The sequence below is a fragment of the Scomber japonicus genome, chromosome 4, assembly GCF_027409825.1.
Source record: "Scomber japonicus isolate fScoJap1 chromosome 4, fScoJap1.pri, whole genome shotgun sequence".
NCBI lineage: Eukaryota > Metazoa > Chordata > Actinopteri > Scombriformes > Scombridae > Scomber > Scomber japonicus.
The window spans coordinates 7,297,293-7,369,381 of record NC_070581.1 but is presented as its reverse complement, the minus strand read 5'-3'; the positions used below and the strand labels follow the sequence as shown (position 1 = coordinate 7,369,381).

At 39.6% G+C, this 72,089-nt stretch overlaps 5 protein-coding genes and 1 long non-coding RNA gene across 6 annotated transcripts in view; 5 read left to right on the top strand and 1 right to left on the bottom strand.

Moving 5' to 3' along the window:
- krt8 (keratin 8) overlaps positions 1–1,787 on the bottom strand; it is a 5,439-nt gene extending 3,652 nt beyond the window's left edge. The window contains exon 1 of the mRNA XM_053317895.1: positions 1,240–1,787. Coding sequence (XP_053173870.1) covers positions 1,240–1,659 — 420 coding nt within the window. The 5' untranslated portion in view covers positions 1,660–1,787. The remainder of the gene's footprint in view (positions 1–1,239) is intronic.
- A 34,381-nt stretch (positions 1,788–36,168) lies between these two features.
- Positions 36,169–42,609, top strand: krt18a.1 (keratin 18a, tandem duplicate 1). The gene is made up of 7 exons (XM_053317896.1): positions 36,169–36,738; positions 39,063–39,145; positions 39,412–39,568; positions 40,968–41,132; positions 41,304–41,429; positions 41,666–41,886; positions 41,995–42,609. Exons 1-7 carry the CDS (start codon positions 36,283–36,285, stop codon positions 42,107–42,109), a joined length of 1,323 nt encoding a protein of 440 aa, XP_053173871.1. The 5' UTR covers positions 36,169–36,282; the 3' UTR covers positions 42,110–42,609.
- A 1,106-nt stretch (positions 42,610–43,715) lies between these two features.
- On the top strand, positions 43,716–47,152 carry LOC128357110 (keratin, type I cytoskeletal 18-like). Its single transcript, XM_053317350.1, has 7 exons — positions 43,716–44,090; positions 44,743–44,825; positions 44,973–45,129; positions 45,589–45,750; positions 45,847–45,972; positions 46,400–46,617; positions 47,008–47,152. The coding sequence occupies exons 1-7, from the start codon at positions 43,716–43,718 to the stop codon at positions 47,114–47,116; spliced, it is 1,230 nt and encodes a 409-aa protein (XP_053173325.1). The 3' UTR covers positions 47,117–47,152.
- A 1,031-nt stretch (positions 47,153–48,183) lies between these two features.
- LOC128357109 (keratin, type I cytoskeletal 18-like) lies at positions 48,184–51,392 on the top strand. The gene is made up of 7 exons (XM_053317349.1): positions 48,184–48,558; positions 49,034–49,116; positions 49,265–49,421; positions 49,821–49,982; positions 50,085–50,210; positions 50,672–50,895; positions 51,290–51,392. The coding sequence occupies exons 1-7, from the start codon at positions 48,184–48,186 to the stop codon at positions 51,390–51,392; spliced, it is 1,230 nt and encodes a 409-aa protein (XP_053173324.1).
- A 12,972-nt stretch (positions 51,393–64,364) lies between these two features.
- Positions 64,365–64,818, top strand: LOC128356752 (uncharacterized). Its single transcript, XR_008321190.1, has 3 exons — positions 64,365–64,433; positions 64,535–64,644; positions 64,741–64,818. It is a non-coding gene; the product is annotated as an uncharacterized LOC128356752 (long non-coding RNA).
- Positions 64,819–66,419: 1,601 nt separating this feature from the next.
- On the top strand, positions 66,420–71,301 carry LOC128357106 (keratin, type I cytoskeletal 18-like). The gene is made up of 7 exons (XM_053317345.1): positions 66,420–66,683; positions 68,149–68,280; positions 68,826–68,908; positions 69,057–69,213; positions 69,675–69,836; positions 70,674–70,799; positions 71,296–71,301. Exons 1-7 carry the CDS (start codon positions 66,420–66,422, stop codon positions 71,299–71,301), a joined length of 930 nt encoding a protein of 309 aa, XP_053173320.1.
- The last annotated feature ends 788 nt before the right edge of the window (positions 71,302–72,089 follow it).

The window sequence follows — 72,089 nt, the reverse complement described above, 5'->3', positions numbered from 1 at the left end:
TGCCTTCCTGTTTTTGTTGGGTTCAACTGCTGGGGTATGCAGATAAAGGAGGAGTGGGAAGGGTGGGTGAGGGCGTGTGAAGCCGAGTTTCATCCACAGGCAGATGCAGAAAGGTAAATATTTAACTGCATTAAAGGTGTGATGAGGGAAGTGAGAGTAGCAGGAGAGAGAAAGTAGAGGCCATTTATGGGTGGGAGGATGGCGGAAGATGAAGAAACAGGGAGGCTTGCATACTTGTGAACAGTAAAAGTGAGATAGTGAAAGCAGATATGCGGACTTTGCCCCCTTACACATTGCTCTTTTTACAAGTGCGATCTCACTTAAAACCTCTTATGGTCGTTATTTGAACTGGAGTGACTACAGATAATAAAGTGCCTCTGAATGGACTGCCACCACAAGATAAAACAGTTACATGGTGGAAGTTTATCTACGTTGTGTTCAAGTATGCAAAAATGCTAAAAAAGGACATATGGTCTTAATCTTCCTTTAATCATTGCGCCGGAAGAAGGAGAGTTGATACGTAGCCAGAACATGAAACCAGCTGGCCTTTTTAAATATTAACCTGCTGTTGAGGCCTTGGAGGGCAGATAGTACAAATGCTGGGCTTCAATGCTAATTTAAATGATTAAAAATCAGTACAGACTCCTTTAAATGTATCTAACTGAATTAAAGTAACAATAGCACTCAGTACTGACTGCATTTGTATTTAGGAGGGGTTGGGGCCTACTGGGGCAGTAGAAAGAGCCACACCCCATCTAAGGGAGGGCCCATTCCCAAGGTAACTTGTATCACAAGCCTTGAGCTCTGCCCTGACACACCCTTTGCTTTCTCTCTCTCTCTCTCTTTGTCTTACTCATTATAGCTCCCTCCTTTCTGCATGGTTTTTCATCACTATAAAAGGACAGCTAGAGCCAAAAGAGAAAAGATACGTTTGAGATGCAGCACATTCTTTTTTTGTCTGCCTCTGCTACATTTCTGGGAAATGACGAAAGTAATGAAGGGAATAAATCAACTTTCTCCATGCAGGGAAAAAGTGAGGAACATGTGGCAAACATATGGACCTCTATTAAATATTACATAACAATATCAGCACTGAAACGCTCAGCTTTTGTGGCAACACTGACTTCAGAGTTTTCACCCCTCTTGCTTGGTCAACATGAATGGTGCAAACACCCAGACACACACGTACACACACATTCACACACGCACATGTATCTGCCCTCTATTACAATCTCTTACCTTGTCAATGAAAGAGGCAAAGCGGTTGTTGAGGGTCTTGATCTGTTCCTTCTCCTGGGTGCGGACTGCTTGGATGGTGGGGTCAATCTCCAGGTTCAGGGGGGCCAGCAGACTCTTGTTCACAGTCACAGCGGTGATAGGGGCCTGACCACCCATTCCCATGCCACCACCCATGCCATAGCCCATACCCATACCCATACCCATGCCTGCGCCACCCATGCTTGAGCTCAGGCCGTAGGCAGAGGAGCTGGTGATTCCAGCACCTCCTCCAAAGCCCCTGTTGGCTCCTCCATAGGAACTCTTGACACTGTAGCTCCTGCGGGAGGTGATACCGCCTGGTCCAGCGTAGGAACTGCTGCTGAAGCTCCTTGGGGCAGAGCTTTTCACACTGTAAGAGGTGCTCCTATAAGTGGACGACATTCTGAAATCTGGTGTAGCTTTCTTTTTTGGATGAAAATTGTCTGGGAAGGTCAGACCGACTGGCTCGGTTTTGGCAAGGCAGGCAGGCAGGCAGGCCAGCAGAGGGGTGAGACCAGAGTGGATAGAAAGAGAAGAAAGTACTGAGGAGTTTTAAAGTGCCTGTTTCTGTGGGAGGGGACTGTGGTGAGCTGCTATTGGCTGCAGGTCCGGGTATGAGACAGGAGGTAGGGCTGTAACACTACACTTCTATGACACATTGTCCAGTCCCTGAAAACTATTACCTGGTCTTTCTACAAGCTTCTCTGTGTTGTAAGGGAAAAGCTTGTCTTTTGAGAGGATTGTGAAGAGGTTATTTTTCTTTCTATTCCTGATCTAATCTGTGTGTGTGTGTCTCTCTCTCTCTCTGTCTCTCTCCAGATAAGACTATTTAAACACACCACAGCTGATGCGATTTGTAAGATAGTTTTGTTGAATCTGCAGGCCTGGTCAAGTCTAAAAGTTAATCATTTATATCTGGCATGATTTACACTTTTAAATTAAGGTGTGTCTATAATTCAGTGATGAGGTGTGTGTGCATATAAGTTAGCTGATTGGAGCTGCTGATCACTGTGTTATTTGAAGCAACTAATGTGGAATGTTTGGTGTGATGGGTAGGTGTGTTGTGGTGATGAATTTGACAATACCTTTTAGGTTTTTTTAATCAATTAAATGACATCCTGTGCGTATCAGTTATTTTGTGGCCTTTTGCACATAAATCTTACTTCAGATCCAGCTTTACCAGATCCATGTAACTGCTATCTAGCTTCATTTTTCAGCACTACAGTACAAACTCAGTCGTCATGGAAACAGTTTTAAACTCTATCCAATAAATCATATTTTGTACTGTAGCTTCCAGTAATGCAGTTTGTCTTCATAAAGGAGAAGTTTGACATTTTGGTAAATACTCGTGCTTGCTTTCTTGCCAAGAGTTAGATGAGAAGATTGATACTGCTTTTATGTGTGTATGTGATATTTGAAGCTGTAGCCAGCAGCTGGTTAGCTTAGCGTAGCATAATAATGCAAAACAGCTAGCCTTGCACTGTCCAAAAGTTTTTAAAAATCCACCCACCAGAACCTCTAAAGGTAACTTAATATTGTGTTACAACACCTTAATTCAATCCATACAAAAATAGTAAAAAGATCTAGTCACAGTCTTTTGCACAACTGTAAGATGAGCATTGCTTTTCTTAGACATCAACAGTATTCATGCCTTTATTTCAATTATCAAGCATCTTAACAAACAGTAGCACAGCCGTTACATCAGAGGCATCCTACAACAAGACAACACAAAGACATATTTTGCAGGAGTGTTAGCAGTTTTGCATGCTTTAGGGCTCAAAATTCCTCAGATGTTGCAGGCAACCTGTGTTCAACCCCTTCAGCAGACTTCTCCTGAGTATAATACACACATAATACACTCCACATGTACTGCTGCAAACCAGGTGAACTTCACTAGCCAGCTGGTTTTCATTACTCTTAAATGAGAAGCAAGTTAGGTTAACGCTGTTTAGCTGGATGCTTCTAAAACCAATGAACGCAGGTCTTTTTCTTCATGCTAATACACACCTATGTTCTTATTGGGTTTGTATGTGTGTCTATATAACATCCACCTATCTGTCGAGTTGTGGCACTTAAATATTCTCTGTAAACGCCTTTGCATAATTCATAACGGATCTCCATTCCTAAGAAAATGACTCACTGTGTAAACATTAGTAGAGAATTCTTACAACACACTGATATCTTCACCTTTTTTCCCATCATGCTGCAGTGTGAAACCATAGCAACCTTCAACTGTCCTTCCACCAATACCTACCCCGCGTTCCTCTCCTCCCACCACCATTCCTTACTCCAGTTCCTCACCATGATGAGTCATAAGTCTTGGCATATCCGATCCAACCCCTTCCACCATACCCTCTCTCCTCCATTTTCTCTTAACCTTCTTCCTTCCCACCACTGGCTCTTGGCCCCGTCATCGCCATGGAAACGTACCGAAATAAGATAGACGCCCGTCTTCCTTCAGCCAAAATGGATGCCAGCTTAAGAGCGGGAGCATTTGTGATTGGCGCAAAGAGTTACAAAGCGCAGAGGGACTGGATTAGTCATCCATAAAAGAGAATGTGTGGCAATATTAATATGAATCTGAGAAGAAAAATCTGCAAAGAAACTAAAAATAAACGGTGCCAAAGGGGAATTCCTGCTCCGCTTTGTGAAATTCACATGACTTCGGTGAAATCGCAGAGATCATATATTATCATCAGGTTTTGAATCATGTGGGTTGTTGATTTAAAACCACAGACCCAGGAACAGATCTCTCTCAGAGCGCTTAATTGAATTTCAGTAATTCCACCATGAATTATAGAACATGTTTTGGTTGATCGCATGACTCTCATTTACAGTCTAATGAAGTTATGTTGATGTTTTTAGAATATACCACTTTTCATCTGGTTTAAAAGAAGGCGAGAAACCCACTGCATGACACCTGAAAAAAGGAACAAAGAAGCAGATTCTCGTCAACATTGATTTGTTCAATTGGTATTTCTGTCACCATGCTGTTTACTCTGCAGATAAACGTGCCTGCAATTTCTCAATCAACGTTTCACAACTTTAACGATATAAGATAAATCCAGTTATTACTTAATACTGTACAAACAATAATTGAAACAATACTGTTCACAACTGATGCTTCTGGGGGCTTCTGTTTCAATCAGCCCTTGTTGTAGCAGTGGTGAAACAAGCTTCCGGTCATATTTGGACTCTCAACCTTAGTGTCGCTGTAAATATGTGCAATAATAACAACATGCGTGTCTGTGAGGAGTGTACAGAGATAAACCAGTGTCTGGAATTGTCTCATTTATTTTACAAGGGCAGTATCAACCTTTCATTCATTCCTGTCACTTCATGAAACAGCATTTTCATCAGGACCAATCACATGCTTGAAGTGATTATCACCATCTGTCATTGCAACATCAACAGCCTGAGCTCAATATGGTTTCTGCTGGCTAATCACAAGCTGAGCAATCATCCAATATTATTCCTTGTTTGGCCGAGGCAGGATAAATGAGTGTACATAGTGATGAACTTTTACACTGTGCCTGTTTATATGTAACACTCCATAAACATCTCAGTGGACCTATCCCCCGCTGTTAACTCTTAACAAAGCTGTCAGAAAGGTGTGTCTAAGTGTGTCACAAGCTACCCTAGTGTCTATGTGTGGGTGAGGGTGTAGGCAATGAGGGTGTGTTGCTGATGTGTGCAACTCCCTCTCACACCTATGAACTAGTCGACCTTAAGACATACAGTACAGGGCGGTGGAGCGTTTTTTAGCATTAATCATCATAGAAAAATGATGAAAATGGAAAGAGTTACAGGATGAATTCCTCGTGACATCATGCAAAATCTATCATTATTGTGAAATTTGGTGTGTTTTTCTTCTAACTATCAGTAATCACATTCTTGAACGGATGTCCTTTTCATGACTGGGTGATTTCACAACACATACTAATAATGTAATGAACACATAGGTCAATTGTACCTGCACCCATACGAGCATTTTATGGTGTGACATTGCTGTGGTTAAGGTGTGATTAGGTTAAGGCATGAAAACCACGTGGTTAGGGAAAGCTCATGGTTTGGTTTGAAATGATCACTTGAAACATGGTGTGGGTTAAAGACCACTTCCTTTAGTTACACAATCTTTGCTGTCATCGCAACAGTAAACACAGCTACAATCAAAGTTACAGTTACCGACTCACGGTTGGAGACATGCCACTTCCCAGTTGAAAATGGGAAGTGAGTAGCTATCTCTAGTTAAATCCAGTTTTTGCTCTAAAGTCTATCTATCCAGCCATTCAGCCAACACAACATCTTCTAATACAGATATTTGCCACACTACATTAAAATCATCTCAATTGCATCACATCATAATTATTATGGCTACTAGATGGTGTCTGCCACTCAAATGTAACTACAGGTGGTTTTTGCTGGTTGAATTTTTGACCTATACTATCATTTTTCTTGTGAGGACGGGCTGTTCAGTTTACAATAATCCGAGCTGTCCAGCAGCCCTTCCTGCCAGGATGCAGTACAATTAAAATGTACTCTGAACACCCCTTTGTGTTTTAAGGCCCCATTGTGTTGCAATTGAACCCTTTAAACCATGAAGTAGTGTAAGACGACCCTCCCTCTTAGATGGCACAGACCTGTTTTACTTGACTTTTTTCTGGGACAGCAGGTTCTTTGCATGGTTCTTTGGGAATTTCTGGATGAATATTAGATTAGAAAACCTGTAGTAGCCAAACCAGAGACTGCTGCCTGAGCTTATACTGAGGCACTTCTATTCTTACACTCAACAGAGCCTTACACATCATTTTGATACAATTTAATATGGGTTATACTTATTGAATTTCACATTCAAAGCATTTCTCTTTAAGGGTGCATCTAGACAATAAAAATGGGACTAACAGTCACGCTGAAGCAGTATTGTAAGGTAAAGGAATAAAAGAACAGGGTGGGGGAATATCTGTATTGGTAACACTAAATCATACTAGCACTATGTGCAATTCTTTCTCTGTAAAGCTGTTCTGAAACATTTTATGACTATATATAAAAAGATGAATATGTGTAGAGCAGGGGTGTCAAACTCATTTTTATTCAAGGGCCATATACAGACCAATTTGATCTCATGTGGGCTGTATCATTAAAAAGATGGAAGGAAAGAAGGAAGGAAATAAGACGGGAAGGAAGGGAAGACAGGCAAAAGGAAGGAGGGAAGAAAGGTAGGAAAGAGAGATAGTGAAGGACGGACAGAAAGCAAGGAAGGACAAGGAAGAAAGGAAGGAAGGACAGATGGAAAGAAGGATAGATGGAAGGAAGGACAGAAGGAAGGAAGGAAGGAAGGAATGAAGAAAGAAAAAAAGGAAGGTAGGAAGGACAGATGGAAGGAAGGAAAAGAGCACTGGATGGCAAGTGGGCCGGATCGCACCCCTCTGCAGGCCGTATCTGGCCCACGGGCCGCATGTTTGACACCCCTGGTGTAGAGGGTAGTTTTGTTTCAGAGACAGTCCTCCCAAGAAAAGCAACCAGTCATTTCAATAAATCCCCAAAGATGATATGCATTGACTAAGACAATGGTTTTGTGCCTACACCTAACCTAACCATACCTTAATGACATGGATCAACAATGTAGTTTGTTTTTATCATTCAAAAAATTAGAATCAACCTACTGGGCACAGGTCCTGGGACCCAAGAGGTAAGGGAGTCCCTAGAATCCAGAGCAGCTCATCAGTTAATACAATTTCTCAATGCAGACTGAAAGTGGAAAAGGTATTACTGACAAACTGATTAAATAACCTCAACATTCACTTTGGACATGGGAAATTGTTAAATAACGGCAAAATACTATCCTGTGCCACAACTTCAGAAGCCAAGAATTATTACATAAATAGCTGATGTCTTTTGTGGAGAACACATAATTTGATGTAGTCACACACACTCACACACTAGCAGACATGCTCTCTCCCTGTCAGCGTAATATATTTATTAAAATGAACACCATTAAACCGCATTAATCTTGGTTATCATAGCGTCTTGGTTATTCAATTTGATTGTTAATTAAATGAACAAATCTGATCATGTCATGCTTTGAACAGTATGTAAGTGAGTCTGTGTTTTGTTGTTGTGTGTCCTGGCTGGGGATCACAGCATTTTGGACATCCTTAGCATTATAAAATATGTTGTGGTCTGGATGCTGAAATGAGACTCCCACATGCGTACCCTGTTTTCAATATGACACATAGGTTTAATTGAAAATAGCAGTAATGAAACAGACAGCTTCCATCCAAGTAATGTAATGGCAACAAACATAACATAGAATAATAATAATGATACATCAAATTTGTATGGTACTTTATATTTATTGTGACACACACAGTCCAGCAGTATTGATAATGTACAATGAACATGTAATCCTTGTTTGTCATCCAGTAGGGAATTTTATATACAGTATGGCCTAATTTGGACCAATGTGTTATCTGTTCAATTTAAACGTGGCCTCTTTCAGAGTTCATGTTAAAAGGGTGGGAAGACATTATAGTGAGAAAAAGACACCTGGAACACAAAATATAAATAATTTGATGATAACAGGAGGGAGTGGTAATCGTGGCAGCAGTACAAGCAATAAGGTAGCTGTGTCTAACTACTACATTGAACTAGCACAGGTGCAGCAGCAGTTCCAGTTTGTTCCCCAACAGTAAATCCTTCAAAAAGACCAAAATCAGCCTCTACAACCAGGCTCTGACTATTATCTCAGGCATGCCTATCATTCCTGTCCAAGCACTAGATTGTACACAGAGTTCTGCTTTAACTGCCACATAACTCTGTTGTTACCTACAATAATGCTCAGCCAGGTTATGACTACCACCTGTGGAAAACTGAAAAGGGGTTGAATCAGGTTGCTGTTCTACAAAAAATAGTTGATGCGAAATCAATCCACAAAACAACAACCTCTCCTCCAAACAGTTATCTAATCAGCTTATCAAACGTAAGGGGGGATTGGAGGGTGTTGTCTACGTTTTTGCCTAAGTATAAGGAATGGATGGAGCTGTCTTTTGTCAGCTTTATCATAAGCTGCAATCATTAGCATGTCCAACTAACTAGCTTATTACCCACAGTACTACTTTGAAGGCCAAGGGGCTTTTTTAACCCATAAACTATTATTGATGTTATCATCAATATTAGTTTATGGGTTAAAAAAGCCCCTTTCCTAATATCACATCCACTGTGACGTATTTAACCACTCTGTGGGAGCTGATCCTAGATGCTATCAGAGATTAATAGCTCTGTATTGGATTTCAGGAAGTTAAAGCCCGGGTCAGGTCAATGATTCACAATGAGACGCTGTTTGTTTGCAAAGACAACAGTAGTAGTGTGAACTGGTTAATTGCATTGTGTCTGAGGACATTACTGGGGGTCTCTAAAGACCTACCTTGTCAAATTGCAGTTTTCGAAGAACAGCATTAACTTTATAATTGTACCTCAAAAACATACTGCAATACAATAAAAATAATGCCCTTTGTTCAACTGCAAGTGTTCCTGGTATGTCCGTTAAATTACATCTAGTTCTTTTTCATTTACATTAAGCTAATGTTAAAAGTCAAGTTAGCTAATGTTAACAAACAAAACACCAGTCACCAGCCAAAAGATAGTAACGTTTAATGTGTTCATGGATGGTAACGTAGCTCGTAGGTTATCAAAAACAAACAAATGTAGCTTAATACGGCCTATCAACACATCATTAGTGGGGTACGCCAGTGCACTGTCGCTATGGAAACGTTTATCGCATGAATGTGCGTGGCTTTGATGTGAACAGTCCAGTTATAGAACGTTTACGATCAGACATCAGGGATTCTTTTGCAAGTTGCATTAGTCACTTCCTTATGATACTGATTACCGAATATATATTATTTTGGTTAAAATCAAATGATCTCAATCCACATGCAATGGTAAATAACGTATTTGTTTTAATCAGTGTCAGTAAAGGATCACATGTGATTTGGAACAGTATATTATTACCTTATTATACTGTTGAAAGAGATGTAGTGCTGTTTGGATGTGTTTTGTTGGTGGGCGTGGTTCCTGGAGCACGGGATATTAAAGTTAAAGGATACAAATATGAACAGCTAACGTTATTAACATTAATTGGAGGGTGGTGGTGTTGATGCCTCGATAGTGACAGGGGTACTGGGACTTTGTTGTCTGGCTCTTGGAGAAATTCACTCTCAGGTGCCCCAGGAATCCCATCTCACTGACAAAGTAATTAGATTTTAAAATCTCTGTTTAACTTTGTGTAGGCCTTTTCCCCACTCAGAGTAAAACTGTTTAGGAAAATCACAAGGAAAACAATTTTGTACAGTGATGGTGACTACATGATGACTTACCGACCAGCTATGCAGTGCTTTTTCTACTACAGCACCAACTCATGTCTGATATGTAGAGGTCCCTTCACAGCAGTTTGAAGGAATAAAATACAGCATGGATTGAAAACAGAAGGAGGAAAAAAGGAGGAGGAAAACTGACATGTTCCATGGAAAAACCTGGTACTACTCAGCTCAGTGGATCTGCGCCCGGTTTACCAGTGCCCGCAAAAAGTTGGGTTCCTCATTTGATTTTGCGTTGCTCTCTCATTTCCTGCTTTATAAAACAAAGACTGTATTTGTAGTGTGTTGTGTGTGTGTGTTGGTGTGTGTGTTGGTGTATGAGGGCAACCTTTTCTCTTACTTAGATTAACCACATGTGTGTTTTATCCGTCCTCTCTGTTACTATCAACACACACCACATGTTCCTCTCATGTTTCTACGTGTGTGTGTGTGTGTGTATCCTTATGTGATCCCCCTGTAACAGCTTCTTCCTCCGCCCACCGCCCTTGTCACACTAGACCTCATCACACCCACGGTCACCATGGTAACGGGGTTTACCACAGCCGCTTGATGACTTTGCCAGATGTATATGCGACTGCAATGGAAATAGTTTGAGTGTGGTTGCCATGGATACAAAGATACAGGGAACCATACAAGGTGTAATTACGTATGGAGTGTAGTTGTGTGTGGAAACACAGCAGCATGAGTGTGTAGTATTCCTGGCAGGAGACAGGACAGGGAGACTTATTCACTGACATACTCCTCATGTAAAACAGATTCTGAAGTTCATATTGTAAGTGTTCCTTTGGCACTTTATTTGGTTGGAATGCCTGTGTGATAAAGCAAACAGTACTCTCCGGTTGTAGAACAATGCAAAGAAAAATAAACACCGGTAAAAAGCGTAAAACGGGAAAAGGAAGTCTATGAATTTGTGTGTTTTGTTTGCAGAGCCAATTTAGAGTTTTTTACCTGAGTTTAAGTGCAGAAAATCGCACCAGTCATATCTGCTTCCAATCAAAATACCACTTACAATAGCCTCCCTTGTTTTAACTTGCGTGTGGTTTCAATTACCAGCGTGTAATAAATAGATTTGTAAGTCAAACATGAAGATTTTCGATGATTAAAGCAAACAGCGATGGATGATCTGTTTTTTGTATCACCCAGACGGGAGTAAAGAGTCACTCTAAGATGTCCCTCAGGCTATAATCTTTAAACAAGACAGAATGCAATTGTGCGTCTTATTCTTCCCTGGAGGTAGTAGTACAGGGCGTGTGGTTTGTCTATATGAAGGTTTCTTTTAGCGGTTAAGTGAAACCAGAAATGCTTAAAATAAGAGCTGGCTGGGTGTTATGCAACTTGGCAAAAGGCTGACTAATACTTTTCTACTGGAGCTCATTCTCCACAAAGGCTTATGGAGCAGGGATTCTTAGGAGTTGTGTGTTTTAGTTGCACTTAAAGGTTTTAACGTTGTACTCTGCATAGTAACCATTAAAATATGTGGTCTAATGTGGTCAAGGAACTTCAACTCTTAAAATACTGGATTGAAGAGATGGTTATTGTGTGTGCTCAGAAACAATCTGGCAAAACCATATAAACTAATGTATTTAGTTTTAAGGAAGCAAGCCACCATCGCTGCTGCAGCAACTCGCTTCTAAACAAAGTAGTATGCAAAAGCTTTGACTTTGTATGACTTCTGCCAATGAATACATGCAGATTGTGACCTGTAGCCATCAGAACCCCTCTGGTTTAACGCCAGACCAACCATTACATCACAGTTAACATTAGGGTCACATTAGCAATTATGCTCTGAACTGGATTTGAGATGAGTTTACATCTACAGTAGGCCTGTCATGACAACTACTCTTGTTGGGCGATATATTGTCTCAGAAATAATCGCGATAAACAATATTATTGTCATTTGAAAATCATTGTATACCACTGATATAATGATAATATAACAGCATAGTAATTGGATTGGAGAGTGGGCACTGATTGCCATTATGGGCCAGGACAGTGCACAATGAGGAATGGTGGCAACTTCTTTCTTAGCCAATGTGACTGAATGAATGAACTGTAATATAATATAATGTGAAGTGTGGCAATATTGAGGTCAAAAAGGTAATGTCCATGTACTTAATATGTGATAAGTTGATATATAGACATGATGATGATGATAATTACATTATTGTATGATAAGCTGATAATTACTGTGACTGGCCTATTTACATCACTAATACAAAGAACTTGAAGTGGTAAATCTGCCACTCTTATCACTTAGGGTGTTATCGATCCTGGAGAAGGTAGACAAATATGGCAGTTTGACATTATTTCTCCCCCCAAAGCCAATGAAATAGGCAATTTCAGACTGGTTTTTAGCTTGAAATTTACATTCTTCAATAATCAAATGTTTGATCAAGAAATTAAAATATGTTAAGTTCAACTGTACCGCTGGAGTAATTGCAGTGCTGCTGGAGATACAACACATAACTCCTAGTGCAGACATTAAATACTATAATGGATTATACAATAAATTATGTAAGGTAGATTTGCACAATAATGAACAATACATGGAGTGAGACAAGTAGCTGAGAAATCCCTTTCTCTCACTCTATTGCCCCCCTTGGCGTACTGTAAATCTAATATATGTCACATTTAGGTAGTAAAAGTGCAACTCTCCTTTGCATCGTTAACTGAAATGCAACCATCCCCATGGAGCCTCAGAACAATACCAACAGTGTGTTTCAAAATGCTAGCGCTTTACATCCAAAAAGCTCAGTGGTGGAAAAAAAAAGTAACAGGAAAAACATTGGAGTCACGCCTGGAAAAGAGTGTTTTGGGTTTAGCAGTGGGAATGTTCAGAGGAGAATTTTAGTACCTGGTAAAGATAAGTGACACTTACCTCAATGAATGGTATTTATCAGACGGGTAAAAACTCCCAGTTTAGCTTGTCATCGCGTCACGGGTGAATGAGAAAATGTTTTAGAGGTTTGGTGAAACCTATAGATGTAAGACTGGCATGTATGATGTTACTTTATGAGGATAGTGTGTGTCTGTTTCTTTCTTTCCCTCTGCAAACATGTGTCTGAATAAATTATGTGTTTGACTATATATAATTACATCTGCTCATAACTGCTACAGCTGTTTTTACACTCTCAACCACCCTGTTTACTGATATTTGTGAGAGATCAATCATTAAAAAAAACCTTATCGTGTCTTTATGGTGATCGTAAAAACAGCTACAATGACATGTCTGCAGATAAAATGTGTTGAGGCTTTTTGTGGACTGATAAGGAGAACTATAATCTATATGTCAGTGACACACAGCAGGTGGAGAGGAACGGAAAGATGGGCTGAGGTGTGGCTTTGTGTGGAAGGTGAACTTGTCTGACAGTAGTGGTTTCATAGTCATTTTGAAGTAACACCTTTAAGTACACTCGAATGTTTGTCCAATTCAGATAATCTGGTTTGTGAGTCAGTATGCGTGCCACCTCTCACACACAAACACACACTAACATATACATAACACATGTAGCTGAACACGGCCATGTTGAATCATGAAATCTGAGTTCAGACTGATGTTGCCAAAGGTTTCAAATAACATCCACCAGAAGGATCAGTGTCAGGCTCCTTTTATTTAATCTACGCATAAATCATATTTATTTCCCAATTTAGCACATTATTTTTATGCTGATAATACAGTCGTGTACACAGTCAGCTCTAAAGTAAACCAGATCTTCTTTAGGTTACAGTCTACTTTTAATGGCCTACAGACATCTTTTATCAATTTAAAGCTTGTTCTAAACTTCAAAAAGAAGAGCACAACATTAATGTTCCTTCTAAAATTCATGCATTCCATGGAAATCTAATTGATACAGTATTGTACAAGTTGGAGTTTAGTAAAATAGCTGATTGTGCCATAAAACAAAAAGTCAACACTAAGACTCAGAATCAGCCACACTATAGCAGCTCTGTGAGGCTGTTCTTAAGGCCAGCAGTGCTAAAGCTAAATGCTAATGCCATGTTAACATGCTCACTATGACAATGCTAACATGCGGATATTTAGTGAGTCCCCATTAAGACTTAGCATATTATGCTAACATTTGCTAATCACCACTGTACACAAAGTATAGCAGAAACTGATTGGAACCAATGTATTGATCAAATAGATCAGAATGAAATTTGACCTGATGATGGCAACACATGTGAAATCAAGAAATCCAAGTGTTCAAGATTCATCCTGCATGAATATCTGTCCTATACATTCAGTAGTTTATGAAGAAAAACAAAAATGATAACGTCATGGTGGCAGTGGAGGAAAAGTCAGGGGATTATCATGATAATATACAAACTTTCATGGCTCCTCATCAGATCACATATTTTAGTATGGACCAGTGTTGGATTGATATCCCTAGAGCCATGCAGAAAGTGAGGCTAAAAATTCAAACTGGATTCTTAAAATGGAACAAAGCTTGTTTCTCCTTTTAAAACAGAAAATGACATTACATAATCCACTTTACTAGAAGTATAGAGAAGTCCTGTATGCCGCTGGATGCCATTAGCAACAGTGAAATTCAACACTTAAAACTAGTATCACACTCACTATTGTGAGAACATGAAAAGATTGGATGATCATCACGGACATCTAAAAGGCATCTGCGCTACCTTTTAACTTTTATATGGACTTGAAATATATAAATTCCTCAGTTCAGTTCAAAATGAACAACTATGACATCAGATCATACAGGCTGGTTTGCAGCACTTACATTACTACTCAAGTCAACCACAACACAAACATAAGTAACAGAGACAATCATAGCAAAGAGGAACTGATACTGAGTTACTTTTATTTACTTATATTTCTGTTAATATTTGTTTAACTCAGCGTGTCTGTGTGTGACGACTGCTTTATATATATATGTGTGTGTGTGTGTGTGTGTAATTTTGTATATACATACATAATTACATACATATAGCAATTACATATGACCTTCAAGCCATTCAACCTCATGACATGTTTGTTTGTCAGCTTTTTTCCCCTGGAAACCATTTGTTTTCGTCCCTATCTGCTGCAGCCAACACACAGATAAAAAGAGCTATTACACTATGTTGCTATGGAGATCAACTCTTTGGACGCTCAAATACAAGAAGTGACATGCCTCTGTCTCCTCTGCCGTAACTCCGCCTCGCTCGCTCCACATTACTATGATTGACGTCACGTCAGCATATTTCACTTTGAAGTATGAGTTGCAGAGGAACAGGGATACCACTGTTTGCATTGTATGTTATCCTGCCTGTGTCACTGTTTAATTACTTTTTATTACTTTACCACTCACATCCCTGTGTCCCTCTTTTACTGTAGACTCTATATGCCATTCAGCCATAATGTTGAATTTTATGACACAAGGATATACCACTAACTAAGGCATTTTTGTGTAACACTATACTGCAGACAGCCTTCAGCCAGCAGATTAGTAGTGTGCAGAGTGGAGCAGCTCATGTGCACTCTCAGTCCCACAACATGTTTTTACCTACTTTTTATCACTGTGTGATCTTGGAAAAGCTGGGTGCGTCCTGTCATAGATGAACTATTTTAGTTGGTGAACAGAAATTCCCAAAACTGAGTGTGTTCTCTCTTCTCATGAAATAAAATCTAATCTATAGTGGTATGTAGCATATATATGTCCCAGCTCGGGTCTTGTTTGCTTTGGCCTTTATATGTGTCTGGGTGTGTCCGTGTTTAAACTCAAACAAAAATGTATGATATACAAAAGCCTGATTGCAGTGTTTGACTTGTGCCCACCCTAATGTGTGACTGATGAGTGAGGTCCACCTTCATGTTGGTGTAATGTGGGGTAATTTGGGTTTAAAGGGTAAATGGAGGCCACTTAGTGTGAGTGACATGGGAGAGAACAGAGTTATATAATCATTTGGACCATATCTAATCTTTCGTACTTTGTATTATGGCTTTGTGTACGGTAGTAAGGAAAGTGATATTATTTGAAGTGCAGGAGACACCATTAGTGGGTTTATTTGAATCACCTGTGATTTTAATATGTTGGATTTATTGTATAAATAAATCATGATTTAAATCTCTTTGTTTATAATTCTAAACTATTATTATGTTTAAAATCAAGCAGTTGTTGGTTGCACTAAAGGAACAGTTCAACATTTTTGGAAATAGCACATTTTTGAACTATTTCTTTGACAGTAAGTATTCTACATTTTCAAAGTGATTCTATTTCAGAAAAAAAAGAAATATATCATCAGACTTCACAACCACTAATATCATTTTTATTTTGTTGGAACCACTTCTCTTTTCTTATTTCACTTATTTCAGTGCTTCTTATCTAATGATTTATGATCATGATTGCTCATGGCATGACATTCCTCAGATCAACGCTCCAGCACATCTATCAGCGATCCTTGTATTCCCCGTTCTGTATGTCGGGGGGGCGGACATAACACAATGGTGTACGGAGGAAAAACTGGTAAGATGTTCCATTGTGACTGTGTGTGTGTGTGTGTGTGTGTATGAAAATAACAGTTAAGTGTTGGGTTGCTCAGGCCGAGTTTCTAAAAAATCCTCCTCACTGAGACAGAGGATAACAGAGTTATGAGAAAAATGCCAACAGGGTCAAGTAGGGCTCCTTCTCTGTTTGCCATAAAAGAACAAAGCTCCACTTTGGAAATGCAGCAAGGGCAAACATAAAAGAGTAAGACTTCATTTTAGACATGTGCCTCATAATGAGCATCTGTATGAAGCAAATTATTTTAAACTAGATAGAGCTTTTAGAGGAGTTTGGGGTGGGTTTTGTTGCTGCAGTGTGAGGAATTTATCATGTTTATGTGGCAAATCTATGGACTATATGATGAAAGTTGGGAAAAATTTGGGACATCGGGATTAGAGCTGGATTCCCAATGGGTATTTGGAGACAGATGGTTGGAGAATTAACAAATAGGGAGGTATTGGGTAAACTAATCGCTATTGTACTCATGTCAAGGTGTGTCACTTTGGCAGTGATACAATAAGATACATGACACTGATAGCCTATATGTTTTTATGATTGGTGGAACATTAGCTGTATCCAACAACTGATATTTGGTCTTTGATGCTCACTGTGAAGCATTGTGAATTCATTCTTTGAGTCCTGTGGTCCCAGGCATCCTTGTTCAAACTTCTCATCCTGTATTTGCAAGACTTTCCCAAGCATAAAAACCTGGATGTTGGCATCTCGAGCACAGCATTCATCCTCAAAAACATAACTGGAATTGTGGTTTATGCACTTAGCGTCTTAACGCCTTCCAAAATAAGCAAAATTGTACGTTGGCACGGTGAAAGGAGAACAATAAACGAGAAATACAATAGTGTAGCCAAACAGGAGGCACTCACGAAAGGGAAATAAAGCTGATATGACTCACTCCCTCATGGCTAGTCTTTGGTGAGGAAGAGAAAAAATGAAGTGGCAGAGAAAAAAAAAAAGAAAATCATCTCTAAATCTGAGTCTCAAATCTGGATCTGTGCAGTCCTGACCACGAATGACTCATAAAGGTCTACAATACAGTATGTGGAGCGGATAAGCTTCCTTGCTTGGTCTCTGAGCAGAGTTTGCAGACTTTGATGCTTTGACTCTGATGCTTTATAAAGCCAAAGCAAATATGCCCACAAGCTAAACATTCTCAACCAATAGACTTTACAAAATGAGTGCAATGAGCATGCTAAAAATCCTTGAAAAACAAATCTGCTGAATGCACAAATAAAAGAAGTTTATAAGCAATTATCAACACTTTTTTATGCCCTTTCTCTCTGTGCAGTTGCCGGGAACAGGCCATAGAGTCCAGAATAACACCAAAAGAGCCTTTGTCCAAAACTTGGTTTACTGCAGAGGGGGGAAAGTTTACAGACTGCAGAGCTCGTGTGAAAAGCAGGTATGATAGAATAGGATTGGAATGCGGCAAAATGGGCACACGTAGCAAAGGAAGACGAGAAACGGGAGCACGAGTCATTAGGGATGTAAGGGAGTGACTGCGGGAGGGTGGAGGCGTGCAGATAGAGAAAGAGAAGTTTTGCAGGATGGATGGCTGAGGGTGGCATGGCAACAGGATGGGCGGGAATAGACGGCTGGGAAAGTGTAAACATCTCTTCGATTTATTAAGGGAGAAAAAAACATGTTCCCATCACTTTGCATTCATTTAGTGGCTTTGTGGAAAATAAAATTAAAGGAATAGTTCAACATTTTGCTAAGCTAACCCTCTTGTGACACATTTGTGAGCGGTATCTATCTTCTCATCTGATTCGCGGCAATAAAAGGTAATAATTAAATTTCCCAGAATATAAATGTTTACTTTGAAGACAGGAAGTTTTAAGCAGCAATGTATAACAAGCAAAAGGGGGTGCCACAGAGCACTGTATAAGCAGGGCAAACAACTGCAAGGCCAGAGAGTGAAATCAGGGAGACAGAGAAAACGCCTAATAAAGTGTCTCACATGCAAACAGAGAGGTAGAGAATATAGGAATGGATTATGGGATAAGCAGTGAGAGTGGAATGAAGAGAAAGTGCAATAAAAAAAAAAAAAAGAAGAAAGCGAGCTTCCACAAACAAGAGCTCCAGTGTGAGACGATAGCCAGATTTATGGGTTTCAGGCAAGAATGTTAAGTGTCCAATTCCTCACTCGTCTTCTATCCACAACCCATAATCCTGCTTTCAGAAACTGGCTGAAAAGGAGCTGCTTTAACCAGAGCAGACTTGCCACATGACCTTTTCATCTTCGGGGGGTCAAAGAGTTGGAAACATATAGCCACAGGTGAAGTGGAAAAGGGAACTCCCCTTTGAGGCACCTAGCAGAGCACCTTCTCCTTTATGGTCAATGTTGAGTCTCTTTTTTTTTGTTGGATGCCTGTGTGTACTGGACTGCACTCATATTCATGTTTTGTCCCATGATGAAAAATACTGCTGAGTCAGTGTATAATTGGGAAGATGAGTACTTTCTACTTATTTGCTTTATTAAGAAATTAAGCAGCTTAAAAACTACTTACTTTAAAATCTTACTGTTTCATTTGAGTAAAATCTACTTCATGCTGTCACTTACTCTTTTCATTGTACACCTCTGTTCCGCTCTACTTTCCCTACATTCTCTCACTCCTACTGTATCCTATCATGTTGTTACATAACCATGATTTACACCAGGCTGCGGAGGGTTGAAGCTGCAGTCGTATTTGTGCAAACCATGTACAAGCAAGTGCAATGAGCAAATTTATTTATCAGACTGCCCTTCAAAATAAAAACATTTATGCCAAGTTTTTCCACTTTAATCAACATGTGCATTAACTTACAAGTTGTAGTCTGATATCAACACCTGGTTCAATGATTCAGCCAGACATTTGGAGCAAATTATGCGAGTGGCCTGACCCGCAGTCAGAGGGCCCATCAGGGAGTGGTCTTTGTGTGCGTGTGTTTAGTATCTGGGTGGATGCGGGGGGAGGGAGGGAGGGAGGGGGGGCTCAGACCTGCTTGCACTGACCTGTGGTTATCTATTTTTCATAACAGGCGTAACAGGCTTTGAAGTCCGTCCCACCTTAAACCACACGCACACACATGCAAACGCATACATGTATATATAATAACTTCGCTGCCATTTGCGTGTGTGTGTGTGTGTGTGTGTGACCTGCCATGTTCGGTCACGCAGGTTAAAATGAAACACACCCACACACTAGTGATTATCCTTTGTTAAAGAATGTGATGAGAGATGCTAGTGGATTTAAGGTGGCTGACCAACAGCTTAAATCGCATTTTGAATTGAGTTACACTGGATTAACATTTGTCATGTGTATGTGTGTGTGTATGTGTGTGTGTGTGTGTCTAGGGTCTATCATAGGCTACTTTTGGGGACAAATTTCAGACTTAAAACCAGTTAATTGGGAACAAAAACTGTGTCCCCAGTTGGGGAAAAACTGATTTTTGGGTCAGTGGTTAAGGTTAGGGTTTGGGTAAATCTCCAGGAAATGAATGCAAGTCTATGTATTGTCCTCAAAAGTGACTATGGTCTGATATGTGTGTGTGTGTTTCTTATTGTTTTCACTGAACCGTGCTCCCATGCAGGACAGTACAGACATACACATTTGTTCCACTCGCTCTCTCCACAGGTTTCTATTGTGTTGATATTTAGTTAATTTGTTGAGTGACGTGGTGGAAGGGGAGCGGAATTTTGTTTTGGGCTTCGTGGAGTCAACATCACCACATGAAGTTTTTGTTTTGGGGGGGGGGGGGGCACTCAAGGCCAAAAGATATATGCGACAGCTCGAGAGGGTGGATATCCTTACGTAACACAATTATCTAACCCTTATGACTCGCTGTCCTGCCTTTACATCCTGAAAACATATGCTGCTCATCAGGCAAGAGGCTTTACATTCAAACCACACTGAAAGAAACCCGATGACCTGCAGATTAACATTCAATCCTGTTTGCGTTCATTTCATTTGATTCATTAAATTTGATCCATTTCATAAAAGTACCCATGCAATGTTGATGAATGAAATGGAAGGAGAGTGTTTATGTGTGTGTGTGTGACAGCGCACTGTTTTCGTAGGCTCTCTGTAAACTATCACATGACCACTGCTGATAATTTAACACCTTTTGTGGCCCCTCTATTGACAGTAACAATTATAGATAGAGTGGGTACGTTAACACCCTCACACCCAGCAATGAGCTCATAAAATTTCTTAACACAATTTTACATTTCAACTTTCTCTAGAAAAAGGGGTTTGTTCCCAAGAAATACACACCCTGTGCATAGACCATGAGTGGTGTAACACTTTTTGGCACAGAGTAAAACTGTGAGAATATAAGACAGTATTACTTGTTTCTTTTTGATAACTGGCTTTAATGCCATGCCAAATGACATCAGTGTTATCAGTACCGGTGAAATTTATCAGTGCAGTAGTTGGACGTGAGACAAAAGGGTTGGGAAATATTTTGTCATTCCTTGGCATTCAAAGTATTACAGCTGCAGTTGTGTTTGTGCAGATGATTTACTTATAAGAACAATAAGCAATTTATTTGTCAGACACCCCCCCCCCCCCCCATCCAAAATAACACAACCCCCACCACACCACACACTAAATACATTACCTTTTCCTAGTTTTGTTTTTAATAAAATGTTACGTCTACCTGCTTGTCCAAATAAGAGCAAACCTAAATCCCCTTAATGCAACTAGCCAGCTAAGGTGCTTAAGCTATGCTAACGTTATTTTTTAATGGCTTAGTACATTTTGTCATTATGCAATATGACCCAGTTTGAGTTGTACATGTGCAGTCACGTAAGTCGTCATCCACCGTCTTGGACAGGTACGTACGGCAACACCACTTGGACAAACTACTGTTATAGGTTGAACAGATGCGAGTCCGCACAACATATAGAGACAACAGAAGTAGTTATACACTAGATGAGAGCCATTGTTCACACATGCGCAATGTGAGTCAGACTAAATAAGTGTGTGATTAAATAACTAGGAATTATTCTATCTATAATCTGTCCTGCTGCTGAGATCTGAATACAGAGGATATGATTTGATATGCATGATTTGTGTGACTGTTAGATGTTTCTTTTTTGTTTTTTTGTTTTTTAATGTTGGTGAAAAGTGTTCATATGTCTAACTGTTTGGTTAATCTGTGTGTAAATCTCTTTTAACTGTCCAACTCAACTGCTTTAGGATTCAAAATCAAGAATCAACATTGTATCATATAAATGACAGAGCTACATGTTTTAGGTATCTCCCCTCTCTAACACACCTAACTCTAATTATTAGTTCATTATCAAGCAGCTGAAGCTTGTCAAGGACGAGATACCTAAAATATGCAGGGCCGTACCACCGACCTACACAAAATGAAATAATTAGATTTCTGACATTAATGAACCATCATATATACAGTATAGTGTCTCACAAAGGCTGACTTTTAGGACTGCAAACCACATTATTTTCTCAAAAGCGTCTAATCTACTTTTTCCCCTTTTTTATCTAGTGAAATAATATTATCTTCAACCAGCTGCTGACTGAATCTGAGTGAGTTTATAACAACTGTGATAGAGTAAAACTTCCGAAGATATTTTACTTGAGCCTGTGTTAGAGTGAATTGCAATTAATACATGTAGTAATCAATATTAGATATAATATAATGTTGGGAGGGGGGGGGGTTGTTTTCCTTTGGATCTAAGCCTAATTCCTATTTATCTCTATGTGCAATGTTTTTTGTTGATAAGGACGAAAATAATTGACTGCTACATTAATGTTACAGTAGTCATACAATACATAAATGTTAGCTTCACGCTACAAACTACTTTTTTCTTTTCTTTTTTATAATTAATTTTTCACCACTATAGATTAAAAAAAAGTTCACATTCAGGATATGGACACTCGTATGTCTATACATTAATACGTTATTTGGATACAACCAATTTCAGCTAACGTTAGCTAGTCAGCTAACGAAACCTTCATGCTAGGTCTAGCTCTCTCTTTCTTTCCCTAGGTTATAGTTTACATTTCTAGATAGCCAGCTGCAGATATTATGACTTATCTCTGTTTAGTCAGCGCTTTTGGCCGAGTAAACTCAAGTTTCTGAAGGGGATTAACGTGATGGGGCTATTGGCTAAACTGACACAGGACTGTGTAAGGTCACACTTTTTGTGTTTTCTTTATCTTTGCGTAAGGGAAGACATTTCTCACAGATTTTGTGCATGGGAGAGCAATATGTGAAGACTGAAATTGTGAAGCAAGCCTGAGGATGATGATAAGACGTCAATTCTCCAACCTTGCATTGTTTTTCTAATGACATGGGCATCCTGTGAGGAGGTACGTAAGAAGGGTCATTCTGATATGATTGTATATATGTATGTTTACATGTATTGGAAATTATTGTGTGTGGGAATTTGAGTGTATTCTCAAATGTGAACTCCAAATGGCACATTTCTTCTCCTTTAACAAATATTTGAAATTCAACATGTTTAATATTTATAATGCTGTATATTTCTGTTTTATGACTCAGCTCTTCCAGTTTTCCCTTAAAGGAACTGAAGGGAAAACGTGACTCGTCTCACGGCCAATTGTGCGGAGTTAACATGATTTGCTAATGTTAAACTCCACCTCCTCTGACTCCACCTGCTAATAACATATTTCTCCAAAAATGGGAAGTACAGTAGCAGTCAAAACTTTAGACGTGCTTTATCATTTAAGTGAATGGGAAGGTGTGTCCAAACTTATGACTGCTACTGTACATGCTGCCTCTCTTTTCCAAGTTGTGTCATGCTGCTCCAGCGCAATACCCAAAGATTAGTTGGTCACTGCAAAACAGCACAGCAGGAAAAAGCTGCTTTCTGTTCTTTGGATCCAGTGTTCAGAGTTCAGTCACCCCCCCCCCCCTCCTCCTCCCACTGCACAACTGCATACATCAGGAAAACCTAAACCAGGTAGACAGGTACAACGACAGGGGTTGTGGCCTCAGGGAAAATACTTGGAGGTCAGATATAGAGAAAAGCTGCTGCTGATAGTTAAGCACAAAGAGCAAAAGCTGTTATCCTCTGGACAACACAAAGACTGAATGAAATGCAAGGTAGAAGGAGGGCGAAAGAGAGACAAAGAGATGTAAATGGGTGAAAATGAAATAGTAGCTGAGAAGCACAGGGAGGGGCGCAGTGTGCAGACCTGTTATTTCCTACCCAGCCTGTATGCTGTGTTGAGATAACAGTCGGATACTTTTTTTCCTCAACATGTGGGAATGCATAGTTTATTTTCTCTATAAGGCATTGTTTTGGATACCAGTCACAACACCTTTAATGTTGCTGGCTCCCCTGCCGCTGATAAGAACACTGTTCCGAGAAAATACACACACACCCACACACGGACACACACGCCCAGGCATTCAAATTCCCACAGAGGTACTTTCTGCTCTCCACTGGATGTCTCTCGATCTCTCTCGTTCTCTCTCTCTCTCCCCCACACACACTTACGCATAGGACCATCACCCTACATGACCCCGCATCAGATAAGCCTACATAACGCAGATTATGCAATGAAGGACAACAACAGGTAAAACTCACTCTTGAGGAGAGGAGTGCAAAGGTTAGGAAAGATTAAAGAGAGGCATGTTCCTCACCTGTCTACCTGTGCACTAAACACCTGCACTATACTGCCCCCTTCTGCTGCAGCTTGGGCTTTAAATGTAGGAGTAACTGAAGAGCGAGCATTATGAGGTTGTGTTTTAAGAAAGGTTTTGATCCAACCAGAACTGCTGCATAAGTAAAACATTCATCTGGATGATTCTAGTCAGATGTTGCTGATTTTAAGTAATAATTGTTCTTACTGTGCATTCATATTCCCTCATATGGTGATGCCCAGCTGTTTGCTCAGCACAGTGGCAAAAGAAAATGCAGCCATTGTGTGGCTGGCTTGCATGTGTTTGTAATCTGACACCGTTATGTAATGCCTTATTTGGGGGATTTGGAGGAGAGAGATCCTGGGGATGTTAAGTCTATCTACGAGAGAATAGACTGGATATTTGGGAATGCAATGAGCAGTATTTCCTATTTTTAAGGGAAGTTGAAGGTTTACACATTTTGGTCAATGAGTCAGCTGCGACGTCCTGTTTCCATGGAGATCGGTGCAGCTCACACCCATCATTTCATGGGAGATCGGCGCAGGCATCCATGACGAAGTTACATCCAGCTGTTGCTGCTGCTTGTTCCAGCTAAAAATCCCCTTGTACGCATTACTGAGTAAACCAATGGTCAGTAATTCAGGAGTAAGGGTTGTGTGTAGTGTCAAAGCAAACAGTGCTCCCTCATATGACATCATACCACATGAATACTGTTTCAGTTGGTTCATCACTTTGTTGCACACAAATGAGCAATAGAACAATTGTAATGCTGTTTCAATATATGATCATTAAAAACAAATTAATTACATATTCTTAAAATAGTAAGCATATGGTGCTTGTTTTAAAAAACCCCTTTGGGCCTCTTATACTGGTGCATCACTGAAACAACAATGAGGAATTCCCCCCTACTAAACTTAAACCTAGAATGAATGACTAATCTCATCTTCCTTCCTCTACAGCTCCCCTGGTAGTACTGAGTTACTGGTCAGAAAGTTGTCCTTGTGCAGACAAGTTCTTATCACTCCTCTTGTTATGTTTATGTGCAAACAGCACATTCCTGTGGGGGAGACAGGCGTGCGGAACAGGATCTGAGCACGGCTCTGCAGCTGGAAGGTCATGAGGAGATGGAAGACGAAGGGGAGGTAATGGGAGGGAGAGAGAAAAAGAAAACAGAGACAGAAAATGATTAGAGGACTCAGAATACTGCACATAAGATCTGGATTTGAAGAAGGGGGAAGGTAGAGAGGAAGAAAAAGACAGGGTGGTTATAAAGATTGATGGCCATGGGAAGATAAAGGGTGCAGCAACATGAAATTAACAGTAAAATATAATCTGTGGTTAAAGCGCGATGGGAGAGAAGAGCAACAACTAGGCCGTCGGTGGGAAGTAAAGGAGACAAAGGGTGCATAAGAAGCCAGAATTAAAATGAATGAAAAAAGACAGTTCATTCAGGATATGACGATACATATGAAAACTGAGAAGAAGGAAAAGTGAGAGTTTCAAGCATGAGGGAAGTGAGAGTTTTGGGAGGGGAGAAAAGGAAGGCGGGAGGCCCAAAGTCGGTTAACTTCTGCATTCTTCCACAAAGTCTCAGGGCATGAGCTGCCACTCCCAGATCAAAGGTCAAGAGAAAAGACCTACTGACTTAAACCTATGCATCAAGAAGTTACACATGCAGCCAGTAAGAAGACACACCAACATATATGCATGTAAAAAAAAAAAAAAAAGAATACAAATGGATGCACACATACAAAAGCAGAGGAGTATGCATATGCACAATGACAACCACGTTCGCACAAACACAGAGAGAAGTGTCTTGTCAAATAGAGACATATACAGTACAGTGTGTGCATATATACTCACATACACACAAATACTCACATTGTGCAGAATGTACACACTGGACAGTGTAGAGTACAATATGTAGGTCATGAGCTTGGGAAACAGGGAAAATGTGAGAATTCTTACAGTTACGATGAGGGCGACGGCTTGATTCACATTAAGTATTCAGCGTTTTACTGTCCCACAAAGCGTTTCCATGGCTATCGCGCCCTAAATGAGAGCACAGGGAGGGGGGCGAATGGAAAGGTCAGTGGATGGCCTCCTGGCTGACTTCCTCACATGCCAACATATGGTTGCCAGACAGACAAATTCCTCCATCAGCAGACATGAGCAGCCTCTGAGACACGCTGAGGTGGCAGCATATTGTCATTTTTGCATTTTCGTACACATGTGCTGCTGCTGGTGCACATACGTGATATTTACCAACTCTCAAAATTGGCCTCCTCTCTCTTTCCCTCTGGCTTTGTTTCTTCCCACTTTCCCTTTCACTGTCTCTTTGGGTGTGTTTAAGTGTGGTCTGGGTGCGATGAAACAGATGTTCATGAACTTAAGTGTGTTTTGCAAATTATAGAAGTGACAACAAGCACAGCAGGATAAAACAGTAAAGCAGTGACTGGCGCTTTTTCCCTAACATTTGGAATGAATTAAAATCGTAAACAGCTACAGTGGTGTGGCATAGGGAAAAAAAACAAAAAAAAGAGTGGAAAGACCCCGATCCCCCGAATGGAAAGCAGTTGGAAGATGTAATAGTTTCCAGAGGCACATATTGTCGTTATGGGATGGCGACATGGAGCACAGGAAGGCTATATGGAGGGTTTCCTTGGTATGGGGATATCCCCGTCTTTAGAAGGATTTCCCTGAAGCGGCCTCCCCTCTCTGCACGTTTCATTTACTGTGCAATCTGCAGGGCGGCTGTTGGTCAGCCAGAAGCTTAATTACATGGGAGGAATGAGTCACTGTATGACTGTACCTGAAATAGACACAGTTTGAAAAATATTGTTAACAGATGGGACAGATATAACCTCCGGCTTTGGGAACCAATGGAACACGGAAAAAAACAGGCATACACAAATCTATATCCATCGGATTCAAGCTGTTTCAAAGTATATGATGGGAAAGAATACATATATTTTTCATAAAGAGCTGTCTATATATTGTTTTCTAAGGTAATTGTTTTTTTCATACTTTCATGCAGTCGCCAATATTAACCTTAAGTAGTAACAATTACATTGCACATTACATTAACTTTTTAAAGAGAGATTGTGTAGATTTTAAAGATAATACAGCACATTCTACCCCAAACAAATGTTAAATTCATGAAAAATGGAACAAACTCTCGCTCAGTTCAATACGCTCTTTGTTCAGCTCACCTTTCTTACTCTGCTATAACCAGCAGCTTATGCAGGCAAATGTTTGAATAGATGTTCAAATAGATACTGCTATGTAAACCATGTTGCTTTGGCTGTTTGCTGACTCATGCCTCTGCTCTAGTTGTACTGCTGATAAGGTACATTAAAGCATTTGCTATTATCTACGGAAGAACCATGAAACTGATGCTATCAGTATTTGGCATTTTCGTTGGGGCCACCATGAAGCTAAAAAGTCTAAATAAATATAAACGTCAATTTCTCCCTTTTGATTTGATTTTATTTATTTTTTACTCAAAAGAGAACACAGCAGGGTACATGATTCATAGAGCAGATATATTCTGTAGCAGACAAAATAAATGTTTAATCTCAGTTGAACTTTAAAGCAAGTATATGTAACTTTTTCTAAAGAGTTAATTTGTCCAGAAGTGGCAATAATACATGTGATGATTATTCTTGTAGCATGTGGAGGAACAGATTTGAGAGTAACAACTGAAGGGTCAAGTCTGACTTGTAACTACACACTAATACAACACACCTGAGTAGGGGAGGGAGACTTTGACCGTGTAAAAAATGTAAGATCTTTGACATTTCACCCACATGATAAAAACTGAGCAGCCTACATAAACGGTAAAGAAGAGCCTTATGGTCAGATTACTACAATCATTATCACCCTCAAAGGAGGACATTGCATCACTTGAAGGATACCAGTCCTGCAACTATAGTTTGGCGAAACCTGTTCCCTCAGGTCAGAGAGGCACTCATGAGAGACCAGGAACTTCCTTGTGTTCAAACTTGTAATAGGTTAGTAGGTTATCAGCATGGAAGTGGAAAGCAGGTAATGTTTTAAAATTTCCTGTCAGATTGTTTTTTCACGTGCACGTCACATGCAACAGATTTTAGTCTACCTGCACTTGTGTGTTCATTTAAAGTCAGTGTAAAGTCAATTCAGTGATTTACTTCTAAACACATTATACATGTTGGAAAATGGTTACAGAAAACATGTGAAAAGGTCGATAACTATTCAGTACTGAATTGTGGCGATATAGCCTTAAACTGTTTCCATGACCATGGTGCCTCCCCTACTATATAACTCCTAGAGGCCACGCTCCTCAGTGGTTAATCTGCCTAGTGGCCAGTTATTGTTACTACATCTAACACTACTACTACTACTACTACTACTACAGGCCGCTCTCCTCAGTGGTTAACCTACCTAGTGGCCAGTTATTGTTACTACATCTAACACTACTACTACTACTACAGGCCGCTCTCCTCAGTGGTTAACCTACCTAGTGGCCAGTTATTGTTACTACATCTAACACTACTACTACTACTACAGGCCGCTCTCCTCAGTGGTTAACCTACCTAGTGGCCAGTTATTGTTACTACATCTAACACTACTACTACTACTACTACAGGCCACTCTCCTCAGTGGTTAATCTGCCTAGTGGCCAGTTATTGTTACTACATCTAACACTACTACTACTACTACTACAGGCCGCTCTCCTCAGTGGTTAACCTACCTAGTGGCCAGTTATTGTTACTACATCTAACACTACTACAGTCTACAGTTTGCCATTTGGCTGAGTTAGCAGCCGAGCTAGAGGCAGAAAGCTCTTAGACGTAGCGCCCCTGTTCTGGGTGGTGACTTTGATTTATACTTGGTAGGGGGCGGGGTTTCAGCGTTTGGGAGCAGAGAGATAGGCTGATTTTTACACAACTTTGAAGCCTAATTTCATATATTTGTTGATTTTTTTAATCATTCAAATTTGGCAGGGTGGTTAACAACAACAACTTTTCTGTGGTATGTCAAACTCAGAACACTTATTTATTTTTAGTTTACACGTGTACACACTGCTGCTCTGCTAATGTGCTGCTCACACTACATTTCCTGTCACAGTGTAAGAATAACTCAATGTTAGAATTTAATGTTCAGCAGTGCAAAAACAGAAGAGTAAAAAAAGTCAGAAAACAACTCATACAGCAACATCTATTTAAATTTAGCTAACATTAACTATCATTAGCTCCTGGTCATATCAGACAAAGTAAAGCTGTAGCAGCAAAACCCCTGAGTGCACTGAACTGAGCAAGGGTGAATTTGTGAAAGGCAGAATTAATTATGTCTTTTTACAAAAGTTACATAATCTTGCTTTAAACAACATGGAGCTTAGCTACAAGTCCTCCGGCATGGATAAAACCTATCCAATTGGCTTCACTTTAAAAGCTTATACTGTGGACAGGAACACTTGTCTCTCGCTGACATCTCAATCAATGGCCGATTCTTCCCAGAGTCAAACAGGCCAGTTTTAACATTCTTTGAGACCAGACAGTGGTCATTCTTTCTCACCCCCTTCTTTTCATTCTTTTTATCCTTGACTGAGACTGAGAGCGCTTTGGAGACCTTTTTTTCACACTGTGCCTGTCCACTCAAATGAACCCATTGTGTCTGAAAACATCCAGCACAGCAGCTCAGACTCAGAGGGGAGCAGAGCCCGGCTCTGAAAAATTGGACTGTGGCTCCCGCACTGTGTTCTTGCACGCGCTTGTGAAATGTGGTGTGTCAACTCCACCAGGGATTTGCCAAGAAGCGTCTATACGGGACGATCATGCAGAGGGGGTTGTTAAAATAACGGTCCGAGCGGAGCGCTTTACCGAAATGAACTCAGATTTGTTTCCTGTTGCTATGGTAACAGGATAAGGACCCGGTTTGGAACTTTCTTCCCCTGGCAGCCCCTCTGCGTCAGAGGGAGGGATTCTGGGAGCAATTACTGAGCGGGAATGTGGGTTGTGATGGGGAAGAGGAGGAGACAGAGCGGCTAAGAATGTCTGAATTTGTGAAAGAAAGAAACTGAGGGAGAAAGAAAAAGAAAGTGATTTAGACAGTCACCATTGTGTGTGTGAATGTAAGAAAGAAAACGAGTACATTTTCTAGCTTACTGTCAGCCCCATTGAGCATCTAATGGTCACTTCTCCAAAAACAAGTCCCTACGTGTCAGATCCAGGCCTCCTGTTTTGGAACTGCTTCTCATAGCCAGAACTCCCTGAATGCTTATATAATGCTCATCTATACTGAACTGACCTCCACCCTATAGTGCTTTCCAGAACTGACACGCCCTATATGAGGCTTTTCTGTAACATCCTTACATTTCACCTTGGAGTCTGTAATCACTCAGAGTCTTCCAAAGAAAAACAATGCTCCTATTCAGAACTTCACATATATCAGTCCTCCTTAGTAGACTCTTCCAAGTTCCTCAAACACTCCCGTCCTTGACATCTAAATCACTCCACTCCACCCGGTATCTGCCCTGAACTCATGTAACTTTCACAGAACATGTCCTGCCTCTCCACTATGCATGTCCTGCTGACACTGCTGACATTAATTTAAAATCTTTGCTCTCTTTTATGGAATATATTATTTTTAAAATGTTTAAATTGAACAGAAAAAGCACATAGGAAATATAAATATGACATTACACATGTACAAATTATATGTGGACATTTGAAAGAGAGTGATGCTGTTTATTTCTAAGAACCATGACCTATTACAAAAAAAGGCAAAATGACAACAAATAAAGTAAAGCCAGCAGTCTTTTAGTATAACTTAAACTGAAAGCAGGTATAAATATTAAGTAAATCTACATGTACTTCCCATGTCAAGAAGTAAAGTCAGGTCACAGGCCAGTTACAAGAAACAATCACAGTTGCACAACCGAAACAGTTTTCATTGGACGTCATTTTTCTGCTTGAGTTGGCTGAAATAAACACTCTAAGATAAAGTGAGATCCTCTTTCTGATATCAAGTCTCAATGATCTCATTCAGGGTCATAACCTTTTGTCTTTAATTTAGTTTCAACACAGATGTAAAAAATGTTTGTGTTGAATCCTGACATTTGTTCTATTCATTTAAATGTCAATTTTCCTTTATTTGCATCATTAAAACAGTTGAATTGTTAGTAATACAGTATTGTTCCAAACATATGATAGAAATGATGATCTGCCAATTTAGTATTTGTTTCCATTGCTCCACCCTGAAACCACACACACTATTTTTACCTCACAACGAGGCAAGTGACCTCTGACCTCACCTCCCCTCCAGTAAAACAGCAGCTCTTTCAGTAAAGTGGTTGAATCAGGGTTTTGTCATTGCTGCAAATGGGCATAGTTCTTGTCTTGTCTTGCACACCTGCAGCATTATCCACCACCACCCCCATTCCCACCCCCTGTCCTCACCCTTCCCCTACCCCGCAGATCTGTACAACTACACCTTCCTGGAATCGAGGAGCAATCACCGCTTTAATCATCTTCACCCTCTGTGCACATTGTTATGCTTTAACAAGCACAGAACAAAAAAACACCTTCTGATATTACGTCTGCTTTTGTCATTTTCTCACACACACACGGAAACACTGACAGAGGCATTTCCCGAGTGGCCACTGCACCTGGTAGGAATGTTCCACACACCTGCAAATTGTCTGCAGACAAGTGTTTCCCATCTGTGGGCTCCCAGTGAATCATCACAAGCTTCTTTTTTTGACCTTACAAACTCACTATGGCATTGTCGGACGGGTGGAGAATTTGTCTGAGCCGCATATTCTCACATACAGTCAGAGGTGCAGCAGAGATACAAGGCAGTCATATGATATCTTTGAAGCGATTGTGTGTGGGTGACTAAGTTGTGACTGACTGCCTTTGTGTCTGTCAGAGTTTTAATGGGTGTTCCACTGAAATCATCCGTGCTGGTTTGTCCTCCTACTAGCCGAGGTGTTGAGTGACCAAGGGCTCGGTCAGTATCTGACCCGGCACATACTGGACGATTCTTTGGCCGGGCTTGTAAAAGAGTCTTCTCAGTAGTCCTCTTACGCGTCTGTCACGGCCTGCCTTGATTTAGCACTTACTGTGGGTGTTCTGACCCCTGAGGTCGGAACAAAGCCAGAATGGTCCGGCTGAACAAGAACTACAGTCTTAATGAATCCCTCAAGCCAGCCAAGCTACTCATAGTCAATGTTTAACTCCAGGAAAGACGAGTGTCAACTGATAATCAGAGCTGTGGAACTCTGTTGCCAACGATGTTTCAACACTGGGAAAAATATTAAGACTTTTCAGATGGTTTTCACACTCACAGTATAAATACCATGTGTGGGAATACGTGTTCAATCATTTTTTCCCCGCCAGCATATCTACTTGACAGTTTGGTCGCCGCAGAACATTTGCAATACTGCAGGTGTGACTGTGACCTCCCAGACTAGTATCCATCTCGGTCGATGGCACCGTTACACGAGGTCGATAAGGGTGGTCGAGTAAACAGAAGCTTAGAAAGTGCCACTCCCACGCCAAAATTGGCACTCCTTTAAAGGTTTTTTTATCAGGTGTTGAAAGATCTGTGTGACTTTCATAGAGAAATACTTAATTTAATATTCTACCTCTAAAAAAATTAAAGCTTCTTGGGCTGATGTCAAAGCAGATTATATCGCCTACACACACACTCAAAAGTGGTTGTTTTTTCAACTGCAGAGTTACGCATCCTGCTGTTCATCATAGTTCACAGTAAGTGAGGCTCTCGCAGTGAAGACAGCTGAGAAAATGAAAAACAAATAGACTGCGGATTATCCCGAGGATCCATCAAAGTAAAAGTGTTCAAACTATTCAAACAAAAAACTGATAAAGCCATTGATTTCTCTTTTTTTTAACCCAATGAATATTCATACCTCATTTAATTACCCACAACCTGTTAACACAATATGTACAGGAGTAAACTACCTCATAAGGGAACAGAGATTAGTGTGTAGCTGACGGGAAACATTCATAGTGGGTGATGACTATCAGGGTAATGACAGACAAAATTCTTGAGTTTGGGCCAGTGCCTTTGAGGTGAGGTCTAGGTGGCGTTGCTGCCTGCCAAAACCTGTGACAAAGAACTGAATAGTGTTTTACATCAAACAATACAGTGGGCTGGCTTCAAAAAAGGGGCATTTTTTCCTTTAAAAATCCCCTTTAATTTAATTGAAAATCAGAAGTTTAATGCATTAGCTTAATAAAAGTAAGCAAAAGACCGTAAAAGACAGTTGAATCCATCTTCCAGTTTGTTAGTGATGATAGTTAGTTGCCACCATATGTATCAAGGTGTGTATAAAGGTATTCTCTCACACCATTGTGCAACAGGAAATGTCAGGAGCTGAGAATTTACGAAAGAAAATGCAAATCAATCACCCTTGTCATAACTTGTGGATTGCCCAACACCATGACTATATTGATTTTATATGAGAATTTGTTTTTTGGCAGCAGAAATTAAATAAACAATTAGGTCCTGCCAAGATGATACATAAGCGAAGAGGTGCAGCAGGGAAAACAACATTTTGCACACCCGGATGACAGGTGTTCATCCCGGTGTGTTGTTATCAGAAACAATACAACAGAGCAAAGAACGTAACAGAAATAGCTCAAGTATGTCTATTAAAGGAATAATTCAACATTTTGGGAACTACTCTTTATGAAGTAAATCTGGAGATCTGGAGTCAGGAGGCTATTACCCTAGCTTAGCATAAAGACTAGGTAGCCTGGAGGTAGCCTGACTTTGTAAAAAGGTTCTAAAATACACTAACCTACACATCTAAAGCTCACTACTCAACATCTGTATCTGTATCTTCTTTCACATTGGAGAGAGTCGTTCCCCAAACATAAAACTGCTTCTTAAAAAAAATCACTTACACTGAATAAGCTTGTTTGAGCATCATTATGTTGATTTACAAGGGCAAACGTTGACATGGCAGCCTACAGTAATCTCAATCATTAATCTTAAACATACAGTCGGAAACCTGACACCCCAATCTGCTCTATACTGCTATCATCTCTGTTAGCTTTTAATCTCTGTTTTCTCATTCAGGTGTGGCAGCTATCAGGACCAGAGACAACACTACAGTCTCCACATCTCCACCACTGCTAGACAAACGAACACCTCCAAACCATAAAAAGATCCTGTATGACTGGTGCTGGTTATGTCTGTATTTTGGATTATTCACCTTTGGAAAAAAAAAAAATCCCAGGATGTCTGATGTTTATCAAAAAAACGTCTTTTTGTTTTCTGCGCTGCACCTAAATTTTTATCTCTGTTTGTATAGCTACATCTCTGCCTCACTATCTTTGGGCGTGGAAAAACAAAGATCTTGAATATAAGAACTAACAAATAGACTTCGATGAGGTATTTCATTATTATAATGCATGTTTTTGGGGGGCAGCTTTTTATGAAGAAACGTTATTACCATGCTCAACAGGGATCCCTTTTGTTTGCCTGCTCACTGACAGCACAAGAGTGGTTTTGATTTCAGCTGAGACCTCTTTAGACTTTAATATCCTGCTGCATGTTCCTTCCTGAAAAACAAACAGAAAGCTTTGAGCAAGGATGAGACTGAACTTGACTCCAGACAAAATCTTTAAGCGTCAGTTGTCTCAGAGAACAAGTTGATGCTGATACAGTAGAATATGGGTGGGAAGAACATTATGATTACCAAATATGACTTGATTAATGTTTCCTAATGTTACGTTTCATGACATGCAAGTTTCTGTTTTTCTTCCTCTAACCATTTACATGACCACCAAAAGAAATAGCAAAGAAACCAAAAGAAAAGAAACTGTGTATTGTTTTAAACTGATATCAAGTAACTTTAGAGGTGTGTGTTTGTGTGGAATGTGCCTGTGTTAAAAATCTGCAGGGGTTCTTCTGGAATATGTTTACTGGTCTTGAGAAGTCATTGTTCTTACGTATGTACTAAGGCGACGGCGTAATTGTTCCTTTGTTTGACCATATCCTTTATGGGAGGGGGACAGTCAGACACACATCCGGCCAAGATAGATAACATACTGTACATAACATCTGGAGTTACCAAACATCTTAATAACTCTTATCTGATTTTAAACCAATACTTACCTACAATTCCTGAATCTTGCACTTTCCATAAAGTTCCAGGACGTCACTGATTTTCATTTCTATTTGTACATATTTTCATATTGTACAAAAATGAATGGAAACCAATGGATGTCCAATGGAGTACCAATGGATTTAAATTACTAAGACACACTCACACTGTTAGGAAAATGGTCAGGACTTATGTAAAATATGTATAATGTGTAAGTAATGAGGTAAAACAGTAACAGTGTTTTGTTGATAGTAAATCTGACATGTAAATACACATATAATTGCTAGTCTAGACTACAACACCCAGGGGTTAGAAAAGCCTACGTGATGCAATCAATCCTTCCCTGAAATGACTATAGCTTAATGAGACATCTCACTTTACCAGGTGTGACATGACCCTGATCCACAGTGACTAAAGACAATGATGAAATTACATGAAGTAAATGAACTGAACTGATCTTGTGATGCATCTCCACCAAATTCTCAAGAAGTCACATGTCACTGTTTTCAGGGTGGGGAGTGTGAAGAAACTGATGGGCGGGCGGCAATCTGAGAAATATTAGGTGGATACCTCACTAATGTGTTACAAATGTATGTACCCTATACTTATTTCTTTTAGCTGGACTTTTCCTAATGTGATCCACAGTGATGTTTCCAAAAATGGAAATAAAATGCATCTTTTTTCAAATTTCTGTGCAGTTGATACACATTTTTGTATATTCATTCATTCGAAAATGTAGCGAATTTAGTTGTATACTGTATGAATGGACTTTCTAGGAGATAGGATTTGTTGTTTGATCTTTTCATTATTTACAATGATTCACATGAAAAAACTTAAACCAACAATGACTCTTACTTAAAAGCAGTTACCAGGCTGTTAAGCTGGTATGAATTATGTGTCTGTGCCACAGAATTAGATTATTCTCCTCAAAATGCTAAAACACACATCAGAAGAATTCTATTGTTTGTTTTTAATCTCATCAGGGGAATAGTTGGTTGAAATAAAACATGTCAACTTTATCCTTAAAAAAAAGGCTCCCATAGTCCAAGTTATATTTTGTGTATTATACTAAATAAAAGTTGTCTAATTTTATTATCCAAATTCAGAAAACCTCCAAGTTATTTAATACAGACAAAGTTCTCTGAATTTACCAACTTAGGAAGGCTATGAAGGACAAAGGCATGCTATGAGCTGTCCTGCGGTTTCAGCCTGTGGAAAGAGGGTGGCGACTCAGAGTAAGGGGAGTGGTCAAAGGGGCGGACCTGAGGGCCCACAAGGTTTATATAGTTTAAAAGCTTCCCCTCTCCTCCTGCCTTGTGTCTGTGAGCTCCCATTTCAGCCTACCCAGCCTGTGCCTCTCTCTCCTACTCTCAGTCTCTCTCACAGAGTCTCAAACTCTCCAGCTACAATGAAAACCTCTAAGCAAAGTACATACTCTGTGCGCTCCTCAACCAGTAGCAGGCCATCTGCTGTATCCATCACCCGTACCTCTACAGGGCCTGTCTACAGGGCCCCCACTATCCATGGTGGTGCCGGTGGGGCCCGCATTAGTGTCTCCTCAAGCGTGCGCAGTGGTCTGGGATCCGGTATGGGTATGGGAATGGGAATGGGAATGGGCTCCGGAGCAGGGGGCTTCTCCAGCAGCGTCCAGGTGAGCGGAAACAGCGGAGACATCATGGGCAACGAGAAGTTCGCCATGCAGAACCTGAACGACCGTCTGGCCAACTACCTGGAGACAGTGAGGAACCTGGAGCAGGCCAACCACAAGCTGGAGATTAAGATCAAGGAGGCCCTGGAGAAGAGTGGACCTGACTTCAGAGACTACAGCAAGTACCAGGCCATCTTGGACGACCTGAGGAGAAAGGTGAGGAGAAGTTGGGGGGATGATGGTGAGAACAGATGGGGGGGCAATGTTTTGATTTATTATGTGTTGAACAAAAGCAGATGAGGTGACAGTTAGGATAGAGGGAGGGAGGCCATGTGTATGGGTGAGATGAAAGATGAAACCCAGGGTGAGATGTGAGGAGAAGATGTGAAGTAAGTGTTTTTGAGCATATTATGGATTATACATATGTGAGCAATATATTCTGCACCCCTTGACTTAAATGTAACCTCATCAGTACTCTGGGTTACTGGAATTCTAACAGAGGGTGGGAGGGGGGTATTCTGGGTTCCTGCTCGTACTCGGCACAGAGCCCGCTGCTACGCTATGGGCCAGGGGCCGGGGACTGAACCGGAAACAGTATGGCAGAGGAATGTTGGGGGATGAGGGGTCACAGAGACAGGAAAACAGACAGAAACAACAAACAAATGAGTCCTTGGACTTTACAGACGGGAAAAGGTCAACGTGCAGGCCCATACATCATGACTTTAACAACCTTTTTCCTCAAACAATGATATGTTTGCTGGACAATGGGACTGGTCATACAGTAGCTGATAAGATAGGAAAAGAAGACAGCACATTATGGATTCAAATCTTATTCACTTATTGTAAAATATTTCAAGGTGGAGCTCAGTTTAGTCACTTTATGTCCTGGTATTAATACGTAATTAATCTGATAACACAATTAATTTCACATTTACCTGATACACTCCTATACAAATACATCCGGGGCAGTCAATGTAATTAGATGCAATGCAAAGAGATTTCACAATATAAAGACAAATAATGGCATTGCACATTGCACAAACAGGAAAAAGTGTTAATCATTCATTCCATGTTTCGCCCCATTGACTACCACAGAAAAAAAACACAGAATAATTGAGACAGAACTGGAATGTGTGATGCTCCACTTGCTGCCATTCATCCATTCATTCAAAACTTTATTTTTCCTTTTTCAGAAAATTACGTGGAACATTCCAGTTATTTTAGTTTGATCCATTGGGCCAAACTGGAGAGACATCCAAACATGTTGTCGCAGTTAAACATTTGGAATTAGTATTATTTCTGCGTCTTCTCGCTGTGGGAAAGTGTGCATGCCCAAAAAAAGTAGTTTTTCTACTATTTTTCCCTTTGGGACAAACACAGATAGCAACATCAAGGTCAGCAAACCCTCCTTTGAAAAGATGACGTAAATGAAATTGGCAAAACGGGAGGCAAAATGATATCTTAAAATCTTATCAAAACAAAGGGGGTCAAATGAGATTTCTGTTTTGAAATAAGGTTTTATTTACTCTACTAACAGCCGAGGGCCTCAGTTAATCTAAACAGCCCAGGGTTAAAAACATTCTTTTTTTTCTTTGGCATGATGCAAAAATCACACAAACCCCCATCTGAGAAAACACAGACTCTCACGTCAACATTAAGACAGCACTGATCCAGTACAGCACTCAGTCAACAACCCATGCAAACACACACATGCACACGCAACCTACACAGCAGAGCACGCACATACACATCACCACAACGGCCATCAACGCCTTTCCTTATGCAAATCACCTGCTCCCAGTCTGCTGACAGGAAAGATCCTGTTCCTTAGCAGCGACGGGACAGTTGCTGCTTGGCAGTCACTGATTGGCTCCTGGGCTTTGTGACGTGGATGTCTCCCCAGCCATCCATCCCAGCTCTTATCTACTGTACCGTGCTAAAGCAAATACTGAAACCATGTGGTTTTTAAAGCAACCCACTGGCACTGTCCTCATTTACACATACAAACAAAGACACTTTTGCTCCAACTCAATGTGCCTATACTTCAAAAATGTACATTTAATAAAGTCTGACTTTTTCAATTTTAAAATAAATAACACAATACCTACAGAAATAAAGTGTAAAAACATTTAATTGGCTTTAATTATGTGTCATTTCTTGGCTGAGAGCTGGTGGATTTTCCTACCTTTGGCCAGAGCCAGACTAGCTGTTTCCAGTCTTAATGCTAGCCCAAGCTAACTGGCTGCTCGCTGTGGCTTCATATTTACACTTACACATAAGTAAGGTATTAATTTGCCCATGTAACTCAGCAAGAAAGCAATTACTGTACTTCCCAAAATGTCAAAAAAGGGTTTAATGTATTATTACTTGGTGATATGAGTAATGATATAACTAAAAAAAAAAGGGAACAAGTTATGACCAGCTTTTTCTGTCTTTGTCAGCTCTTTAGTGTAAATGTTCACCCAGCTGTTGGTCGTCTCTGCTGGCTCATGTCTGCAGTTTGCAATCTAAATAACATGTTTCTTTTGTAAACATTGTAGGTGTTTGATTCCACCACGGACAATGCCCGCCTGGTTCTCAACATCGACAACGCTCGCCTGGCAGCTGATGACTTCAGAGTGAAGTAAGGCCCGCCCGTTGTACCGCTGCAACTGTAAAACACTAAGCCAGACAGCTATGACCACACCCAGTTTTACTACTGAATGGATTGTAGGATAAACACATATAGTCATTATCTAAAGAGACAATTGTTTGTTTTGTAGTCATAAATCATGAATGCCTTACTAATTAGGACAGTCAACACAAGTCAGTTATCACAAGTCCTAAATTGGACTGATCTCTGTACTAGGGTTTGAAGTTATCCTAACTGCCCTGCCCTGTGATGTTTAGATATGAGTCAGAGCTGGCCATCCGCCAGTCTGTGGAGGCTGATATCGTTGGTCTGAGGAAGGTCATTGATGACACCAACATGAGCCGCATGAACCTGGAGAGTGAGATTGAATCCCTGAAGGAAGAGCTCATCCACCTCAAGAAGAACCATGAAAATGTGAGTGTGAATACATTCAAATCCTCATCTCAACTATCAAACATTTTGAAATGTGTTCTCAATTTTCTTTATAATATCAAATATTCATAACTTAATGAGTAAAATCTAAAGTTAAAGTTCATAGAAAAAACACCCGGCACAATTTTTTATTACAAGTTTTAAACATTTTAAAAATCTGCATGGAAATATATGACATCAGTGAGCCCCGCCCACTTCAAACCAGTGAGAAAACCACAGACAAAAACAGAATCACAGAAATCTCTTAACCAAAACTGTTCTAACATTAGCAGAAACAAGGTTGGTTAATGTTGGACTTGATCACATATCACAAGAAGCTGGTTTAGAAAATAGGTTCTCAGGGCCTTCACCGTGTGCTAAGACTGGTTTATCAATGAAAGTCAAAGACTAGTCACGCTACTTCACTGTTGACAATTTAAGTCCTGCTTTCAACAAAGTCTAATATATTTCAAACAAAAGCCACTTTCCAAACGCCCCTGGCTATCATTTCTGCAAATAACCACACCTTTACAAGACCTGAATAAATATTTGCTGACAAGCTCATCCCTCTAATACCCTAATTATCAGTGTGTGTGCTTAAGTTTTGGACATACGCACTTCTTCAAAATTAAACGACCACATAGGTTGATTGTACCTATAGTCCAGAACAACCCATAGGAGCATTTACAGAATGACTCATAGGTGTATAATGTGCGAAAATAGGAGGGTGACATGCTGCTCCCAAAAGCATTACAAATCACTGTTAAAATATCATTATGTTTTAGCTAATGGCAACGCTGTGGTAAAGGTCATCTCAATTGCGTCATTTACGCTAGCCATAATTACTATGGCCACTAGATGGCCTAAACATAATTATACAAACATATTTTGACCTATACAGCCATTTTTCTTGTGAGGATGGGCTTTACATGTCGTTCACTACACCACAACTGTAACTGCCATGTCCTGAGAGGCTGCAGGGCATTCATGCAAACAAGCTTAAGAAAACTGTAGTGGGAAAAGGGCAGAATGGCAACATAAATCTGAAATGTCAGTGTGTGAATTCTATGGCAAGCCTCATCGTAAAATGGTTCCCATCCATCTTTGGTGGCAGAAAAAACACCAAAGCATCCAAATGACTATAATCTAGATGCTTAAGCAATAACACAACCATTTGTTTACTGAGGGAACTACTGAACTAAATATTTACAGCACCAGACACACGTTTAGATACTCCCCCTGTTTACCTGACCATGGCATGTGATTGTGGTTGGAAAAGGCCCGGAAACAGAGCGGGTTCACATATCAATAACACTCTATTAACTTCAAATGATATCACAAGGACATCTTATAAAAAAGTGTAATTTTTCCTTAATTCTTTTATCCATTCTTGTGTCTTTAGGAAGTTATGGAGCTCCGTAACCAGATCGCCCAGTCAGGAGTCCATGTGGATGTTGATGCTCCTAAAGGACACGACCTGGCTCAGATTATGGCAGAGATAAGGGCCAAGTATGAAAAGATGGCACAGAAGAACCAAGAAGAACTCAAAGCATGGCACGAAACTCAGGTAAATTATTTACAAGAAACCAGAGTATCATCTACAAACAGGGAAGTTCTTCTGCAGTTCAAAGTCCCTAGTTAACAGTGTTTTTTTTTAATAATCTGAAAAGTTGATTTATATATATATATATATATATATATGTTATATACTTAACATATATTTTAATCTTGATTTCAGATAACAGAAGTGCAGACCCAGGTCACTCAGAACACAGAGGCCCTGAAGGGTGCCCATACAGAGGTCAATGACCTGCGCAGACAGTTACAAACCCTGGAGATTGAGCTGGAGTCACAGAAGAGCCTGGTGAGAAGCACACAGTCAGCACACAGTTCATTTACCTCAACACACGCCTATCTTAACACCCTTGCAATGCTCACGTCAGCACTCTCACTTCAAGTCTCTCACATTTACTTTGTTGACATAAGCTTTACACTCCGGTGACCTGTTGCTATGGCAGCTTTCATCGGCCAGCTGGGTTCATTGTAAAATTTTAACCCGTTCTTTTCTTCCCCTTTTCTACTCTCTCTCTCTGCTCACAGAAAGCATCTCTGGATGGCACACTGAGAGACACAGAGATGCGTTACAACATGGAGATCGAGTCTCTCAACTCCGTCCTCCTGGGTCTGGAGGCAGAGCTCACACAGCTGCGTAACAACATCCAGCTGCAGACACAGGAGTACGAGGCCTTGCTCAACATGAAGATGAAGCTGGAGGCAGAGATCGCAACATACAGACGGCTGCTGGACGGCGAAGACTTCACGTATGTAGATATTATTTGTATTGACAGAATTGTTCAAAGGACAAGGAAAAGTACATCATTTAATAGAAACTACCTGACATTTGATGTTTTCTCCATCTTTCCATTCAGGCTCCAGGACGCTCTGGAAGACCAGAAAACAGTCAAGACCAAAGTCATGACTGTCACGCAGACCCTGGTGGATGGCAAAGTGGTTTCCTCCAGCACAGAGACCAAGAACCTCTAAATACCCGAAGCAACCACCTGACAGTCCCAACAATCACTGCATCATAACACTAACATCCAATTGACCAAACCTTTTTTTTTTTCAATTCGCTCTTGTTACTTCTTAGTCAAACAGCACTAACCATAAGAGTCTCAATTGATGCTGCAATTAGTTTGACTTCCTGGGTATACAGCTCATCCACAGGCTGATAAAAAACTGGATCAGAAGAAAACAAAATCATCTTCTATTTATTTCATCATGACATTCTTTTATTTATGTTTTTGTGTGTTGACCACTTGTTCAGATTTGGAGAACTGTTAGCTTTTTAAGAGACAAAATAACTTACAACATTGAATATTTCAAAGTAATAAAAGAGTCCAATTCAATGGAAACAATCTTTTTTTTAAAAGTATTTCATCATTTTTATCTTTTTTTTTTAGTTTTCTTTCTGTCCAGTTGAATCTTCCTGTTGCGCTGTGATGTTCAGACATATCAATAAAGTGCATTCCAGAAATTCTTAATCATGTGTTCATGGTGTTTTGTTTGAAAGGAGAAACCATTCATGTACCTAATATATGAGATTATATCATCACAACATGACAGAACAGAATACATGAATGAAACTGAAGGACATGCGACAACAGCAGATTTGACAGAAAATAATTACTGTTTTAAGTCCTAATAACAAATTTCATGGCATCCATGGAACTCCTCTTCTCACTTAGCCCACTTATTGTTTCAATACATTCCAGGGATTAAAAAGTCGTTACACTTCCTGTGATTGTTTCTTCGCACAGGTACCAACACAACTTTTTATTCTAAATACCAGGTTGGTGTGATTCTGTATTTTACATTTTTTCCAATTGTCAACAAATAGGCCAAAACTAGTCATTCTCTCAATACTCTCTGACTGCTGTCCCAGACTGTGGCACTCCGGCCCAAGCCCCTACACTCTTACAGAAGGTGTAGATATATTTTAAAAATGGCCCACAAATATATAGTTTATTTTTTATAAAAGGTTAATAATAAAGCAGCTATGTGCTGTATATTTTTATCAAATGTTATTCAAACAGGAGTGAATAGCTCATTAGTTTGGAACTATTCAGCTGTGCTTTTATTACCATTTGGGGCTCATCGGAGTATTTAAGGAACAGGACATTGTACTGTGTGTGGGTTTGACTCAAAAGGAACTACAATGTTTTTGGACAACAGAGCTCTTTGGCACAAAGGAAGAATAAGTAGTATATAGGGCTTTGGCTACTAAGACTATACATTTGTTTTTTTTGTTTTTTTTATTGATAATAAGAAACCATCCTTACTATATCCTTTTAGCTTTTTATCACAGTTACCATAGATACAGCTTAGTTACTAACCATAATCAATATGAAAATGTCAGCACACCGGCTGTATTTATCTTTGACTGATTGGTTCAGAGTGGGTGTTGGTGGGACAAAGTCTAGACAAGGAGGCTAAAGGTAGTAATGCAATATAGATAAGACAGGTGTGGCAGGAAGGATTATTGCCTTTCAGAGGGATATATAAGACCCCAAGATTCCTCTTCGTCCCTCACTCTCAGCTGCCTAATCCCTCTGCACCACTTCTCTCATCTGATCAGCACAATATTGCAATGGAGCATCATTTTATGAGACGCCAGACCTCTTTCGGTTACCCTCAACGTTCCTCCTACGCCCACAGCGTTAGCGGAGGGGCAGGGGGCTACGGGACCAAGATATCTGTCGCCCATGGCCAAGGTAGCGGTGGGTATGACTACGAATCAAAATCCTCGGGGGTCAATTCTGGAGCCCTGGCCATCGGGAGTGAGAAGTTCGCCATGCAGAACCTGAACGACCGTTTGGCCAACTACCTGGAGACAGTGAGGAAACTGGAGAAGGCCAACGGCAAGCTTGAGATCAAGATCCGAGAGGCCATCGACAAGAGCGGCCCAGTGGAGGAGAGAGACTACGACAGGTACAACACCATCATTTTGGAGCTGAGAGCCAAGGTGAGTCAACGAATCAATTAGTCAATCTTTATGATTTTGATTGGTGTCTTGTTTAGTCCAGTAGCTTAATAGAAAACAACATAAAAAGTGCATATATGCAATGTGCAATTTTCATAAAGAATTTCATAAAGAAGACTGAGGTGATAAGTCTGTGTCTCCTTTAGTGTTCTGATTTGCAGTGTCTCCAAGTAAAAGAATATTGCCATAGCTAAGTTGCCTCATTCAGTTCTGATTTATAGAACTGTGTCCAATTTCTGATTTACAAGCTAATTCAATGTTCAATGATTGGTTGACACTAAAACTACACTAAAAACTTGTAAATGTCAAATAAGGTTTTGAGGGCAAGAGTCGGTCCAGACTGAATGAGTTAAACTCCATCATAATCCCCCCCACTCAAGATTTATTACCCATAGTCTATTATCTGTATTCCATGTTGAGCTATGATACTTTGTAGATAGTAACAAAATGATGACCTGCTTTGTTCTTTTATGATGTATAGCGTGTTATCAAAGGCAATTCTTTCACCTGCACTATTCATCAGAGAAAATTACAGTTTGCTGAGCATGTGAGAACAGAAAACGGGAAGTGTCACTGAATACATACAGTTTATTTATATTTCACACATTTACAAAAAAACATGTCTTTCTTTCAGATACATGAAAAGATCAAGGAAAACGCACATACCGCTATCGCAGTGGACAATGCACGCCTGGCCTCAGACGACTTCAGAGTCAAGTGAGTGTTTGGCTTCCTATAAACCATCTTTATCATTATCTGTCATACAGTATGTTTTATTATCAAGCTACATTGGTGATGGTTAGGACATATCTTAATGGTAACAGAACCTAAATATATAAAGTTTCTTTCGCTTTCTTCCAATAGGATGGAGTATGAGCTGTCCATGCGTCAGACAGTGGAGGCCGATGTTGCGAGACTGAGGAAGATTCTGGATGACACTAATGTTATGCGAATGCATCTGGAGAGCGACATTGAGTCTCTGAAGGAAGAGTTGATCACCCTTAAGAAGAACCATCAGACGGTGAGGGAGGAACTACTTGTCAGAAATAATTTGAATGTTTACAACTACTCAAACTAAAAGATGCGCAGGTCGTCAAAGATTGAATACCAATTTATACTACTAGGAATACTACTGTAAATAGGATTGTAAATACCCACCTTTAAGGAAATTTATTAATACTTGTCTGTGTTGATGGTATGTGAAATGTAACCAAAAATAATGCAAAACACAGACAAAACTGGGACAGTATGTGTCTGCATGTTACTGATCAATGATTCAGCAATGGCTAAAACAAACAATTAACAAGCATAGTTAAATTAGTAAGCAATATGATAGTGAAAACTGGGACAAAGGGCATGTTCTCAGCCACTCTGTCACACCAACATTGTGGCAATCAGTGTGTTCCTTAACCTCTTTGCACAGGATAACCCCTCTTGCCTTGCTCAGGAAATCACTCCCAATCTATTTCCCCATCAACAGGATGTTGCTGAATTGCGTGGCCAGATCCACCATGGCGTCCATGTGGACGTTGATGCTCCTAAAGGACAGGATCTGGCTAGGATCATGGATGAGATGAGAGCTAAGTATGAGCTGATAGCACAGAAGAACCAGGATGAGGTCAAAGCATGGCATGAATCTCAGGTACAGCAGAATTCATCCGGTCAACATCAATGCATGACACGTTCTTGGTTGACTGGCTGTATTTGTTAAGTAAATGTATTTTTATTTTTTATCCAGATCACAGAGGTGCAGGGGCATGTGAATGAGCAGTCATCTGCCCTGAAGGAAGCCACGAGTGTAGTGACTGACACTAAGAGGAACTATCAGACACTGGAGATTGAACTGCAGTCAGAGCTGAGACTCGTAAGAACCTTTGTGCTTATTCACCACAACATCCTGCTTTCATGTCACGGAGAGCCTAATACATTTATACCTGACATCTGTTAACTAATCTACTCATTGGGAATTGTTATTAATAGTTCCTTTAAGGAATAGTTGATTTACTTTTATGCCAAAACAAGAGTTATTTGAGAAGATTGAGCAGATGGAACAGCTAGCTTGGCTCTGTACAAATCTATTAAATTTGAGCTTTAGAGGTTCTAGTAGTCATATTTTGTCACCTTTAGACGAAGGCTAGCTGTTTACCTGTTTGCAATCTAGCTAAGCTAACTGGCTACTGTCTGTTTTTACTTAATGTAAAGAGATGAGAGCAGTAAGAAAGCTGAATGATTTCATTCCTTTTTTGCATCAGTCAACCACATAATCAAACTTCTCTTTTGCCTCTTGACAGTTAGAAAACTTGAAGGCAACTCTCCGTGACGTCGAAACGCGCAACAGCATAGCGATGGAGAAGTACAACGCAATCCTCCTGAAGCTTCAGGATGAGCTCACAAAGATCCGTGGTGACATCCATCACAGCATGCGCGAGTACGAGCAACTGTTCAACATCAAGGTGAAACTGGAGGCCGAGATCTCCGAGTACAGGAGGCTGCTGGATGGAGACTTTAAGTGAGTATAAAGAGAGCATGGAACATGGATGGGACAGACCATTTAAACACAGTTGAAACCATTGCAAACAGCCAAACATTTAATGCACTTCAAGGTGAGCTCAGCAGTATTGGAGCCTTGTTCATCTCAGGGAAACTTTTGCAAATTTGATTCAAATTAACACCATGCAAACCCGAAGCTACATTGATATGGAAAGTAAAAGCAATTCATCAGCATCAATGCTCAATACTTTTGCCATCACTTACATTTCAATTATATAATGTCAGTGTGTGGATACCTGAGAACTTTAAGATAAAATCTATTCAAACTTACCAAAATAGTGATGTTAAGGATTTAATTCCAGCGTAACAAAATTTGAATTGACCTAACTCTTTTGTTCTTTTTCTCCAGACTTGAGGATGCAGTTGATTCTAAGGGCGAGACCAAGGTGGTAACAATCAGACAGACACTGGTGGATGGCAAAGTGGTGGAAGAGAGCAAGGACGTCCAGTCTGCTTAAAATGAAAGTGGTGCATTAAAAACTGAAAACCTGTGAAACAAAAATAAAAGGAACTACAAAAAAAGTGCACCATCATGCCTGTGACTGTTTTTGGTTTTGAAATGGATGAAAAATATGATCTATGCTGTCATTGCCTATGTTTCATTTATGAGAAGATATATCCATTTATTTCCCTTAAAGGAATTCTCCACTTGCACTATGTAGTATAGTGTTTACATCTGGTCAACCTGCTCTCACTTTTGTGAACAATCTTTTTTTTTTTAATATTTCATTATCTTCAACTGTGATGTTCAGACATATCAATGAAACTCCATTTCAGAAATTCCTCTTCAAGTTTTCATTGTGTTTTGTTTGAATGTAGAAACCTACCAGAACTAGTCTGTTTTTGTTTCTCTGGCTGCAGGCCCGGTCTGTGGCATTCACTCCCAAGCCCCTATGCTCTTAAAGGAGATGTAGATATTTTAAAAAATGGTTCACAAATATATAGTTTCTTTTCTTTTTTTTAATTAAATAATTTCCTAAAACAGATATGTGCTGTATAGGTTTAGCAAATGTTATTCAGACAGGAGTGACTCGTTCATTTGTTTTGGAACTATTCAGCTGTACAGTTTTTATTACCATTTGGGGCTCTTACGAGTATTTAAGGAACAGGACATTGTACTGTGTGTGGGATTGACTCTATGCTTTGGTTACAGAGACTATACATATTCATAAGATAAGATCTTTTCATTGACAATAAGAGATAAATATAAGAGCAGAACCGTCCCTACTGTTTCCTTTTAGTTTTATATCACAGCTACTATAGATACAGCTCAGTTACTAACCATAATCAATATGAAAGTGTCAGCACATGTCTTTGACTGTTTGGTTCAGAGTGGGTGTTGATGGGACAAAGTCTAGACAAGAAGGCTAAAGGTAATAATGCAATAGATAAGAAAGGTGTGCCAGGAAGGAATATTGCCCTCGCTCCTCACTCACAGCTGCCTCTGCTAAAGGATCTATTCTATATTCTATTCTATTCTCTGCACCACTTCTTCATCGAATTGATCAACACACTTACTGTAGTCATGGACCGTCGTGTTCAATCCCAGTCCTCCTACATTAAACGTCCTGTTGTCATGAAAACTCCAAACAGCTATAGCCATTACTCTAAACCCTGTAACTCATGGCTTGGCGTTGACTTTGGTGGTAGGTATACTGGGTATGACTACGAATCAACATCCTCAGGCTCCACTTCTGAAACCCTGGCCATCGGAAATGAGAAGAAAGCCATGGAGAACCTGAATGACCGCCTGGCCTGCTACCTGGAGACAGTGAGGGAACTGGAGAAAGCCAACAGAAAGCTGGAGATCAAGATTCAAGAGGCCATTGAGAAGAGAGGCCCGGAGGAGGAGAGAGACTACAGCAGGTACAACACCATCATCTCGGAGCTGAGAGCCCAGGTAAGTAAAGTAACCAATTAGTCAATCTTTAAAAATTCCGGTGCAGTGGATGCCTCTAAATTGCCATAGCTCTAGTTTACAGAACTGTGTCTGATTTCTTAAATTGACAAAGTTCTGATTTACAAACTAATGCATAAAAATGTCTGTTATATGGTAGTTTTTCAGAGATTTGCTGGTTTACAATAATCTATTCCCTTACATTGTAAATGTCAAATTATGATGAGGGCAAAAGTCATTCCGGACTGAATGAGTAACTTTATTATCATACCCCCAGCACTCAAGATTTATTACCCTCAGTCAATATCGTTATGTCCATGTTGAGATATGACACTGTGTATAGTATCAACATTATAACCCGTGTTGTTCTTGAATGATGTATAGCGTCTTATCAAAGGCAATTCTCTCACCCGCACAATTCATCAGACAGTCTATCTTTATTTCACACATTTGCAAAAGAAACATGTCTTTTTTTCAGATACTTGAAATGATCAAGGACAACACACATCACGCTATCGCAGTGGAGAACGCACGTCTGGCCTCGGACGACTTCAGAGACAAGTGAGTTTCAGCTTTGTATAAATCAGGGTCTCCATCTTTATCATTATCTGGCATACAGTATGTTTTATTATCAAGCTACATTGGTGATGGTTAGGACATACTTCAATGGTAAAACAGAATCTAAATATTAAGTTACTTCTTCCAATAGGATTGAGTATGAGCTGTCCATGCGTCAGACAGTGGAGGACGATGTTGCGGGACTGAGGAAGTATCTGGATGACACCAATGTTAATTGTATGCACCTGGAGAGTGAAATCGAGTCTCTGAAGGAAGAGTTGATCACCCTTAAGAAGAACCATGAGATGGTGAGGGAGGAACTAACATCCAGTATACTATAAATCAAAGACTGAAAACCAATTCGATAAACCCAATAATACTGTAAAAAGGACCGTAAATACCCACCTACAGTATGAGGAAAGTTAATAATACTTGTCCATATCGATGGTATGTGAACTGTAACCAAAATAATGCAAAACACAGACAAAACTGGGACAGTATGTGTCTGCAAGTTACAAATCAATGTTGGAACAATGGCTAAAACAAACAATTAACGAGTATGGTTAAATTAGTAAGCAATATCATGGTAAAAACTAGGACAAATGGCGTTTTTTCACCCTCTTTGCCACACCACCATTGTGGCAATCAGTGTGTTCCTTAACCTCTTTGCTCAGGAAATCACTCTGAATCTATTTCCCCATCAACAGGATGTCGCTGAAATGCGTGGCCAGATTCACTATGGGGTCCATGTGGACGTTGACGCCCCAAAAGGACAGGACCTGGCCCAGATCATGGACGAGATGAGGGCTAAGTATGAGCTGATTGCACAGAAGAACCAGGATGAGGTCGAAGCATGGCATGAATCACAGGTGCAGTCGAATTGGCCTAGTCAACATCAGTGCATGGCACCTTCTTGTTCTTGGTTGACTGGCTGTATTTGTTAACTATTTTTATGTTCATTTTGTATCCAGATCACAGAGGTGCAGGGGCATGTGGATGAGCAGTCATCTGCTCTGAAGGAAGCAACGAATAAAGTTACTGAAATTACGAGGAACTATCAAGCACTGGAGATTGAACTACAGTCAATGCTTAGCCTCGTAAGAATCTTTGTACTTATTTACATGGAATCTCACTCATGCTTGTTTTCCATAACATCCTACTTTCATAGTACCGATATCCTAATACATTTTTACCTGACATCTGCTTATTGGGTATTATTAATGGTTGCTTAACTGAATAGTTTATTCACTTTCATGCCAAGACAAGAGTTAGATGAGAGGATAGATAAAACTCTCATCATACAATATGAAGCTAGAGCCAGGAGACAATTAGCTTAGCCTAGCATTAAAAAATGGGAGCAGGGGTTATACAGCTAGCGGGGCTCTTTACAACGTTTTTTTTTTTAGATAGTCTTTTTAGTTCAAGCTTTAGAGGTTCGCAAAGTCGTATTTTGTCACCTTTAGACAAAGGCTAGCTGTTAACATATTTCCAGTCTAGCTAAGCTAATCTTTTGCATCAGTCAATCAGATAGTAAAACTTCTCTTTCGTCTCTTGACAGAAAGAAAACCTGAAGGCTACCCTCCATGACATTGAGATGCGTAACGACATGGAGATGGAGAAGTACAACACAACCATCTTGAAGCTGCAGGATGAACTCACTGACATCCACAACAACATCAAGGAGAACACACTCAAGTATGAGCTTCTGCTCAACATCAAGATAAAACTAGAGGCCGAGATCGCTGAGTACAGGAGGCTGCTGGAGGGTAGTGGAGACTTTACGTGAGTATAAGAAGAACATGGAAAGAGCATGGGGTGGAACACACAAACACAGTTGAAACCACTGCAGAAAGCCAAACTTTCAGTGCACTTCATTGTGAGCTGAGCAGTATTTGAGCCTTGTTCATCTCAGGGAAACTTTTGTAAATTTGAATCAAAATTGGCACCATGCAAACCTGAAGCTACATTGAAATGGAAAGTAAAAGCAATTCATCAGCATCAATGCTCAATACTTTTGCCATCACTTACATTTCAATTATATAATGTCAGCATGTGGATACCTGAGAACTGTAAGACACAAAATCTATTCAAACTTACCAAAATAGTGATGTTAAGGATTTAATTCCAGCGTAACAAAATTTGAATTGACCTAACTCTTTTTTTTCTTTTTCTCCAGACTTGAGGATGCAGTTGATTCTAAGGTCGAGACCAAGCTGGTCACTCAGAGACTGGTGGATGGCAAATTGGTGCAAGAGAGCAAGGACGTCCAGTCTGCTTAAAATGAAAGTGGTGCATTAAAAACTGAAAACCTGTGAAACAAAAATAAAAGGAACTACAAAAAAAGTGCACCATCATGCCTGTGACTGTTTTTGGTTTTGAAATGGATGAAAAATATGATCTATGCTGTCATTGCCTATGTTTCATTTATGAGAAGATATATCCATTTATTTCCCTTAAAGGAATTCTCCACTTGCACTATGTAGTATAGTGTTTACATCTGGTCAACCTGCTCTCACCTCTGCAGTAACATTACCTTTACCATTACCTACCTCCACCTTACACTTTCATGGTAAATTTTGTGAACAATCTTTTTTTTTTTTAATATTTCATTATCTTCAACTGTGATGTTCAGACATATCAATCAAACTCCATTTCAGAAATTCCTCTTCATGTTTTCATTGTGTTTTGTTTGAATGTAGAAACCTACCAGAACTAGTCTGTTTCTGTTTCTCTGGCTGCAGGCCCGGTCTGTGGCATTCACTCCCAATCCCCTATGCTCTTAAAGGAGATGTAGATATTTTAAAAAATGGTTCACAAATATATAGTTTCTTTTCTTTTTTTTTAAGTAAATAATTTCCTTAAACAGATATGTGCTGTATAGGTTTAGCAAATGTTATTCAGACAGGAGTGACTCATTCATTTGTTTTGGAACTATTCAGCTGTTCAGTTTTTATTACCATTTGGGGCTCTTACGAGTATTTAAGGAACAGGACATTGTACTGTGTGTGGGATTGACTCTATGCTTTGGTTACTGAGACTATACATATAAGATAAGATCTTTTCATTGACAATAAGAGATAAATATAAGAGCAGAACTGTCCCTACTGTTTCCTTTTAGTTTTATATCACAGCTACTATAGATACAGCTCAGTTACTAACCATAATCAATATGAAAGTGTCAGCGCATGTCTTTGACTGTTTGGTTCAGAGTGGGTGTTGATGGGACAAAGTCTAGACAAGAAGGCTAATAGGTAGGGTTGGTAATCCTGTTCAGAAACACTTTTTGTTATACTGGGAGAAATGGTCCTTCTATTATGAAAGGTATTAATACATTATGGCTTTAGAAAAAGGAACGGAAAAAATCAGAGCTCTGTAGCAGCCACAGGACTGATAAAACCCCGACCAATCCGAGCCGTTCGGTGCGAACAGAAAAAAACAATCAGGTGGCTTCATGTCTAGTTTTGCATCAGCATACAGTCTATGCCCCGCCCCCCTCTCTCCCTGCCTACTGCGCGCGTGCACAGTCTTCACCTGTTGCTTGGCCGGTGGGGAAAAACCAGCACACCTCTCTGCAGAACTACCGAATACGGATTTAATATTTATTTAAGAGCAATGGCTGAGAAAATACCGCTTGCACGTCTACTTGTAACGGCTCGTCCAGAGAAATAGCCAAGAAAGAGAAAGCCGGAGGATGAAAAGACAGCTAATAAAAAGGCTCTGGATAAAGCAAGAGGTCAAACAAGAATCAACATCGGAGTAGCATTTGAGCGGTGGAGACAACTGAGGGATCTGAAGGGCCTGAACAGTGATGCCGAGGTTGCTCTCTTTCTGTTGGACAGGTAATGATTTGTTTTGCTTCGGGGAGGATTTGTTATATATATATATGTAAGTTATGCTAACGTAGCTACTTTTGTAGCTTGTATTAGCGTAATGCTAATATTAGCTTTGCTGTGGGTTAAAAACGGGTCGGTGACGCCAGTATTGAATAGATTATAGTATATTATTTTTAAAGATATTACTCTACCCTAGTCTTCAGTGTCTGTATTATTATTGTGATAAAAAAGACCTACGTATATTGGCTTTTACACGTTACAACTGTGGTGATGTAGCTCATCTATGTTTTCATAGCCATGAGAAGGACCGATCAACCTCAACACCGTCTAAACACGGAGTGATGAGACCCCCTCTCCCTCCAGTTCAACTATTGTTTCTGAGTCTCTGTCCGACCGGTGAGTTCAACCAGAGACATTGCTGCTGCTATGAATATGACTTTGACCAACGTTGTCTTTGGTGGGATATAAATATCTGTCTTTCATATCTAGCTTTTTCTGTTTTATGTGCCTCAAAGTGCCATTTGAGGTACTTCAGAAAAAAGCATTATTGTACATACAATATGTGTTATCAGTGATATCTGCCATATCATTATACAGACATTGAGTAAATGTTAGTGATTAGATATTTTGAGAAATATGATGGCCTGAGTATAAAACCTGTCCTTCACCTTAGGAGGTCCAGCACTTCACACTGAGTTAACATCAACAACAACAACCATCAAGGCTAAAATAAAACACAGCTACTAGCATAAATTGTACCTCTAACTGTGTGTGGTGTTGGTGGAGTAATTGATCATGCTACAAGCTTGTCTATGGACTATACTCTGGTAGATGCTATGCAGAGAGGATAGGAACAAACTGAGGATCTTCTCAACAGTTTATATCAATCTTTATGCTCCTTTGGTCCAACTGCCAAACCCAAGACTTCTATTTCTACATATGAAAGTTCTGTGTTGTGTCCTCTATGAATGAAGAGTAAAAATGTATGTTGACAGTATTTTTCTAATTTTGTAATCTTCACAGAGATGATGACGTGATGAGATGATGTTAATTCTTCAACTGGTTTGGGCAGACATCTGTCCCTCCCCCAGCCCAGCCATTACCTCAGCTACCCCCCTCGTTGACAACTCTAGTACGCTACCCACACTAAGCTCAAAACCACACAGGAGCTTTTGCAGACCCAACTCAGCAGAGGCCTAGGTGAGTTTTCTTACAATATTGTAGTTTGATGAAGAAGTTCTTACATAATTATGTGCAAAAGAAATGGGAAATAAAGCTCTAAGTATTCTTATTCTTTGATTGTCTCGAAAATGTATTAATTATTGTCAGATGTGTAATTGTGATATTCTTCCTAAAGGTAAATCACTGCCAAAGGAGTAGATCACCACCGCTGACAAATACTCCCTACACACAGCCTGACCGGTCAGCCTTACCTGGAAACACCTTTTCCAATGTGTAGATATACTCATGTTGAAAGTGTACAGATTATTTATGTAACAATAAAAAGGATTATACCAATTTTGTTGTAATTATTCTGTAATCACTTATTTTTAATGTGGTGGTGAGAAAATGTATTGCTTCTTTTGCAGAAATAGTCAAATGAAAGGCATTCATCATTTTCAATTTTTATTAAAAACTGGCAGAATATAAATAACAAAAGACCAAATTTAAAATGTCAAATGTATACTTCCAGGTGAGGGTTAGGAAGCAGGTTGTTGCCCACAGCACTTTTTTTCTAGATCTGTGGGCATCTCACAGCACTTCCTGCACACACACCATGTAGGTAGACGTGGAGCTGGAGGGCCTGGTGGAGGAGCGTCTCCTGATGATGACATCTGCAGGACATCAAATATGAGGCTTGGGTCTCTTATCAGGCAGATCTGAAGCAACTGATGAGATTCTTCTAAGCTCAGTCGTTCAATTCTAGCCTGTAAAAAAAAATAGTCCATCAAGAAGATTAGACTTTCTCACCATCTTGTCCTTTATTATTACTAATATTGTAATTTCATTTATTATATTTTTGGTATGTTGCCGGACCAGAGTTGAAAGTTTCATGTGTTTATATTTTTCTTTAACAGTTTATGAATGACAATAAACTCAGAAGTGTTGTGTTCACAGTAAATGGCAGGTCATTGTTTACAGTTCTTGATAATGTTGAGATCAGGAAAAAAGAGGCTATTTTAGAAAGGCTACCTGCTCATCTGCAATTCTTTGAGCTTGCAGATTCTCCACTCGTTCAATATCCTCATCTTGTAAAAGCTCTCTGGTCGCAGTCCGGCTTGCTCCACGTCCTTGACCTCAAGTTCCTCTGCCTCTGCCCCTTGCACCCCCTCTAGCACGGCCTCCTCTGGCTCTAGCACGACCTCCTCTGGCTCTAGCACGACCTCCTCTGGCTCTAGCACGACCGCGTCCCCTTGGAGCTGAAGACGTGCTCGGTTCAGGACTGTGGCCAGAGACATTATAATAAGAGGAGACGTATCACATATCACTGAAAAAATCGCCCATTGAAATGCACAGGGAAACTATGTAACGCGGCTCGGGTCTGAGCCAGTGCTCTCATCGTGTACATAACAATGAAACAACAAATATATCGTTAGCCTAATAGAATATGTGTCTAACTCATTTTTGTAGAAAAATTGAGATATTGGCCCAAATTTACTTTCCTAACACTTCTGCATCACCGTGTATAATTGTCAATGAAAAACATAGCAGATATGCTACGTGACTAATAAAAACATAAAATACACGTTTGTCAGTGAAAAACACGTAACAATTATTACAATGTAATTTAGCTGATGGGTCTGAATCCAGCCGTATCCTTGGGGAGATTCAGCAAATTGGCAGAGCGGGAATGGCTACACTGCAAAAATTAAAATCTAACTAAGATTAGAAATCTTAAATATAGGCAAAATTTGCTTGTTTTTTGTCTCCCAAGATATTTCTTCCTACCAGGCAGTTTTTGTTTAAGAGCATTTCACTTATTTTAAGAAGTATTTCTCTTAATAATCTTAATAAGGTATTGTAACTTGTTATTGAGATTTTATTACTGGTTATGAGCAAGTTCATGCTTATAATGATAATTACCATAATACTAAAGGTATAACATCAACACTTAGAAGTATAAAACTGCTTGGTCAAAGTCAGTATTTCTTATTTCAAGCATCTTATCCTTTTAATTGCTTAACATTTTAAAAACAGATGACAATTGAATGGTATTCCTTTTTGTCAATCTTACAACACAGCACAGCAATTATATGCCCAGATTAAATACAGTACAGAGAAGTTCTTATAAACCGATACTTTAAAAACATACTGCTCATCCATGTTAAAGTGAGTGAACTGTGGTTAAGTATCATTTAACAAATAAAGGTTGGAATTATATTCATTTTATTACATTTAGTCATAAATATGATTATTTAAGACATGTTTACTAAATATGTAAAATGACCTCGAAGAGAGAACTCATATTGCACAAAGATTCAGTGCAAACACAAATACAGAACACATCTGGAATACAAAAATAACCCATTTTCATTTGCTATTGAAATATTATGCGTCAAGACCCTTAATTTTACTCTAAGTAAAATTCCATTAACAATCTGTTCATATCTGAAGAACACTAGTCATTTGAACTACTGTGCAATTTCATTACATCCTCAATATAGTATTTTATTTGTACATAAGTTTGGCTCTTGCTGCTGATTGTGTAATAAGAGGTAAAATCAACCAGCCTTTCAGCATCAGCTAACTCAGTGGCCTGTGCAAGGTGTGGGACTTCAACTTGATAAGCCATGACATTTCTATCAAAGCATGTAGTTTGAAATGGTTGATATTCCAAACAATAAAGCCTAGAATCAACAAGATATATATTTTTGACCAGTCCAAATTCTGGCATATTACCATTCAGTACTTTAGCAAGGATCATTGACTTCTCAGGTATGTATTTATTACCATTTATCACAAGCCAATTAACTGATACAGCGTTTTTTACTTCACTGACCCCTAGGAAGTCTCTCAGTTTTCCAGTTAAATATTGTAGATCTTTAACCTCAGATACAGGTCCGATCTCCTTTTCACTTGACAAAATTGGGTGCATGGAAGGCTCAACATTTTGGCAGCTTTCATATATTTGGTTCTGATTAATCAAAGATTTGCATACATTTTTAAAATTTAGCTTGGAAGCCCATTGTTTAAAGAAACAGTGTTTGGATTCGAACCGCATACACATATGTCTGACCATTGGACCCAATAATTCTATTTGTGATGGCAAATGTATCATATAATGCTGTTTAGGTGTAATATTGTGGTCTGGAAAAAGCTCCTTCCAATGCTTCAAATGATTTTCAATTAACAACTTCAACGTAGACACAGCTGCAATGGAAAGAACAGGTGCAAACACTATTTGCACAATCTCTATTAACTTAATTATCAGTTGCACATATGCATTGTCTTCCAAACTCTCTAAAACAAATGGCAATATCCTAAGCAGGACAAGCATTTGCCCAGATGACTGTTTTAGTTTACCATCATTTGACATAAGTGTGCTAAGAGAAATTGGGGATGGCCTATCTCTAGCATCTAGTGGGGAATAAGGGAAACCAAGAATAGCAGAATTTACCGAGTCCAGAGTTATCTGTCCTGACTGAACAAGACGATTCAAAACATTTTTGATTTCCAGTGGAGCTATCCCTTCCAGAATCACATGCATAATGTCTTGTGGGGTTTGCTGAATAATATCAAAGGATGGGAATTCAACTAACTTGCTCCTTCGATTGATCCCGTATGTTGTTCTCAGGCTGTTGCGAAACAGGTCTGTGGTTGCCATTTCTATCTCATCACACTGTCTGACATGTTTCTCCAATGTCCTTTTAGTGTATGTATCCTCATTGAATTGTGACTGCATGTCCTCAAAAGAACACTCACAGTGTCTGCACTTACTGTATGCAAAGCCCACACCCTCTTTGAACCCTGCTAGTTCATGCTGTGCCAGGGTGTCGCCACAGAGAGAGACCATAGCACCATATATTGTTTTCTCTCCATTAATAGTTTGCATTTTAACACCACTGTACAATGCAACCATGTCTTCTTTAATTCTATTCAGTATTACGTCTACACCAGATTTGCGGAGGTCTGCTGATCTAGCCATCGCAAGTAGTCTGATAGAAGCCAGCTTAGACCTGTATTTTGGATCTATATTTCCCAGAGTGTAGTATACCATTAACAACTTGTTTTTTGATGCAAAGGATCCCAGTGGATTACAGATCTCTATTTCGTCCGTGTACAGAACAATCTGCAGTGCATTTGGTTTGTTTGAAAATAAGGGATGTGATTTTAGAAGAGCACCATCAACAATGTCATGAAAAAAACCTTCCCTGCACCTTTGGGGTCCCTTTTCAATCATAGTCAAAATCCTTGGATGTGATAAGAACTGTTCTAGACTTTTTATCAATGGTACATAATGAAATACTATGTCCTTGATGAAAAAGTCTTTTGATCCCTCACATTTCTTCCTGCATATGGTTCGAGCGATTAGAATTTCTTCTGCGTCAACACTGCCAAACTGCTTCCTAATAACACTGTTCTGTCGAAATGTTGTTGCAACGTTAGCAAGGGGGTCAATGAAATTGTTAAATATATCCATTGTATCTTTTTCCAGTTCACTTGTTGTGCTTCCTGAATGCTTCTTTAGTACTCCCTCCATCTGCTGCCTGAGGTTGTCCAGTAGTGATGATTGATACTGCTGTACCCCAGCAACAATGTCATTCATGCCATTCTGAGAATGAGAGATAGAAAGAGAAAGAGAGACAAAGAAAGGTAATGTTGTTAATCTTGGAGGTTGGAACACATCGTCATGATCACCAAAGCAACTTACAGTCATTTACAGGCATTAACATGAGGCATCAGCAACAATAAAGTTGACAACATAACACAAATACTGAACAAACTGCTCTGCATAAATGTGTATGTAACCTGTTTTGTTCAGAAACAAACCTAGGTCTGACCGAGTATATAGCTGGATCATGTCTGGTGGTCACTGTGCTACAATGTGGCAAATTCATTACTGGTTAGGTCAGGAATACAGCTCATGATTCAAATTTCTAGATCTCCAATGCTCATGTGCATTTTTTCATGGTGGTCCCAAAAATATTTGTTAAAATGCACTGAGGAAGCAGATCACATGACTAAATGCTTTTAGTCCAAAATATTATATAGCATCCTTTTCAAAGTGAGAGTAGAAAGACTTGAAAGGCCAATGACCAATGAGAAGACTAATGACTGTCTGAAGCAATCCTGGAACTCCTGGTTGCTCACTCACACAGTCAAAGATAAACATGATTGTAGGGAAGCATCTTACCTGTGACAGACGATGCTTGGCTCGGGCATTTATCACAAAGGCAGTGGCATGTTTTCTAAGATCCTAAAACAAAAAAACAAAGAACAAATACCTGTAGTGTCCTGACATATGGAGGCATAACAGTTAACAGTTGACAGAAGTTGACTGAAGTGTCCAAGCACTTTAAAAAGTATGGTTAATAATGATGCACAAAATATTTTTCTTTTCAACCGAGAAGATCAATAATTTTGCATTTTAAAAAAACATTCATATAGCCTATGATGTATGCACATCTGATAGTAAAAAAAGGTCAGATGCGGTAAGAAACGATGGATGATTTTATATTTTGGTTATTCTGACCAAACCAAATCTAAGAGCATCCCTAATGGTCCATTTTAGTAGATAGTCACCAACTGAGTAACATACTTGTTGCTCTGTGACAGCTCCATTTTCGTTAATACCCATTTGGTCTTCATCTGAGTCAGGTGTGCAGAGGTTCTGCTCCATGATGCTAGAGTCGGCTGGAAGCTGATCAGGTTGAATGTTCTGTGTACCACATATAAAGTAAACAGATTATCTGAAATGGTATTTAGTTATATTGAATAAAGTTATTTCATTCATATTTATCATCAATAATTTTTACATTAACCAAGCTAAGAGTTATTTTGGTTACAATTTCTATTGTTTTTCTGTGCATGTAGCTTATATGCTCCTTACAGAATCTTACCAAGTGAAAATACAGTAGGGCAGGCCATTACCATCATTTCAATGATTTCATGATTATTTTTTTTTTCATAAGTTTTTGCTTACTTCTTGCCGTGGTGCTTGGCTTTCCTCTGGTCGCTGTTCACTTGCTTGCATGCAGTTCTCTGGTCTGGTGCCTTCACGAAGGTGTTGGATGTGTCTTCTCTTTACATGATGATAGAATGAGTTGAACACTATATATTCCTCCATGCATCCATCAATACCACAGAGCAACCTGAAATCAGGGCTGCGACTGTGCAATCGATTATAATGGCTCATTAACAGTTTCAGTGAGCAGGTAACAAAAATGCAGATAAAGCATCTCCAAAGCATCTTGAAATTTATCAAAAGCAAACACAAATACGAGAGAGGTTCCAGATGAAGTTCATGAAAACGGCGGGGAAAAGAACGTAATAAGATGGTAACAAGAATTTAATGTGTGTTCAGGATATTACCTATTTAGAGGGGGGCCCTGTGAGTAAGAGTTTATATATATATATGAATATATACCGAATAACATCTGCAAATAACCAGTGTAATGAAATGTGACGCTATCTTGTAATAAATAAAATACATTTGACCCATAACTGCATCATTTAATCATACTATCAATATTTACAACATTTGTAATATTTCGGTCACCCCTCATTATGAAATGGTAGCTTCCATGGGAAAGCGCGAAGAAGGTCCGTGACGTAGAGGGTGTGTTTAAGGTGAAGCTTTAGCTAAGCTTTCAGCAGGTTGCATCAGAAGGACAAAGAAAACGCGGATTCATTTTATGCCATGGACAGAGCGGGCATGGATGACATAGCAGCGGAAATACTAAAAGGTATAGTATGTTTGTTAATACCCAAACTTCTCCTCAGGAAGTTAACATATTTGAATTGGAACATTGGCCAACAACGTTAGCATGCTAATTTAAACAAGCTAACTAACTATCTAGAACTTGTGCGCCTAACCACTGTAAACTGTTAATAATGGCACAAACGATACTAGTTGACGTAATTAATAGTGCCAGAAATAGTGTTAAGGTGCAAATGATTTTGAAATAGCCTTGGGTAAGCTACATCTGTTTAGCTTAGAGCTAACGTTAGCCGTCTCTGGCGCCCTTTCTATTGTCAAACACTGGCGGTAACGTCATCATTTTAAAAATGGACCGTTACTGTGAACCAGTGAAACTAATATTGGTGATATTTGCTAACGTTAGCAGGAATTGGACATAAATTATCTGCATTTTCAGTTTTCAAGGTTAACTGGCTGTTCTGAAATTAAGTTAAGCTATCTTTGTAAAGATGCAGACTTTTTTTTTTTTTCAATTATATGGGCGCTCAAGCTTCTTACAACTGTTGCATATAGCAATAATATAAGCTCAGATCATATTTGGCTGTTTTTATTGTGTGGGTGTGTTTTTGAACGATGATAAGCCAGAATGAAAACAAGATTAAATGAAATAGGAGTAAAGAGGCTATTTTTAAAATGTCTATTTATGGGTTTCATCAAGTCCCTTTACACAGGTGTATTAATCAAGCACCATGCAGTCTCCATTCATAATCTAGGTGCTTGATTTTATACACTTGTGGAAAGGGTTTTTGCAATGCAGACATTTAACACAATGTATTCAATGTAGATGCAGTGATTTTAGTAACAAAAATAGTATGACAATATTCATATGACATGTTTTGTTCATAACCTACATATTTGCAAATTCATTAATTTGATGTGTGGCAAAATTTGTTTTTCAGCTGCTAATATAAGCAAAGCCATGCTGCCCAGCCTCTCAAAGGAGGACTTGCGTGACCTCTTTCCTGGGCCAGAGCACTTCCTCAGAAGGAGAACCATTTGGAGACTCACTCATGATGAAAATGAGGTAATGATAGATTTCAGCATTTTGAATACTTTTAATTTGCAGTCAAATAAGCATTTCTTAGCCTTCCTACATCTGAAGATGTAGAGTTGTATAGGTGTTTTTGTTGTTTGGTGTTGGAGTTGTTTGGTGGGTGTCAGAGTGTAGAGTTCTTTGTTTTATAATTACCATTAAATAAATGTATCTTTTATACAGGGTCAGGCATCAGAGCTGCATAGACCAGGCAGTGGGGATTTCAGCCCCACCCACCCACCTCCTCTTCCCCAACCTCCATTCCCATCCTCTTTCTCCTCCAACAACCCCCTCCCCTCTCCATCCCCCATTTCTTCTCCATCGTCCCTCCCCTCTCCAAGCCCCCAACATGGCAGAACGGTACAGCTTGTCAGCCCACAGTATGTCATATACACCGACACAGAGTTAGAGCTCGCAAGGAGTGCCTTCTTTGACAAACAGCGTGCTGGAGATGGACAAGAGGGAGACTTTAGCCTGTCCAAAGATCTTCGTTGCAGATTAATTAGAAATACAGTCACAAGCATGATTACAATCAAAAGAGCTACAGAGGATGATTTTTATTATCCATGCAACCGTGAGCTCACTGTTATGGCAAAGCGCCTCATCGACTACTACCCAATGCTTAAGGACAGTTCAGCCAAGAGTGGGGCTGAGTGGGTAAGTCACTATTTGTCAGTCGTGTCTGCTTGTACGGCTTCATTGCTGTATATGACTTTTTAACATTATTTATTACACAATCTGTTCTGTGTCTGTCTTGTCAGGAAACTCTGAAGAAACAGCTCTTAAAAAGAGTCCAAAATGTTTCAACTCCTAAAAAGCAGCAGGGAGCGACTCCTTCGCGAAAGAAGCCACGGAGACTTAGCTTTCAGACCAGACAGGACACATCCACTGATGAGACTGATGAATCCACCACCTCTACTATGATCTCAGAGAGATCAACACCACCAAGCTGCAGCACCCCAGAGGTTGAACAATCGCATGGTAAGTGCACAAATTGAAATAGTGAATAGTGTTTTCAGTATTAATGGAGCTTCTAATATTACTGTGAACAAGGACAATTCCATGTCGAAGTAAATTCAGCAATGTTATCATGCAATTTCAAACCTTTTTTGTTCTTGATTACTCATATTATTGTCCTCTTTTATCACTGTGGGTGTTAATGACCGATTTAACCTGTAATGTCTGAAATGGAAATCGTGATCTTTTTGGTATGGCTGTTTAAATGTTAATTGATGACATTTGTTTTTCTAGCATCAGAAACTTCTGACAGCCTACAGAATCAGGCAAGACATTATAAAACTCTGCAGGATATGTATAAAACCAAGGCCAGACCCAACAAGAAGGATGTTGCCCAGCTCCTGGACCTTGAATTTCAGTCAAGACGGGCCTTCATTGACTCCGATGTGACTAAGGAGCAGGACAGGCCTGTCAAGATTCTTGAGGCGTATCCCTGCTTTGGAGAACTGGACCATGTAAGCAAATGTATTCATTTTATGTAGCCCTTTGCTTACTAAGCCTGGGAAACATTACAACAAGAACAGCAACATGTTACGTTTATATAGCGCTTTCATCAACACTCGCTTCACAGGGAAGAGGGAACCTCACTAACCACCACCAATATGTAGCACCCACCTAGGTGATACGGCAGCCATTATGTGCCAGAACGCTCACCACACATCAGCTTGAGGTGGAGTGAGGGAGTGAATGAGCCAATTACACCGGGGGATGATAAGGGGGCCAGGTTGGGAATTTAGCCAGGACACCGGGGAACCCCCTACTCATTGCAATAAATGCCATGGGATTTTTAATTACCATAGTGAGTCAGGACCTCGGTTTAACCTCTCATAAGGAGGATGGACATTTGACCAAATCTCAAATCAGAAATGGTGTGACTACATGGAATCAGATGTGTCTCATTATTAATGGCTGTGCACAGACTTACAGATGTATATCATAATTTATGTAAACTGAAAATGTTTCATCATTTATTGGATATAACTATTTAAAAAAAACCTCCACATATTTAAAAAAGAAAATGTTTCTGATACACAAACAAAACATAAGTTAAATTATTACTAGTATCAGTATAAATGCACAAATATGTATTTAAAAGTAGTGTATCAGATTTACATTTGTGAATCTTCCTTTTTAAATATATGAATTTGATTTAATTTGTTTATTTTATATTTATACAACAACAAAATGTGCATTGGAAATATTGTTGTTAACAGTCTGTCTGTTAAAATTGAAATATATTTGGGAATATTTCTCCCTTAATTTGGTGCTTTTGTCATGAGGTTAGAAAGTTTAACTATCTGTCAGATTTAAACTGGAATGTAAATTTAAATTTAACATCTCTTCTCTATCTTTTGTCTGTCTGTGTGTTAGCTAATGGATGAACTCCGGCGGATCCTTGATCAAAGGAACTCCAACTTCCTACCTGAACTAAATACCCGGCGGGCGACCTTTTTCGAGAGGGCACAGTTTTATGGAGTATTCAAAAAGGTCATGAAGCCTCCACTGTTGGACAAAGGTTAGTACAGAACATAACAATTGAGAATCCCACAGAAGTTTTAATGTTTGTTTAATAACTGGCTGCAGGAAAACAAATTTGTTTTGTTTTGTTTTTAACAGTAAAGCAATCAATCGCCCTGATGAAGGCTTTACCGAATATGTTCCCATCACCTGTGTCTCCACCCAAGAAGTTAGGACATGCAAGTGAGGCTTTGCTTCACATCCTTGAGGTAAGAAGATGTACATGCATAAGAATTTTCACATTACTTTACTGTACAATACAAAGAGTGCATTGTGGTATTTATTTTTCTTTTTGTGTGTGTCAGCCTGCAGAAGACCCCAACACTTTTCTTCAGACAAGACCACTCTCCAGCCCGGTCGTAGTCGTCTGTGAGACCAACTGCATACTGGCTATTGGAACCATGCCTGTGTTGATCTTCCCAAAAGAGGACATTGATGCTAGCGTGATGTATCTCATGGCATGCTATTACATCTTTCACCTTACATATCCTAAGTGTGCTGCGACACTCCTGTCTGTGCTGCAGACTGAAGTCCTCTTGGATGCCATCCATGACCAGGACATGACTTCCGCGTATAAAAAGGCTATAGGCGAGTGGAAAAAGTTCTTAGCTTGAGCTGCTGGCTCTTCCGGTTCCTGCATCTATGGTCGCTACACACCAACCTGACATCGGCTGTCGGATGCAGTCGGTGGTAGCTTTTCTGCCGATTCAACATGTTGAATCGGCAGAAAAGCTACCACCGACTGCATCCGACAGCTGATGTCAGGTTGGTGTGTAGCCGCCCTTTAAGACTGGAAGCGCGAGTACACTGCTCCATAGACATTTATAATTTTGTTCTTACAGTTACTTATGGGGCTTTTGCTTTATTTTGTTTACTAGTTTTTTACTTTTTACTCTGCTTAAGTTCAGTTATGTAAAGGGAAGCTGCGGGAGTACTGTCATACTTTGAAGACAATAAAAAAATTGAAAAAGAAATTGATTGAGATTCATGTATTTGTTAAGTACCACAAGCAATCACGTTTAGTTGTTCTATTATTGCATTTATCTAGGATTACATTTTTAGAATATGGTATTTTTTCCATAAGTGGCAGGGAATTTAGTGTTATTTCAAGAATTTTGCAGTTGCATTGGATGCTAAATTTAAGTAAATTTTTCTACATATTAGAAAAAAAATTCTTAAATTGTTCTCCTTATCTAGACAAATGTACTTGATTTCAGTGTAGTTGTACAGTTTTTAAGATATGTTGCCTAACATAAAACCTTGTTTGGAGCTGATAATACTAGCATATGCTGAATATAAGCACATTTTTCTGAAAAAATTCTTAAATTTTACCTACTTATCTAGACAAATGTACTTGTTTTAAGTGTGACTGTACTAACTTTAAGATATGTTTACTTACATAAAACCTAATTTGAAGATGATGGCACTAGCATATGCTGAATTTAAGCACATTGTCCTACATATTGAGAAAATAATTCTCAAGTAATTTCCTTATATCAATACAAATATACTTGTTTTTAGTCTAAACACACTAGTTTTAAGATATCCGTGGGTTTTTAAGGCTAGATATATTGACTTGTTTTAAAAAATCTTGTCAAGTCAAATTTTCCTGTTCTGTTGGCAGATAATTTTGCTTATTTTAAGTAAAATTAGCCTTATTTTATCACTTTTTTTCCTTATTTTTTAAAGTCGAGTTTTTGTAGTGTAGCTCGTTAGGTTAGCTCTCCTCTCCTCCCTGCAGCAGTGTGCGCATTCCAGTTTGTGGGGGCGTGGCTTGGACGGACTCACTGACGGGAGGGGGAGCAGATGGGGAGCAGTGGGGTTGGACTTAGAGGAGGCAGGAGGAGGTGCTATTTTCAAATCTTTAAGAAAGGTGTGCCAGGAAGGAATATTGCCCTCGCTCCTCACTCACAGCTGCCTCTGCTAAAGGATCTATTCTATTCTCTGCACCACTTCTTCATTGAATTGATCAACACACTTAGTCATGGGCCGTCGTAATAAATCCCACACCACCTCCTACAGTAAACGTTCAGTTGTCAAGAAAGCTACATTCATCACAACCAGCACAACCCAATCCTCCGAACCCTGTAACTCATGGCTTGGCGTCGACTTTGGTGGTAGGTATGTTGGGTATGACCACAAATCACCATCCTCAGGGTCCACTTCTGAAACCCTGGCCATTGGAAAGGAGAAGACACCCATGGAGAACTTGAATAAGCGCCTGGCCTGCTACCTGGAGACAGCGGCTGTGTCTCAATTGCGAGGCTGCATCCTTCGAAGTACGCATTTAGAGGCCGATTATGTCACAACGCCGCGCGAAGGCTGTCCCAATTCGAAGGCTCCTTCAAATGCAGCCTTGAAAGGCGGCCTTCTTTTCCCTCTTTTTCGAGGATGCACAGCTACTATCCTTGGCGGCCTCCCAGAAGCTCCCAGATCACAAGATCTTTTGCGCAGCGCTATGCAGTGCCTCCAAAACACAACAATGGGGACACGAACAGGTGGAGACTTTCCATTCAAGTGTAAGTATTGTTTTTTTTATTTAATTACTTTTACTTATTACTACTTATATATATATATATATATATATATATATATATATATATATATATATATATATATATATATATATATATATATATATATATATATATATATGTATGTATGTATGTATGTATGTATGTATATATATAGACTAAGATGAACAAATTTAGATTTTAATAAAGAGCTACGTTTGGGATTATCACTATTATATTATATCACTGTTATACTTCATTATTATGATAATTTTTTGCTATATTAAACCCTTTTGTCTGTTAACATAGCATCCCTGTGTTTACCTTTTCTCTTGCTTCCCTCTGTGTTTAGAACAATACTGGAAAAGATGGGCATGGAGGGGAAGGTCCAGCCCCACCAGGCGAAAAAGAAGTGGTGATTTTATGAAAATGTTATAAAATAAAAAATATTGTCAATTGTTACACGTTGTCTATTCTCTTTAGTATTTACAACTTAAGTACAATTTATAACAGGGTTAACAAACGGCATAAAGTGCTACTGTTCAGGAAGAACAAGGGATTAAATATTTTCTTTTATTATGAAGTGATGAAATATAACGTCTTAACATTTACAAAAATTACATCAGAAATAACTATTTACAGTATGGGCTGAGCAGGACTCCCTGGCAGTGCTGCTGGGCTGGATGGGATGCCACAATATAGACCTTGTCTTCTGTGGTCAGTGGGACATCATCTGGGCTGGTATTCAGGGTGTTTGGTAACATCATGATAACATTACTGTGGGTTAAAATGGCGGAGCTTCTCCTCTTCCTCCATTAAAAAGTTTGTCAAAAATAAAATAAAATGTCCGTCATCTTTTTCTTTCTTGGTTTTCTTCTTTCTGTTTTCTTTCTTCTTTCTTTCTTGTCAGTTTTCTTCTTTCTCTTGTGTGTTTTCCTTCTTTCTTCTCCTTTCCTTTATTCTTCTCCTTTCTTCTCTCTTATAATTTTGTCAGCTTTTTCACCGTCTTTTCGGTCGAGATGTCTTTCTCGTCTTAAGGGCGGGAACAGCTGGTGAGGCAACCAGGAAATGCCTCGAAGGCTAGACCGTCTCATTTAACAACGGTTGATGCATCCTTCGGAGGTTCCACAGAAGGCTGCATCCTTCAAAGGCCGCAAAGGCCGCGTACTTCGAGGATGCAGCCTCGGAATTGAGACACAGCCAGTGAGGGAACTGGAGATGGCCAACAGAAAGCTGGAGATCAAGATTCAAGAGGCCATCGAGAAGAGAGGCCCGGAGGAGGAGAGAGACTACAGCAGGTACAACACCATCATCTCGGAGTTGAGAGCCCAGGTAAGTAAAGTAATCAATTAGTCAATCTTTAAAAATTCCGGTGCAGTAGATGCCTCTAAATTGCCATAGCTCTAGTTTACAGAACTGTGTCTGATTTCTTAAATTGACAAAGTTCTGATTTACAAACTAATGCATAAAAATGTCTGTTATATGGTAGTTTTTCAGAGATTTGCTGGTTTACAATAATCTATTCCCTTACATTGTAAATGTCAAATTATGATGAGGGCAAAAGTCATTCCGGACTGAATGAGTTTAACTTTATTATCATACCCCCAGCACTCAAGATTATTACCCTCAGTCAATATCGTTATGTCCATGTTGAGCTATGACACTGTGTATAGTATCAAAATTATAACCTGTGTTGTTCTTGAATGATGTATAGCGTGTTATCAAAGGCAATTCTCTCACCTGCACAATTCATCAGAGAAAACTACAGTTTGCTGTCCAAATTGAGCATGGAAGAACAGAAAACAGACGGTGTCACTGAATACATACAGTCTATCTTTATTTCACACATTTGCAAAAGAAACATGTCTTTTTTTCAGATACTTGAAATGATCAAGGACAACACACATCACGCTATCGCAGTGGAGAGCGCACGTCTGGCCTCAGACGACTTCAGAGACAAGTGAGTTTCAGCTTTGTATAAATCAGGGTCTCCATCTTTATCATTACCTGGCATACAGTATGTTTTATTATCAAGCTACATTGGTGATGGTTAGGACATTCTTCAATGGTAAAACAGAACCTAAATATTAAGTTACTTCTTCCAATAGGATTGAGTATGAGCTGTCCATGCGTCAGACAGTGGAGGACGATGTTGCGGGACTGAGGAAGTATCTGGATGACACCAATGTTAATTGTATGCACCTGGAGAGTGAAATCGAGTCTCTGAAGGAAGAGTTGATCACCCTTAAGAAGAACCATGAGATGGTGAGGGAGGAACTAACATCCAGTATACCAGTGTTTCCCACAGATCTGAAGGCAATGTGTGGTGGTAGGCCTGCGACCGACAGGGGGTGGGGGTGGGGGGGGTGGTTGGTTTCGGTAAACTGACCGACGGGGTGGGGGGTGGGGTGGCTTTCCTCATACCTACAGTATGAGGAAAGTTAATAATACTTGTCCATATTGATAGTATGTGAACTGTAACCAAAATAATGCAAAACACAGACAAAACTGGGACAGTATGTGTCTGCAAGTTACAAATCAATGTTGGAACAATGGCTAAAACAAACAATTAACGAGTATGGTTAAATTAGTAAGCAATATCATGGTAAAAACTAGGACAAATGGCGTTTTTTCACCCTCTTTGCCACACCACCATTGTGGCAATCAGTGTGTTCCTTAACCTCTTTGCTCAGGAAATCACTCTGAATCTATTTCCCCATCAACAGGATGTTGCTGAAATACGTGGCCAGATCCACTATGGGGTCCATGTGGACGTTGATGCTCCTAAAGGACAGGACCTGGCCCAGATCATGGACGAGATGAGGGCTAAGTATGAGCTGATTGCACCGAAGAACCAGGATGAGGTCGAAGCATGGCATGAATCTCAGGTACAGCAGAATTGGCCTAGTCAACGTCAGTGCATGATAGGGATGTCCCGATCCAGCTTTTTGCACTTCCGATCCAATACCGATATTGTAGCTTTTAGCATCAGCCGATACCGGCCGATCCAAGCATGTATTAAAGATTAAAGATATTTACTTATTTTGTTGTTATACTCATGTTGAAAAGGGTTTTACTCTTAAGAACAACTAGCCAACTTAATTAGGTTAATTTGAATAATCCACAATGGTTGGTGATGAGAAGCTGACCTGTTTATTCTTAACAGGGTTAAATAAACACAAAATAGACAAAATAATAAATAATTAACCACACAAACTGAATTGGCATCAGTGCTCTGCTCAAGAGTGTAAACCAAGGCTTAAAAAAGCCATCAGTAAACAATATTGTAAACAATAAAAAATTATATATGAAAGCAACACACACAAAACCTGAGTAGAAAATAGTCAAATGACCACACACTCACTAACTTTAAATTCTTAGTGGGACATGCACAGACAAGTGGGATGCTGGACAGGTCGCTAGGTGTGCGCTAGGTGTGCTGAAAAACGCGGAACGGATTTGGGGTGAAAAGCTGAAAAAAAAACTGGAATGGGTTTCCAACATCGGAAAACACGGACCGTTGTTATGAAAACAAACTGGACCGGGAGTCCGGATCAGGATTTTCCCGTGCAGGCCGATCCCATATTGATATGCATTTTTTTGCTAATATCGGCGGCCGATCCGATCCAAATATCGGATCGGGACATCCCTAGTGCATGACACCTTCTTGTTCTTGGTTGACTGACTGTATTTGTTAAGTATTTTTATGTTCATTTTGTATCCAGATCACAGAGGTGCAGGGGCATGTGGATGAGCAGTCATCTGCTCTGAAGGAAGCAACGAATAAAGTTACTGAAATTACGAGGAACTATCAAGCACTGGAGATTGAACTACAGTCAATGCTTAGCCTCGTAAGAATCTTTGTACTTATTTACATGGAATCTCACTCATGCTTGTTTTCCATAACATCCTACTTTCATAGTACCGATATCCTAATACATTTTTACCAGACATCTGCTTATTGGGTATTATTAATGGTTGCTTAACTGAATAGTTTATTCACTTTCATGCCAAGACAAGAGTTAGATGAGAGGATAGATAAAACTCTCATCATACAATATGAAGCAGTATTGGAGCCATGTTCATCTCAGGGAAACTTTTGTAAATTTGAATCAAAATTAACACCATGCAAACTTGAAGCTACATTGAAATGGAAAGTAAAAGCAATTCATCAGCATCAATGCTCAATACTTTTGCCATCACTTACATTTCAATTATATAATGTCAGCATGTGGATACCTGAGAACTGTAAGACACAAAATCTATTTAAACTTACCCAGGTAGTGATGTGAAGGATTTGTGTAACAAAATTTGAACTGACCTAACTCTTTTGTATTTTTTCTCCAGACTTGAGGATGCAGTTGATCATAAGTAGGTTGAGCATAAGACCCAACAATCACTAAGAAACTGGTAGATGACAACGAGGGAGAAGAGAGCAAGGACATCCAATCTGCTGAAAATAACAGGGGTGCATTAAAAACTGAAAACCTGTGAAACAAAAATAAAATAAATAACAAAAAAGTGCACCAACATGCCTGTGACTGTTTTTGGTTTTGTGTTTTTTAAAAGCATTAAAACAATGATCTATGCTGTCATTGCCTATGATTTATTTATGATAAGCTATATTCTCATAATTCCCTTAAAGGAAATCTCCACTTGCACAATGTAGTGTAGCATACATCTACATCTGGTCAACCTGCTCTCACCTCTGCATTATCTTCCACCAGTCTCCACCTTATACTTTTCAAAGTCAATTTTTACTTATTAATAGTATTTACTGTTTATAATGTTTTTTATCATCATGATAATCACCTCAGTGTCTTAGATAACCACGTTTGTTATTTATTAGAGAGAGGAAAGTGGCTGGGGTGTGTCTTTGTTTTTCTTTGTTATCTTGACCCTCCCCAGAGCTAAAATCTTTTTTCCTTGAGCTTCCCCTAGTGACTGGGGTAAAATGCATGACACTCCCTCAACCATAAATGACCATATTTTATTATAGTCACACGAAATGTAGAAAGTCTTGGGGAAAATAAAAGGCAATTATGTTTAATAGTGAACTAGGAGTCTTAAACATTGGCCCGTCGACCCCCCTTCAAACTACCAGCCCACCTTACTGTGGCCTGTCCAATAGTACTGCAAAA

Excerpts from the sequence above, each read along its gene's own strand:
- krt18a.1 (XM_053317896.1), top strand. The coding sequence starts at position 36,283 with ATGAAAACCTCTAAGCAAAGTACATACTCTGTGCGCTCCTCAACCAGT. Across the intron at positions 39,146-39,411 it reads GCTGATGACTTCAGAGTGAA|ATATGAGTCAGAGCTGGCCA; the intron begins GTAAGGCCCGCC and ends TGTGATGTTTAG. Across the intron at positions 41,133-41,303 it reads AAGCATGGCACGAAACTCAG|ATAACAGAAGTGCAGACCCA; the intron begins GTAAATTATTTA and ends TCTTGATTTCAG.
- LOC128357110 (XM_053317350.1), top strand. The coding sequence starts at position 43,716 with ATGGAGCATCATTTTATGAGACGCCAGACCTCTTTCGGTTACCCTCAA. Across the intron at positions 44,091-44,742 it reads TTTTGGAGCTGAGAGCCAAG|ATACATGAAAAGATCAAGGA; the intron begins GTGAGTCAACGA and ends TCTTTCTTTCAG. Across the intron at positions 46,618-47,007 it reads CTGCTGGATGGAGACTTTAA|ACTTGAGGATGCAGTTGATT; the intron begins GTGAGTATAAAG and ends CTTTTTCTCCAG.
- LOC128357109 (XM_053317349.1), top strand. The coding sequence starts at position 48,184 with ATGGACCGTCGTGTTCAATCCCAGTCCTCCTACATTAAACGTCCTGTT. Across the intron at positions 50,211-50,671 it reads TACAGTCAATGCTTAGCCTC|AAAGAAAACCTGAAGGCTAC; the intron begins GTAAGAATCTTT and ends GTCTCTTGACAG. Across the intron at positions 50,896-51,289 it reads GAGGGTAGTGGAGACTTTAC|ACTTGAGGATGCAGTTGATT; the intron begins GTGAGTATAAGA and ends CTTTTTCTCCAG.
- LOC128357106 (XM_053317345.1), top strand. The coding sequence starts at position 66,420 with ATGGGCCGTCGTAATAAATCCCACACCACCTCCTACAGTAAACGTTCA. Across the intron at positions 66,684-68,148 it reads GCTACCTGGAGACAGCGGCT|CCAGTGAGGGAACTGGAGAT; the intron begins GTGTCTCAATTG and ends ATTGAGACACAG. Across the intron at positions 69,837-70,673 it reads AAGCATGGCATGAATCTCAG|ATCACAGAGGTGCAGGGGCA; the intron begins GTACAGCAGAAT and ends TTTTGTATCCAG.